Genomic DNA, 67,336 nt, shown 5'->3' with positions numbered 1-67,336 from the left:
GTGGTATGGTGTCCAGGAGGAGGAAAAAAACGCCCACAAGACTGCTGGGGGGTATGGTGTCCAGGAGGAGGAAAGAAAGCCCACAAGACTGTAGGGTGGCATGGAGTCCAGGAGGAGGAAAAAAAGCCGACAAGACTGCAGGGTGGAGAGGTGTCCAGTAGGAGGGAAAAAAGCCCACAAGACTGCAGGGTGGTATGGTGTCCAGTCGGAGGAAAAAAAGCCTACAAGACTGCAGAGTGGCATGGTGTCCAGGAGGAGGAAAAAAAGCCTCCAAGACTGCAGGGTGGTATGGTGTCCAGGAGGAGGAAAAAAAGCCTACAAGACTGCAGAGTGGCATGGTGTCCAGGAGGAGGAAAAAAAGCCTCCAAGACTGCAGGGTGGCATGGTGTCCAGGAGGAGGAAAAAAAGCCTACAAGACTGCAGGGTGGTATGGTGTCCAGGAGTAGGAAAAAAAAGCCCACAAGACTGCAGGGTGGTATGGTGTCCAGGAGGAGGAAAAAAAGCCAACAAGCCTGCAGGGTGGTATGGTGTCCAGTCGGAGGAAAAAAAGCCGACAAGACTGCAGGGTGGCATGGTGTCGAGGAGGAGGAAAAAAAGCCTCCAAGACAGCAGGGTGGCATGGTGTCCAGGAGGAGGGAAAAAAGCCCACAAGACTGCAGGATGGTATGGTGTCCAGACGGAGGAAAAAAAGCCTACAAGACTGCAGAGTGGCATGGTGTCCAGGAGGAGGAAAAAAAGCCTCCAAGACTGCAGGGTGGCATGGTGTCCAGGAGGAGGAAAAAAAGCCTCCAAGACTGCAGGGTGGCATGGTGTCCAGGAGGAGGAAAAAAAGCCTACAAGACTGCAGGGTGGTATGGTGTCCAGGAGTAGGAAAAAAAAGCCCACAAGACTGCAGGGTGGTATGGTTTCCAGGAGGAGGAAAAAAAGCCAACAAGCCTGCAGGGTGGTATGGTGTCCAGTCGGAGGAAAAAAAGCCGACAAGACAGCAGGGTGGCATGGTGTCGAGGAGGAGGAAAAAAAGCTTCCAAGACAGCATGGTGGCATGGTGTCCAGGAGGAGGGAAAAAAGCCCACAAGACTGCAGGATGGTATGGTGTCCAGTCGGAGGAAAAAAAGCCTACAAGACTGCAGAGTGGCATGGTGTCCAGGAGGAGGAAAAAAAGCCTCCAAGACTGCAGGGTGGCATGGTGTCCAGGAGGAGGACAAAAAGCCAACAAGAGTGCAGGGTGGTATCGTCTCCAGGAGGAGGAAAAATAGCTGACAAGAGTGCAGGGTGGTATGGTGCCCAGGAGGAGGAAAAAAAGCCTCCAAGACTGCAGGGTGGCATGGTGTCGAGGAGGAGGAAAAAAAGCCTCCAAGACTGCAGGGTGGTATGGTGTCCAGGAGAGGAAAAAAAGCCCACAAGACTGCAGTGTGGTATGGTGTCCAGGAGGAGGGAAAAAAGCCTACAAGCCTGCAGGGTGGTATGGTGTCCAATCGGAGGAAAAAAAGCCGACCCAGGCTCCCCCTGCAGGAGAAAAAAAAGCCTACAACACCCGGGGTTCCCAGGCGGTCTCCCATCCAGGTACTAACCGGGCCCGAACCTGCTTAGCTTCCGAGATCGGACGAGATCGGGCGTATTCAGGGTGGTATGGTCGTAGGCAATAACTGATTCTCTTTGGAAATACTTGAAGGACTGAAAATGTTTCCCAAGTGAGAGTTTCGTATTTTCTGCCACCAACGGTGGATGGAGGTTATGTTTTTTACCCCTGTCTGTTTGTCTGTCTGTCCGTTTGTGAACAGGATATCTCAAAAGGTTGTAGACGGATTCGGACTAAATTCGGCAGAGATGTGGCGTGTGTGACAAAGACGAAATGATTCGATTTTGGTGAAGATCTGGAATCGGATCCGGCTCCGACAATTCTTTAAAATGATTCTTCACCATTGGGAGACAGGGCCAAAAACGATACATCCAGCAGGATATCTCAAAACGTTATGGACGGATTTGGACGAAGCTTGGTGGAGAGGTTGTGTGTGTGACAAGGAAGAATCGATTCAATTTTGGTGAAGATCTGGATCCGGACCCATCTCGTAGAATTTTAAAGTGATTCTTCACCATCGGGCCAAACAATATAGCCTCTGGCAGGATATCTCAAAAAGTTATGGTAGTTAAGGGGAACTCTGGAATACAAAACGTGACCAGCGCACCTGGTGGAGGTATGCTCTCTTCTGAGTGCCGTTCGAGTTTACTTTTAATTTCCATTTGAAACTTTTCTTTCCATCACGATCTTCTTTTTCAATGGAGAACCCTCACATTCTTTCCAATTCCTTATCGGTAATGGTAGTGGTGGCAGTAGTACGAGTGGTTTTTATTCGGCTTGTGGGAGTGGTAGTAGTCAGCTAGTAGTCGTAGTCGTAGTCGCAGTGGCGGTACTGATAAAAGTGGGCTCGTTGTAATCGTAGTAGGCCAATAGGGGTGGTGGAAGTACTCGTGGTCGTTGGGAGTAGTTGAAGGCTCGTAGTAGTGGTAGTTGTAGTTGAAGGCGAGGAGTAGTGCGGCAAAAACGAACATACCAGCGAGCGTGTCAGACAGCACAAATCGCAGACAATCAAAACAACCCTCCCCCTGCAGGAGAAAAAAAAGCCAACATCACTCTCCCTGCAGGAGAAAAAAAAACTTACAACACTCCCCCTGCAGGAGAAAAAAAACCCTACAACACTCCCTCCCCCTGCAGGAGAAAAAAAGCCTCCAAGACTCCCCCTGCAGGAGAAAAAAATCTTACAACAGTCCCCCTGCAGGAGAAAAAAAAACCCTGCAACACTCCCTCCCCCTGCAGGAGAAAAAAAGCCTGCAAGACTCCCCCTGCAGGAGAAAAAAAAGCCAACAGCACTCCCCCTGGAGGAGGAAAAAAAGCCAACAACACTCTGCCTGCAGGAGAAAAAAAGCCTACAACACTCCCCCTGCAGGAGAAAAAAATAGCCAACAACACCCTGCCTGCAGGAGAAAAAAAGCCTACAACACTCCCCCTGCAGGAGAAAAAAAAGGCCAACAGGACTCCCCCTGCAGGAGAAAAAAAAGTCGACAACACTCCCCCTGCAGGAGAAAAAAAAAGCCAACAACACTCCACCTGCAGGAGAAAAAAATGCCGACAACACTCCCCCTGCAGGAGAAAAAAAAGCCAACAACACTCCCTCCCCCTGTAGGAGAAAAAAAAGCCTACAAGACTGCAGGGTGGTATGGTGTCCAAGAGGAGGAAAAAAAGCCTACAAGAGTGCAGGGTGGTATGGTGTCCAAGAGGAGGAAAAACAAGCCTACAAGAGTGCAGGGTGGTATGGTGTCCAAGAGGAGGAAAAAAAGCCTACAAGACTGCAGGGTGGTATGGTGTCCAGGAGGAGGAAAAAAGCCGACAAGACTGCAGGGTGGTATGGTGTCCAGGAGGAAGAAAAAAAGCCCACAAGACTGCAGGGTGGTATGGTGTCCAGGAGGGGGAAAAAAGCCTTCAAGACTGCAGGGTGGTATGGTGTCCAGGAGGAGGAAAAAAGCCCACAAGACTGCAGGGTGGTTTGGTGTCCAGGAGGAGGAAAAAAAGCGTACAAGACTGCAGGGTGGTATGGTGTCCAGGAGGAGGAAAAAAAGCCCACAAGACTGCAGGGTGGTATGGTGTCCAGGAGGAGGACAAAAAGCCAACAAGAGTGCAGGGTGCTATCGTCTCCAGGAGGAGGAAAAATAGCTGACAAGAGAGCAGGGTGGTATGGTGCCCAGGAGGAGGAAAAAAAGCCTTCAAGACTGCATGGTGGCATGGGGTCCAGGAGATGGAAAAAAAAGCCTACAAGACTGCAGGGTGGTATGGTGTGCAGGAGGAGGAAAAAAAGCCTACAAGACTGCAGGGTGGTATGGTGTCCAGGAGGAGGAAAAAAAGCTGACAAGACTGCAGGGTGGAGAGGTGTCCAGTAGGAGGGAAAAAAGCCCACAAGACTGCAGGGTGGTATGGTGTCCAGTCGGAGGAAAAAAAGCCTACAAGACTGCAGAGTGGCATGGTGTCCAGGAGGAGGAAAAAAAGCCTTCAAGACTGCAGGGTGGTATGGTGTCCAGGAGGAGGAAAAAAAGCCCACAAGACTGCAGGGTGGTATGGTGTCCAGGAGGAGGACAAAAAGCCAACAAGAGTGCAGGGTGCTATCGTCTCCAGGAGGAGGAAAAATAGCTGACAAGAGAGCAGGGTGGTATGGTGCCCAGGAGGAGGAAAAAAAGCCTTCAAGACTGCATGGTGGCATGGGGTCCAGGAGATGGAAAAAAAAGCCTACAAGACTGCAGGGTGGTATGGTGTGCAGGAGGAGGAAAAAAAGCCTACAAGACTGCAGGGTGGTATGGTGTCCAGGAGGAGGAAAAAAACGCCCACAAGACTGCTGGGGGGTATGGTGTCCAGGAGGAGGAAAGAAAGCCCACAAGACTGTAGGGTGGCATGGAGTCCAGGAGGAGGAAAAAAAGCTGACAAGACTGCAGGGTGGAGAGGTGTCCAGTAGGAGGGAAAAAAGCCCACAAGACTGCAGGGTGGTATGGTGTCCAGTCGGAGGAAAAAAAGCCTACAAGACTGCAGAGTGGCATGGTGTCCAGGAGGAGGAAAAAAAGCCTCCAAGACTGCAGGGTGGTATGGTGTCCAGGAGGAGGAAAAAAAGCCTACAAGACTGCAGAGTGGCATGGTGTCCAGGAGGAGGAAAAAAAGCCTCCAAGACTGCAGGGTGGCATGGTGTCCAGGAGGAGGAAAAAAAGCCTACAAGACTGCAGGGTGGTATGGTGTCCAGGAGTAGGAAAAAAAAGCCCACAAGACTGCAGGGTGGTATGGTGTCCAGGAGGAGGAAAAAAAGCCAACAAGCCTGCAGGGTGGTATGGTGTCCAGTCGGAGGAAAAAAAGCCGACAAGACTGCAGGGTGGCATGGTGTCGAGGAGGAGGAAAAAAAGCCTCCAAGACAGCAGGGTGGCATGGTGTCCAGGAGGAGGGAAAAAAGCCCACAAGACTGCAGGATGGTATGGTGTCCAGTCGGAGGAAAAAAAGCCTACAAGACTGCAGAGTGGCATGGTGTCCAGGAGGAGGAAAAAAAGCCTCCAAGACTGCAGGGTGGCATGGTGTCCAGGAGGAGGAAAAAAAGCCTCCAAGACTGCAGGGTGGCATGGTGTCCAGGAGGAGGAAAAAAAGCCTACAAGACTGCAGGGTGGTATGGTGTCCAGGAGTAGGAAAAAAAAGCCCACAAGACTGCAGGGTGGTATGGTTTCCAGGAGGAGGAAAAAAAGCCAACAAGCCTGCAGGGTGGTATGGTGTCCAGTCGGAGGAAAAAAAGCCGACAAGACTGCAGGGTGGCATGGTGTCGAGGAGGAGGAAAAAAAGCTTCCAAGACAGCAGGGTGGCATGGTGTCCAGGAGGAGGGAAAAAAGCCCACAAGACTGCAGGATGGTATGGTGTCCAGTCGGAGGAAAAAAAGCCTACAAGACTGCAGAGTGGCATGGTGTCCAGGAGGAGGAAAAAAAGCCTCCAAGACTGCAGGGTGGCATGGTGTCCAGGAGGAGGACAAAAAGCCAACAAGAGTGCAGGGTGGTATCGTCTCCAGGAGGAGGAAAAATAGCTGACAAGAGTGCAGGGTGGTATGGTGCCCAGGAGGAGGAAAAAAAGCCCACAAGACTGCAGGGTGGCATGGTGTCCAGGAGGAGGAAAAAAAGCCTATAAGACTGCAGGGTGGCATGGTGTCCAGGAGATGGAAAAAAGCCTACAAGGCTGCAGGGTGGTATGGTGTCCAGGAGTAGGAAAAAAAAGCCCACAAGACTGCAGGGTGGTATGGTGTCCAGGAGGAGGAAAAAAAGCCCACAAGCCTGCAGGGTGGTATGGTGTCCAGTCGGAGGAAAAAAAGCCGACAAGACTGCAGGGTGGCATGGTGTCGAGGAGGAGGAAAAAAAGCCTCCAAGACAGCAGGGTGGCATGGTGTCCAGGAGGAGGGAAAAAAGCCCACAAGACTGCAGGATGGTATGGTGTCCAGTCGGAGGAAAAAAAGCCTACAAGACTGCAGAGTGGCATGGTGTCCAGGAGGAGGAAAAAAAGCCTCCAAGACTGCAGGGTGGCGTGGTGTCCAGGAGGAGGAAAAAAAGCCTACAAGACTGCAGGGTGGTATGGTGTCCAGGAGGAGGAAAAAAAAGCCAACAAGGCTGCAGGGTGGTATGGTGTCAAGGAGGAGGAAAAAAAGCCTCCAAGACAGCAGGGTGGCATTGTGTCCAGGAGGAGGAAAAAAAAGCCTACAAGACAGCAGGGTGGCATGGTGTCCAGGAGGGGGAAAAAAAGCCTACAAGACTGCAGGGTGGCATGGTGTCGAGGAGGAGGAAAAAAAGCCTCCAAGACTGCAGGGTGGTATGGTGTCCAGGAGGAGGAAAAAAAGCCCACAAGACTGCAGGGTGGTATGGTGTCCAGGAGGAGGGAAAAAAGCGCACAAGACTGCAGGGTGGTATGGTGTCCAGTCGGAGGAAGAAAAGCCTACAAGACTGCAGAGTGGCATGGTGTCCAGGAGGAGGAAAAAAAGCCTCCAAGACTGCAGGGTGGCATGGTGTCCAGGAGGAGGAAAAATAGCTGACAAGAGTGAAGGGTGGAATGGTGCCCAGGAGGAGGAAAAAAAGCCCACAAGACTGCAGGGTGGTATGGTGTCAAGGAGGAAAAAACGCCTCCAAGACTGCAGGGTGGCATGGTGTCCAGGAGGAGGAAAAAAAGTCTATAAGACTGCAGGGTGGCATGGGGTCCAGGAGATGGAAAAAAAGCCTACAAGACTGCAGGGTGGTATGGTGTCCAGGAGGAGGAAAAAAAGCCTACAAGACTGCAGGGTGGCATGGTGTCCAGGAGGAGGAAAAAAAGCCTCCAAGACTGCAGGGTGGTATGGTGTCCAGGAGGAGGAAAAAAAAGCCAACAAGGCTGCAGGGTGGTATGGTGTCAAGGAGGAGGAAAAAAAGCCTCCTAGACAGCAGGGTGGCATGGTGTCGAGGAGGAGGAAAAAAAGCCTACAAGACTGCAGGGTGGTATGGTGTCCAGGAGGAGGAAAAAAAAGCCAACAAGGCTGCAGGGTGGTATGGTGTCAAGGAGGAGGAAAAAAAGCCTACAAGACTGCAGGGTGGCATGGTGTCGAGGAGGAGGAAAAAAAGCCTCCAAGACTGCAGGGTGGCATGGTGTCGAGGAGGAGGAAAAAAAGCCTCCAAGACTGCAGGGTGGCATGGTGTCGAGGAGGAGGAAAAAAAGCCTCCAAGACTGCAGGGTGGTATGGTGTCCAGGAGAGGAAAAAAAGCCCACAAGACTGCAGTGTGGTATGGTGTCCAGGAGGAGGGAAAAAAGCCTACAAGCCTGCAGGGTGGTATGGTGTCCAATCGGAGGAAAAAAAGCCGACCCAGGCTCCCCCTGCAGGAGAAAAAAAAGCCTACAACACCCGGGGTTCCCAGGCGGTCTCCCATCCAGGTACTAACCGGGCCCGAACCTGCTTAGCTTCCGAGATCGGACGGGATCGGGCGTATTCAGGGTGGTATGGTCGTAGGCAATAACTGATTCTCTTTGGAAATACTTGAAGGACTGAAAATGTTTCCCAAGTGAGAGTTTCGTATTTTCTGCCACCAACGGTGGATGGAGGTTATGTTTTTTACCCCTGTCTGTTTGTCTGTCTGTCCGTTTGTGAACAGGATATCTCAAAAGGTTGTAGACGGATTCGGACTAAATTCGGCAGAGATGTGGCGTGTGTGACAAAGACGAAATGATTCGATTTTGGTGAAGATCTGGAATCGGATCCGGCTCCGACAATTCTTTAAAATGATTCTTCACCATTGGGAGACAGGGCCAAAAACGATACATCCAGCAGGATATCTCAAAACGTTATGGACGGATTTGGACGAAGCTTGGTGGAGAGGTTGTGTGTGTGACAAGGAAGAATCGATTCAATTTTGGTGAAGATCTGGATCCGGACCCATCTCGTAGAATTTTAAAGTGATTCTTCACCATCGGGCCAAACAATATAGCCTCTGGCAGGATATCTCAAAAAGTTATGGTAGTTAAGGGGAACTCTGGAATACAAAACGTGACCAGCGCACCTGGTGGAGGTATGCTCTCTTCTGAGTGCCGTTCGAGTTTACTTTTAATTTCCATTTGAAACTTTTCTTTCCATCACGATCTTCTTTTTCAATGGAGAACCCTCACATTCTTTCCAATTCCTTATCGGTAATGGTAGTGGTGGCAGTAGTACGAGTGGTTTTTATTCGGCTTGTGGGAGTGGTAGTAGTCAGCTAGTAGTCGTAGTCGTAGTCGCAGTGGCGGTACTGATAAAAGTGGGCTCGTTGTAATCGTAGTAGGCCAATAGGGGTGGTGGAAGTACTCGTGGTCGTTGGGAGTAGTTGAAGGCTCGTAGTAGTGGTAGTTGTAGTTGAAGGCGAGGAGTAGTGCGGCAAAAACGAACATACCAGCGAGCGTGTCAGACAGCACAAATCGCAGACAATCAAAACAACCCTCCCCCTGCAGGAGAAAAAAAAGCCAACATCACTCTCCCTGCAGGAGAAAAAAAAACTTACAACACTCCCCCTGCAGGAGAAAAAAAACCCTACAACACTCCCTCCCCCTGCAGGAGAAAAAAAGCCTCCAAGACTCCCCCTGCAGGAGAAAAAAATCTTACAACAGTCCCCCTGCAGGAGAAAAAAAAACCCTGCAACACTCCCTCCCCCTGCAGGAGAAAAAAAGCCTGCAAGACTCCCCCTGCAGGAGAAAAAAAAAGCCAACAGCACTCCCCCTGGAGGAGGAAAAAAAGCCAACAACACTCTGCCTGCAGGAGAAAAAAAGCCTACAACACTCCCCCTGCAGGAGAAAAAAATAGCCAACAACACCCTGCCTGCAGGAGAAAAAAAGCCTACAACACTCCCCCTGCAGGAGAAAAAAAAAGCCAACAGGACTCCCCCTGCAGGAGAAAAAAAAGTCGACAACACTCCCCCTGCAGGAGAAAAAAAAAGCCAACAACACTCCACCTGCAGGAGAAAAAAATGCCGACAACACTCCCCCTGCAGGAGAAAAAAAAGCCAACAACACTCCCTCCCCCTGTAGGAGAAAAAAAAGCCTACAAGACTGCAGGGTGGTATGGTGTCCAAGAGGAGGAAAAAAAGCCTACAAGAGTGCAGGGTGGTATGGTGTCCAAGAGGAGGAAAAACAAGCCTACAAGAGTGCAGGGTGGTATGGTGTCCAAGAGGAGGAAAAAAAGCCTACAAGACTGCAGGGTGGTATGGTGTCCAGGAGGAGGAAAAAAGCCGACAAGACTGCAGGGTGGTATGGTGTCCAGGAGGAAGAAAAAAAGCCCACAAGACTGCAGGGTGGTATGGTGTCCAGGAGGGGGAAAAAAGCCTTCAAGACTGCAGGGTGGTTTGGTGTCCAGGAGGAGGAAAAAAAGCGTACAAGACTGCAGGGTGGTATGGTGTCCAGGAGGAGGAAAAAAAGCCCACAAGACTGCAGGGTGGTATGGTGTCCAGGAGGAGGACAAAAAGCCAACAAGAGTGCAGGGTGCTATCGTCTCCAGGAGGAGGAAAAATAGCTGACAAGAGAGCAGGGTGGTATGGTGCCCAGGAGGAGGAAAAAAAGCCTTCAAGACTGCATGGTGGCATGGGGTCCAGGAGATGGAAAAAAAAGCCTACAAGACTGCAGGGTGGTATGGTGTGCAGGAGGAGGAAAAAAAGCCTACAAGACTGCAGGGTGGTATGGTGTCCAGGAGGAGGAAAAAAAGCTGACAAGACTGCAGGGTGGAGAGGTGTCCAGTAGGAGGGAAAAAAGCCCACAAGACTGCAGGGTGGTATGGTGTCCAGTCGGAGGAAAAAAAGCCTACAAGACTGCAGAGTGGCATGGTGTCCAGGAGGAGGAAAAAAAGCCTTCAAGACTGCAGGGTGGTATGGTGTCCAGGAGGAGGAAAAAAGCCCACAAGACTGCAGGGTGGTTTGGTGTCCAGGAGGAGGAAAAAAAGCGTACAAGACTGCAGGGTGGTATGGTGTCCAGGAGGAGGAAAAAAAGCCCACAAGACTGCAGGGTGGTATGGTGTCCAGGAGGAGGACAAAAAGCCAACAAGAGTGCAGGGTGCTATCGTCTCCAGGAGGAGGAAAAATAGCTGACAAGAGAGCAGGGTGGTATGGTGCCCAGGAGGAGGAAAAAAAGCCTTCAAGACTGCATGGTGGCATGGGGTCCAGGAGATGGAAAAAAAAGCCTACAAGACTGCAGGGTGGTATGGTGTGCAGGAGGAGGAAAAAAAGCCTACAAGACTGCAGGGTGGTATGGTGTCCAAGAGGAGGAAAAAAACGCCCACAAGACTGCTGGGGGGTATGGTGTCCAGGAGGAGGAAAGAAAGCCCACAAGACTGTAGGGTGGCATGGAGTCCAGGAGGAGGAAAAAAAGCTGACAAGACTGCAGGGTGGAGAGGTGTCCAGTAGGAGGGAAAAAAGCCCACAAGACTGCAGGGTGGTATGGTGTCCAGTCGGAGGAAAAAAAGCCTACAAGACTGCAGAGTGGCATGGTGTCCAGGAGGAGGAAAAAAAGCCTCCAAGACTGCAGGGTGGTATGGTGTCCAGGAGGAGGAAAAAAAGCCTACAAGACTGCAGAGTGGCATGGTGTCCAGGAGGAGGAAAAAAAGCCTCCAAGACTGCAGGGTGGCATGGTGTCCAGGAGGAGGAAAAAAAGCCTACAAGACTGCAGGGTGGTATGGTGTCCAGGAGTAGGAAAAAAAAGCCCACAAGACTGCAGGGTGGTATGGTGTCCAGGAGGAGGAAAAAAAGCCAACAAGCCTGCAGGGTGGTATGGTGTCCAGTCGGAGGAAAAAAAGCCGACAAGACTGCAGGGTGGCATGGTGTCGAGGAGGAGGAAAAAAAGCCTCCAAGACAGCAGGGTGGCATGGTGTCCAGGAGGAGGGAAAAAAGCCCACAAGACTGCAGGATGGTATGGTGTCCAGTCGGAGGAAAAAAAGCCTACAAGACTGCAGAGTGGCATGGTGTCCAGGAGGAGGAAAAAAAGCCTCCAAGACTGCAGGGTGGCATGGTGTCCAGGAGGAGGAAAAAAAGCCTCCAAGACTGCAGGGTGGCATGGTGTCCAGGAGGAGGAAAAAAAGCCTACAAGACTGCAGGGTGGTATGGTGTCCAGGAGTAGGAAAAAAAAGCCCACAAGACTGCAGGGTGGTATGGTTTCCAGGAGGAGGAAAAAAAGCCAACAAGCCTGCAGGGTGGTATGGTGTCCAGTCGGAGGAAAAAAAGCCGACAAGACTGCAGGGTGGCATGGTGTCGAGGAGGAGGAAAAAAAGCTTCCAAGACAGCAGGGTGGCATGGTGTCCAGGAGGAGGGAAAAAAGCCCACAAGACTGCAGGATGGTATGGTGTCCAGTCGGAGGAAAAAAAGCCTACAAGACTGCAGAGTGGCATGGTGTCCAGGAGGAGGAAAAAAAGCCTCCAAGACTGCAGGGTGGCATGGTGTCCAGGAGGAGGACAAAAAGCCAACAAGAGTGCAGGGTGGTATCGTCTCCAGGAGGAGGAAAAATAGCTGACAAGAGTGCAGGGTGGTATGGTGCCCAGGAGGAGGAAAAAAAGCCCACAAGACTGCAGGGTGGCATGGTGTCCAGGAGGAGGAAAAAAAGCCTATAAGACTGCAGGGTGGCATGGTGTCCAGGAGATGGAAAAAAGCCTACAAGACTGCAGGGTGGTATGGTGTCCAGGAGTAGGAAAAAAAAGCCCACAAGACTGCAGGGTGGTATGGTGTCCAGGAGGAGGAAAAAAAGCCCACAAGCCTGCAGGGTGGTATGGTGTCCAGTCGGAGGAAAAAAAGCCGACAAGACTGCAGGGTGGCATGGTGTCGAGGAGGAGGAAAAAAAGCCTCCAAGACAGCAGGGTGGCATGGTGTCCAGGAGGAGGGAAAAAAGCCCACAAGACTGCAGGATGGTATGGTGTCCAGTCGGAGGAAAAAAAGCCTACAAGACTGCAGAGTGGCATGGTGTCCAGGAGGAGGAAAAAAAGCCTCCAAGACTGCAGGGTGGCGTGGTGTCCAGGAGGAGGAAAAAAAGCCTACAAGACTGCAGGGTGGTATGGTGTCCAGGAGGAGGAAAAAAAAGCCAACAAGGCTGCAGGGTGGTATGGTGTCAAGGAGGAGGAAAAAAAGCCTCCAAGACAGCAGGGTGGCATTGTGTCCAGGAGGAGGAAAAAAAAGCCTACAAGACAGCAGGGTGGCATGGTGTCCAGGAGGGGGAAAAAAAGCCTACAAGACTGCAGGGTGGCATGGTGTCGAGGAGGAGGAAAAAAAGCCTCCAAGACTGCAGGGTGGTATGGTGTCCAGGAGGAGGAAAAAAAGCCCACAAGACTGCAGGGTGGTATGGTGTCCAGGAGGAGGGAAAAAAGCGCACAAGACTGCAGGGTGGTATGGTGTCCAGTCGGAGGAAGAAAAGCCTACAAGACTGCAGAGTGGCATGGTGTCCAGGAGGAGGAAAAAAAGCCTCCAAGACTGCAGGGTGGCATGGTGTCCAGGAGGAGGAAAAATAGCTGACAAGAGTGAAGGGTGGAATGGTGCCCAGGAGGAGGAAAAAAAGCCCACAAGACTGCAGGGTGGTATGGTGTCAAGGAGGAAAAAACGCCTCCAAGACTGCAGGGTGGCATGGTGTCCAGGAGGAGGAAAAAAAGTCTATAAGACTGCAGGGTGGCATGGGGTCCAGGAGATGGAAAAAAAGCCTACAAGACTGCAGGGTGGTATGGTGTCCAGGAGGAGGAAATAAAGCCTACAAGACTGCAGGGTGGCATGGTGTCCAGGAGGAGGAAAAAAAGCCTCCAAGACTGCAGGGTGGTATGGTGTCCAGGAGGAGGAAAAAAAAGCCAACAAGGCTGCAGGGTGGTATGGTGTCAAGGAGGAGGAAAAAAAGCCTCCTAGACAGCAGGGTGGCATGGTGTCGAGGAGGAGGAAAAAAAGCCTACAAGACTGCAGGGTGGTATGGTGTCCAGGAGGAGGAAAAAAAAGCCAACAAGGCTGCAGGGTGGTATGGTGTCAAGGAGGAGGAAAAAAAGCCTACAAGACTGCAGGGTGGCATGGTGTCGAGGAGGAGGAAAAAAAGCCTCCAAGACTGCAGGGTGGCATGGTGTCGAGGAGGAGGAAAAAAAGCCTCCAAGACTGCAGAGTGGCATGGTGTCCAGGAGGAGGACAAAAAGCCAACAAGAGTGCAGGGTGGTATCGTCTCCAGGAGGAGGAAAAATAGCTGACAAGAGTGCAGGGTGGTATGGTGCCCAGGAGGAGGAAAAAAAGCCTCCAAGACTGCAGGGTGGCATGGTGTCGAGGAGGAGGAAAAAAAGCCTCCAAGACTGCAGGGTGGTATGGTGTCCAGGAGAGGAAAAAAAGCCCACAAGACTGCAGTGTGGTATGGTGTCCAGGAGGAGGGAAAAAAGCCTACAAGCCTGCAGGGTGGTATGGTGTCCAATCGGAGGAAAAAAAGCCGACCCAGGCTCCCCCTGCAGGAGAAAAAAAAGCCTACAACACCCGGGGTTCCCAGGCGGTCTCCCATCCAGGTACTAACCGGGCCCGAACCTGCTTAGCTTCCGAGATCGGACGAGATCGGGCGTATTCAGGGTGGTATGGTCGTAGGCAATAACTGATTCTCTTTGGAAATACTTGAAGGACTGAAAATGTTTCCCAAGTGAGAGTTTCGTATTTTCTGCCACCAACGGTGGATGGAGGTTATGTTTTTTACCCCTGTCTGTTTGTCTGTCTGTCCGTTTGTGAACAGGATATCTCAAAAGGTTGTAGACGGATTCGGACTAAATTCGGCAGAGATGTGGCGTGTGTGACAAAGACGAAATGATTCGATTTTGGTGAAGATCTGGAATCGGATCCGGCTCCGACAATTCTTTAAAATGATTCTTCACCATTGGGAGACAGGGCCAAAAACGATACATCCAGCAGGATATCTCAAAACGTTATGGACGGATTTGGACGAAGCTTGGTGGAGAGGTTGTGTGTGTGACAAGGAAGAATCGATTCAATTTTGGTGAAGATCTGGATCCGGACCCATCTCGTAGAATTTTAAAGTGATTCTTCACCATCGGGCCAAACAATATAGCCTCTGGCAGGATATCTCAAAAAGTTATGGTAGTTAAGGGGAACTCTGGAATACAAAACGTGACCAGCGCACCTGGTGGAGGTATGCTCTCTTCTGAGTGCCGTTCGAGTTTACTTTTAATTTCCATTTGAAACTTTTCTTTCCATCACGATCTTCTTTTTCAATGGAGAACCCTCACATTCTTTCCAATTCCTTATCGGTAATGGTAGTGGTGGCAGTAGTACGAGTGGTTTTTATTCGGCTTGTGGGAGTGGTAGTAGTCAGCTAGTAGTCGTAGTCGTAGTCGCAGTGGCGGTACTGATAAAAGTGGGCTCGTTGTAATCGTAGTAGGCCAATAGGGGTGGTGGAAGTACTCGTGGTCGTTGGGAGTAGTTGAAGGCTCGTAGTAGTGGTAGTTGTAGTTGAAGGCGAGGAGTAGTGCGGCAAAAACGAACATACCAGCGAGCGTGTCAGACAGCACAAATCGCAGACAATCAAAACAACCCTCCCCCTGCAGGAGAAAAAAAAGCCAACATCACTCTCCCTGCAGGAGAAAAAAAAACTTACAACACTCCCCCTGCAGGAGAAAAAAAACCCTACAACACTCCCTCCCCCTGCAGGAGAAAAAAAGCCTCCAAGACTCCCCCTGCAGGAGAAAAAAATCTTACAACAGTCCCCCTGCAGGAGAAAAAAAAACCCTGCAACACTCCCTCCCCCTGCAGGAGAAAAAAAGCCTGCAAGACTCCCCCTGCAGGAGAAAAAAAAGCCAACAGCACTCCCCCTGGAGGAGGAAAAAAAGCCAACAACACTCTGCCTGCAGGAGAAAAAAAGCCTACAACACTCCCCCTGCAGGAGAAAAAAATAGCCAACAACACCCTGCCTGCAGGAGAAAAAAAGCCTACAACACTCCCCCTGCAGGAGAAAAAAAAGGCCAACAGGACTCCCCCTGCAGGAGAAAAAAAAGTCGACAACACTCCCCCTGCAGGAGAAAAAAAAAGCCAACAACACTCCACCTGCAGGAGAAAAAAATGCCGACAACACTCCCCCTGCAGGAGAAAAAAAAGCCAACAACACTCCCTCCCCCTGTAGGAGAAAAAAAAGCCTACAAGACTGCAGGGTGGTATGGTGTCCAAGAGGAGGAAAAAAAGCCTACAAGAGTGCAGGGTGGTATGGTGTCCAAGAGGAGGAAAAACAAGCCTACAAGAGTGCAGGGTGGTATGGTGTCCAAGAGGAGGAAAAAAAGCCTACAAGACTGCAGGGTGGTATGGTGTCCAGGAGGAGGAAAAAAGCCGACAAGACTGCAGGGTGGTATGGTGTCCAGGAGGAAGAAAAAAAGCCCACAAGACTGCAGGGTGGTATGGTGTCCAGGAGGGGGAAAAAAGCCTTCAAGACTGCAGGGTGGTATGGTGTCCAGGAGGAGGAAAAAAGCCCACAAGACTGCAGGGTGGTTTGGTGTCCAGGAGGAGGAAAAAAAGCGTACAAGACTGCAGGGTGGTATGGTGTCCAGGAGGAGGAAAAAAAGCCCACAAGACTGCAGGGTGGTATGGTGTCCAGGAGGAGGACAAAAAGCCAACAAGAGTGCAGGGTGCTATCGTCTCCAGGAGGAGGAAAAATAGCTGACAAGAGAGCAGGGTGGTATGGTGCCCAGGAGGAGGAAAAAAAGCCTTCAAGACTGCATGGTGGCATGGGGTCCAGGAGATGGAAAAAAAAGCCTACAAGACTGCAGGGTGGTATGGTGTGCAGGAGGAGGAAAAAAAGCCTACAAGACTGCAGGGTGGTATGGTGTCCAGGAGGAGGAAAAAAAGCTGACAAGACTGCAGGGTGGAGAGGTGTCCAGTAGGAGGGAAAAAAGCCCACAAGACTGCAGGGTGGTATGGTGTCCAGTCGGAGGAAAAAAAGCCTACAAGACTGCAGAGTGGCATGGTGTCCAGGAGGAGGAAAAAAAGCCTTCAAGACTGCAGGGTGGTATGGTGTCCAGGAGGAGGAAAAAAAGCCCACAAGACTGCAGGGTGGTATGGTGTCCAGGAGGAGGACAAAAAGCCAACAAGAGTGCAGGGTGCTATCGTCTCCAGGAGGAGGAAAAATAGCTGACAAGAGAGCAGGGTGGTATGGTGCCCAGGAGGAGGAAAAAAAGCCTTCAAGACTGCATGGTGGCATGGGGTCCAGGAGATGGAAAAAAAAGCCTACAAGACTGCAGGGTGGTATGGTGTGCAGGAGGAGGAAAAAAAGCCTACAAGACTGCAGGGTGGTATGGTGTCCAGGAGGAGGAAAAAAACGCCCACAAGACTGCTGGGGGGTATGGTGTCCAGGAGGAGGAAAGAAAGCCCACAAGACTGTAGGGTGGCATGGAGTCCAGGAGGAGGAAAAAAAGCTGACAAGACTGCAGGGTGGAGAGGTGTCCAGTAGGAGGGAAAAAAGCCCACAAGACTGCAGGGTGGTATGGTGTCCAGTCGGAGGAAAAAAAGCCTACAAGACTGCAGAGTGGCATGGTGTCCAGGAGGAGGAAAAAAAGCCTCCAAGACTGCAGGGTGGTATGGTGTCCAGGAGGAGGAAAAAAAGCCTACAAGACTGCAGAGTGGCATGGTGTCCAGGAGGAGGAAAAAAAGCCTCCAAGACTGCAGGGTGGCATGGTGTCCAGGAGGAGGAAAAAAAGCCTACAAGACTGCAGGGTGGTATGGTGTCCAGGAGTAGGAAAAAAAAGCCCACAAGACTGCAGGGTGGTATGGTGTCCAGGAGGAGGAAAAAAAGCCAACAAGCCTGCAGGGTGGTATGGTGTCCAGTCGGAGGAAAAAAAGCCGACAAGACTGCAGGGTGGCATGGTGTCGAGGAGGAGGAAAAAAAGCCTCCAAGACAGCAGGGTGGCATGGTGTCCAGGAGGAGGGAAAAAAGCCCACAAGACTGCAGGATGGTATGGTGTCCAGTCGGAGGAAAAAAAGCCTACAAGACTGCAGAGTGGCATGGTGTCCAGGAGGAGGAAAAAAAGCCTCCAAGACTGCAGGGTGGCATGGTGTCCAGGAGGAGGAAAAAAAGCCTCCAAGACTGCAGGGTGGCATGGTGTCCAGGAGGAGGAAAAAAAGCCTACAAGACTGCAGGGTGGTATGGTGTCCAGGAGTAGGAAAAAAAAGCCCACAAGACTGCAGGGTGGTATGGTTTCCAGGAGGAGGAAAAAAAGCCAACAAGCCTGCAGGGTGGTATGGTGTCCAGTCGGAGGAAAAAAAGCCGACAAGACTGCAGGGTGGCATGGTGTCGAGGAGGAGGAAAAAAAGCTTCCAAGACAGCAGGGTGGCATGGTGTCCAGGAGGAGGGAAAAAAGCCCACAAGACTGCAGGATGGTATGGTGTCCAGTCGGAGGAAAAAAAGCCTACAAGACTGCAGAGTGGCATGGTGTCCAGGAGGAGGAAAAAAAGCCTCCAAGACTGCAGGGTGGCATGGTGTCCAGGAGGAGGACAAAAAGCCAACAAGAGTGCAGGGTGGTATCGTCTCCAGGAGGAGGAAAAATAGCTGACAAGAGTGCAGGGTGGTATGGTGCCCAGGAGGAGGAAAAAAAGCCCACAAGACTGCAGGGTGGCATGGTGTCCAGGAGGAGGAAAAAAAGCCTATAAGACTGCAGGGTGGCATGGTGTCCAGGAGATGGAAAAAAGCCTACAAGGCTGCAGGGTGGTATGGTGTCCAGGAGTAGGAAAAAAAAGCCCACAAGACTGCAGGGTGGTATGGTGTCCAGGAGGAGGAAAAAAAGCCCACAAGCCTGCAGGGTGGTATGGTGTCCAGTCGGAGGAAAAAAAGCCGACAAGACTGCAGGGTGGCATGGTGTCGAGGAGGAGGAAAAAAAGCCTCCAAGACAGCAGGGTGGCATGGTGTCCAGGAGGAGGGAAAAAAGCCCACAAGACTGCAGGATGGTATGGTGTCCAGTCGGAGGAAAAAAAGCCTACAAGACTGCAGAGTGGCATGGTGTCCAGGAGGAGGAAAAAAAGCCTCCAAGACTGCAGGGTGGCGTGGTGTCCAGGAGGAGGAAAAAAAGCCTACAAGACTGCAGGGTGGTATGGTGTCCAGGAGGAGGAAAAAAAAGCCAACAAGGCTGCAGGGTGGTATGGTGTCAAGGAGGAGGAAAAAAAGCCTCCAAGACAGCAGGGTGGCATTGTGTCCAGGAGGAGGAAAAAAAAGCCTACAAGACAGCAGGGTGGCATGGTGTCCAGGAGGGGGAAAAAAAGCCTACAAGACTGCAGGGTGGCATGGTGTCGAGGAGGAGGAAAAAAAGCCTCCAAGACTGCAGGGTGGTATGGTGTCCAGGAGGAGGAAAAAAAGCCCACAAGACTGCAGGGTGGTATGGTGTCCAGGAGGAGGGAAAAAAGCGCACAAGACTGCAGGGTGGTATGGTGTCCAGTCGGAGGAAGAAAAGCCTACAAGACTGCAGAGTGGCATGGTGTCCAGGAGGAGGAAAAAAAGCCTCCAAGACTGCAGGGTGGCATGGTGTCCAGGAGGAGGAAAAATAGCTGACAAGAGTGAAGGGTGGAATGGTGCCCAGGAGGAGGAAAAAAAGCCCACAAGACTGCAGGGTGGTATGGTGTCAAGGAGGAAAAAACGCCTCCAAGACTGCAGGGTGGCATGGTGTCCAGGAGGAGGAAAAAAAGTCTATAAGACTGCAGGGTGGCATGGGGTCCAGGAGATGGAAAAAAAGCCTACAAGACTGCAGGGTGGTATGGTGTCCAGGAGGAGGAAAAAAAGCCTACAAGACTGCAGGGTGGCATGGTGTCCAGGAGGAGGAAAAAAAGCCTCCAAGACTGCAGGGTGGTATGGTGTCCAGGAGGAGGAAAAAAAAGCCAACAAGGCTGCAGGGTGGTATGGTGTCAAGGAGGAGGAAAAAAAGCCTCCTAGACAGCAGGGTGGCATGGTGTCGAGGAGGAGGAAAAAAAGCCTACAAGACTGCAGGGTGGTATGGTGTCCAGGAGGAGGAAAAAAAAGCCAACAAGGCTGCAGGGTGGTATGGTGTCAAGGAGGAGGAAAAAAAGCCTACAAGACTGCAGGGTGGCATGGTGTCGAGGAGGAGGAAAAAAAGCCTCCAAGACTGCAGGGTGGCATGGTGTCGAGGAGGAGGAAAAAAAGCCTCCAAGACTGCAGGGTGGCATGGTGTCGAGGAGGAGGAAAAAAAGCCTCCAAGACTGCAGGGTGGTATGGTGTCCAGGAGAGGAAAAAAAGCCCACAAGACTGCAGTGTGGTATGGTGTCCAGGAGGAGGGAAAAAAGCCTACAAGCCTGCAGGGTGGTATGGTGTCCAATCGGAGGAAAAAAAGCCGACCCAGGCTCCCCCTGCAGGAGAAAAAAAAGCCTACAACACCCGGGGTTCCCAGGCGGTCTCCCATCCAGGTACTAACCGGGCCCGAACCTGCTTAGCTTCCGAGATCGGACGAGATCGGGCGTATTCAGGGTGGTATGGTCGTAGGCAATAACTGATTCTCTTTGGAAATACTTGAAGGACTGAAAATGTTTCCCAAGTGAGAGTTTCGTATTTTCTGCCACCAACGGTGGATGGAGGTTATGTTTTTTACCCCTGTCTGTTTGTCTGTCTGTCCGTTTGTGAACAGGATATCTCAAAAGGTTGTAGACGGATTCGGACTAAATTCGGCAGAGATGTGGCGTGTGTGACAAAGACGAAATGATTCGATTTTGGTGAAGATCTGGAATCGGATCCGGCTCCGACAATTCTTTAAAATGATTCTTCACCATTGGGAGACAGGGCCAAAAACGATACATCCAGCAGGATATCTCAAAACGTTATGGACGGATTTGGACGAAGCTTGGTGGAGAGGTTGTGTGTGTGACAAGGAAGAATCGATTCAATTTTGGTGAAGATCTGGATCCGGACCCATCTCGTAGAATTTTAAAGTGATTCTTCACCATCGGGCCAAACAATATAGCCTCTGGCAGGATATCTCAAAAAGTTATGGTAGTTAAGGGGAACTCTGGAATACAAAACGTGACCAGCGCACCTGGTGGAGGTATGCTCTCTTCTGAGTGCCGTTCGAGTTTACTTTTAATTTCCATTTGAAACTTTTCTTTCCATCACGATCTTCTTTTTCAATGGAGAACCCTCACATTCTTTCCAATTCCTTATCGGTAATGGTAGTGGTGGCAGTAGTACGAGTGGTTTTTATTCGGCTTGTGGGAGTGGTAGTAGTCAGCTAGTAGTCGTAGTCGTAGTCGCAGTGGCGGTACTGATAAAAGTGGGCTCGTTGTAATCGTAGTAGGCCAATAGGGGTGGTGGAAGTACTCGTGGTCGTTGGGAGTAGTTGAAGGCTCGTAGTAGTGGTAGTTGTAGTTGAAGGCGAGGAGTAGTGCGGCAAAAACGAACATACCAGCGAGCGTGTCAGACAGCACAAATCGCAGACAATCAAAACAACCCTCCCCCTGCAGGAGAAAAAAAAGCCAACATCACTCTCCCTGCAGGAGAAAAAAAAACTTACAACACTCCCCCTGCAGGAGAAAAAAAACCCTACAACACTCCCTCCCCCTGCAGGAGAAAAAAAGCCTCCAAGACTCCCCCTGCAGGAGAAAAAAATCTTACAACAGTCCCCCTGCAGGAGAAAAAAAAACCCTGCAACACTCCCTCCCCCTGCAGGAGAAAAAAAGCCTGCAAGACTCCCCCTGCAGGAGAAAAAAAAAGCCAACAGCACTCCCCCTGGAGGAGGAAAAAAAGCCAACAACACTCTGCCTGCAGGAGAAAAAAAGCCTACAACACTCCCCCTGCAGGAGAAAAAAATAGCCAACAACACCCTGCCTGCAGGAGAAAAAAAGCCTACAACACTCCCCCTGCAGGAGAAAAAAAAAGCCAACAGGACTCCCCCTGCAGGAGAAAAAAAAGTCGACAACACTCCCCCTGCAGGAGAAAAAAAAAGCCAACAACACTCCACCTGCAGGAGAAAAAAATGCCGACAACACTCCCCCTGCAGGAGAAAAAAAAGCCAACAACACTCCCTCCCCCTGTAGGAGAAAAAAAAGCCTACAAGACTGCAGGGTGGTATGGTGTCCAAGAGGAGGAAAAAAAGCCTACAAGAGTGCAGGGTGGTATGGTGTCCAAGAGGAGGAAAAACAAGCCTACAAGAGTGCAGGGTGGTATGGTGTCCAAGAGGAGGAAAAAAAGCCTACAAGACTGCAGGGTGGTATGGTGTCCAGGAGGAGGAAAAAAGCCGACAAGACTGCAGGGTGGTATGGTGTCCAGGAGGAAGAAAAAAAGCCCACAAGACTGCAGGGTGGTATGGTGTCCAGGAGGGGGAAAAAAGCCTTCAAGACTGCAGGGTGGTTTGGTGTCCAGGAGGAGGAAAAAAAGCGTACAAGACTGCAGGGTGGTATGGTGTCCAGGAGGAGGAAAAAAAGCCCACAAGACTGCAGGGTGGTATGGTGTCCAGGAGGAGGACAAAAAGCCAACAAGAGTGCAGGGTGCTATCGTCTCCAGGAGGAGGAAAAATAGCTGACAAGAGAGCAGGGTGGTATGGTGCCCAGGAGGAGGAAAAAAAGCCTTCAAGACTGCATGGTGGCATGGGGTCCAGGAGATGGAAAAAAAAGCCTACAAGACTGCAGGGTGGTATGGTGTGCAGGAGGAGGAAAAAAAGCCTACAAGACTGCAGGGTGGTATGGTGTCCAGGAGGAGGAAAAAAAGCTGACAAGACTGCAGGGTGGAGAGGTGTCCAGTAGGAGGGAAAAAAGCCCACAAGACTGCAGGGTGGTATGGTGTCCAGTCGGAGGAAAAAAAGCCTACAAGACTGCAGAGTGGCATGGTGTCCAGGAGGAGGAAAAAAAGCCTTCAAGACTGCAGGGTGGTATGGTGTCCAGGAGGAGGAAAAAAGCCCACAAGACTGCAGGGTGGTTTGGTGTCCAGGAGGAGGAAAAAAAGCGTACAAGACTGCAGGGTGGTATGGTGTCCAGGAGGAGGAAAAAAAGCCCACAAGACTGCAGGGTGGTATGGTGTCCAGGAGGAGGACAAAAAGCCAACAAGAGTGCAGGGTGCTATCGTCTCCAGGAGGAGGAAAAATAGCTGACAAGAGAGCAGGGTGGTATGGTGCCCAGGAGGAGGAAAAAAAGCCTTCAAGACTGCATGGTGGCATGGGGTCCAGGAGATGGAAAAAAAAGCCTACAAGACTGCAGGGTGGTATGGTGTGCAGGAGGAGGAAAAAAAGCCTACAAGACTGCAGGGTGGTATGGTGTCCAAGAGGAGGAAAAAAACGCCCACAAGACTGCTGGGGGGTATGGTGTCCAGGAGGAGGAAAGAAAGCCCACAAGACTGTAGGGTGGCATGGAGTCCAGGAGGAGGAAAAAAAGCTGACAAGACTGCAGGGTGGAGAGGTGTCCAGTAGGAGGGAAAAAAGCCCACAAGACTGCAGGGTGGTATGGTGTCCAGTCGGAGGAAAAAAAGCCTACAAGACTGCAGAGTGGCATGGTGTCCAGGAGGAGGAAAAAAAGCCTCCAAGACTGCAGGGTGGTATGGTGTCCAGGAGGAGGAAAAAAAGCCTACAAGACTGCAGAGTGGCATGGTGTCCAGGAGGAGGAAAAAAAGCCTCCAAGACTGCAGGGTGGCATGGTGTCCAGGAGGAGGAAAAAAAGCCTACAAGACTGCAGGGTGGTATGGTGTCCAGGAGTAGGAAAAAAAAGCCCACAAGACTGCAGGGTGGTATGGTGTCCAGGAGGAGGAAAAAAAGCCAACAAGCCTGCAGGGTGGTATGGTGTCCAGTCGGAGGAAAAAAAGCCGACAAGACTGCAGGGTGGCATGGTGTCGAGGAGGAGGAAAAAAAGCCTCCAAGACAGCAGGGTGGCATGGTGTCCAGGAGGAGGGAAAAAAGCCCACAAGACTGCAGGATGGTATGGTGTCCAGTCGGAGGAAAAAAAGCCTACAAGACTGCAGAGTGGCATGGTGTCCAGGAGGAGGAAAAAAAGCCTCCAAGACTGCAGGGTGGCATGGTGTCCAGGAGGAGGAAAAAAAGCCTCCAAGACTGCAGGGTGGCATGGTGTCCAGGAGGAGGAAAAAAAGCCTACAAGACTGCAGGGTGGTATGGTGTCCAGGAGTAGGAAAAAAAAGCCCACAAGACTGCAGGGTGGTATGGTTTCCAGGAGGAGGAAAAAAAGCCAACAAGCCTGCAGGGTGGTATGGTGTCCAGTCGGAGGAAAAAAAGCCGACAAGACTGCAGGGTGGCATGGTGTCGAGGAGGAGGAAAAAAAGCTTCCAAGACAGCAGGGTGGCATGGAGTCCAGGAGGAGGGAAAAAAGCCCACAAGACTGCAGGATGGTATGGTGTCCAGTCGGAGGAAAAAAAGCCTACAAGACTGCAGAGTGGCATGGTGTCCAGGAGGAGGAAAAAAAGCCTCCAAGACTGCAGGGTGGCATGGTGTCCAGGAGGAGGACAAAAAGCCAACAAGAGTGCAGGGTGGTATCGTCTCCAGGAGGAGGAAAAATAGCTGACAAGAGTGCAGGGTGGTATGGTGCCCAGGAGGAGGAAAAAAAGCCCACAAGACTGCAGGGTGGCATGGTGTCCAGGAGGAGGAAAAAAAGCCTATAAGACTGCAGGGTGGCATGGTGTCCAGGAGATGGAAAAAAGCCTACAAGACTGCAGGGTGGTATGGTGTCCAGGAGTAGGAAAAAAAAGCCCACAAGACTGCAGGGTGGTATGGTGTCCAGGAGGAGGAAAAAAAGCCCACAAGCCTGCAGGGTGGTATGGTGTCCAGTCGGAGGAAAAAAAGCCGACAAGACTGCAGGGTGGCATGGTGTCGAGGAGGAGGAAAAAAAGCCTCCAAGACAGCAGGGTGGCATGGTGTCCAGGAGGAGGGAAAAAAGCCCACAAGACTGCAGGATGGTATGGTGTCCAGTCGGAGGAAAAAAAGCCTACAAGACTGCAGAGTGGCATGGTGTCCAGGAGGAGGAAAAAAAGCCTCCAAGACTGCAGGGTGGCGTGGTGTCCAGGAGGAGGAAAAAAAGCCTACAAGACTGCAGGGTGGTATGGTGTCCAGGAGGAGGAAAAAAAAGCCAACAAGGCTGCAGGGTGGTATGGTGTCAAGGAGGAGGAAAAAAAGCCTCCAAGACAGCAGGGTGGCATTGTGTCCAGGAGGAGGAAAAAAAAGCCTACAAGACAGCAGGGTGGCATGGTGTCCAGGAGGGGGAAAAAAAGCCTACAAGACTGCAGGGTGGCATGGTGTCGAGGAGGAGGAAAAAAAGCCTCCAAGACTGCAGGGTGGTATGGTGTCCAGGAGGAGGAAAAAAAGCCCACAAGACTGCAGGGTGGTATGGTGTCCAGGAGGAGGGAAAAAAGCGCACAAGACTGCAGGGTGGTATGGTGTCCAGTCGGAGGAAGAAAAGCCTACAAGACTGCAGAGTGGCATGGTGTCCAGGAGGAGGAAAAAAAGCCTCCAAGACTGCAGGGTGGCATGGTGTCCAGGAGGAGGAAAAATAGCTGACAAGAGTGAAGGGTGGAATGGTGCCCAGGAGGAGGAAAAAAAGCCCACAAGACTGCAGGGTGGTATGGTGTCAAGGAGGAAAAAACGCCTCCAAGACTGCAGGGTGGCATGGTGTCCAGGAGGAGGAAAAAAAGTCTATAAGACTGCAGGGTGGCATGGGGTCCAGGAGATGGAAAAAAAGCCTACAAGACTGCAGGGTGGTATGGTGTCCAGGAGGAGGAAATAAAGCCTACAAGACTGCAGGGTGGCATGGTGTCCAGGAGGAGGAAAAAAAGCCTCCAAGACTGCAGGGTGGTATGGTGTCCAGGAGGAGGAAAAAAAAGCCAACAAGGCTGCAGGGTGGTATGGTGTCAAGGAGGAGGAAAAAAAGCCTCCTAGACAGCAGGGTGGCATGGTGTCGAGGAGGAGGAAAAAAAGCCTACAAGACTGCAGGGTGGTATGGTGTCCAGGAGGAGGAAAAAAAAGCCAACAAGGCTGCAGGGTGGTATGGTGTCAAGGAGGAGGAAAAAAAGCCTACAAGACTGCAGGGTGGCATGGTGTCGAGGAGGAGGAAAAAAAGCCTCCAAGACTGCAGGGTGGCATGGTGTCGAGGAGGAGGAAAAAAAGCCTCCAAGACTGCAGGGTGGCATGGTGTCGAGGAGGAGGAAAAAAAGCCTCCAAGACTGCAGGGTGGTATGGTGTCCAGGAGAGGAAAAAAAGCCCACAAGACTGCAGTGTGGTATGGTGTCCAGGAGGAGGGAAAAAAGCCTACAAGCCTGCAGGGTGGTATGGTGTCCAATCGGAGGAAAAAAAGCCGACCCAGGCTCCCCCTGCAGGAGAAAAAAAAGCCTACAACACCCGGGGTTCCCAGGCGGTCTCCCATCCAGGTACTAACCGGGCCCGAACCTGCTTAGCTTCCGAGATCGGACGGGATCGGGCGTATTCAGGGTGGTATGGTCGTAGGCAATAACTGATTCTCTTTGGAAATACTTGAAGGACTGAAAATGTTTCCCAAGTGAGAGTTTCGTATTTTCTGCCACCAACGGTGGATGGAGGTTATGTTTTTTACCCCTGTCTGTTTGTCTGTCTGTCCGTTTGTGAACAGGATATCTCAAAAGGTTGTAGACGGATTCGGACTAAATTCGGCAGAGATGTGGCGTGTGTGACAAAGACGAAATGATTCGATTTTGGTGAAGATCTGGAATCGGATCCGGCTCCGACAATTCTTTAAAATGATTCTTCACCATTGGGAGACAGGGCCAAAAACGATACATCCAGCAGGATATCTCAAAACGTTATGGACGGATTTGGACGAAGCTTGGTGGAGAGGTTGTGTGTGTGACAAGGAAGAATCGATTCAATTTTGGTGAAGATCTGGATCCGGACCCATCTCGTAGAATTTTAAAGTGATTCTTCACCATCGGGCCAAACAATATAGCCTCTGGCAGGATATCTCAAAAAGTTATGGTAGTTAAGGGGAACTCTGGAATACAAAACGTGACCAGCGCACCTGGTGGAGGTATGCTCTCTTCTGAGTGCCGTTCGAGTTTACTTTTAATTTCCATTTGAAACTTTTCTTTCCATCACGATCTTCTTTTTCAATGGAGAACCCTCACATTCTTTCCAATTCCTTATCGGTAATGGTAGTGGTGGCAGTAGTACGAGTGGTTTTTATTCGGCTTGTGGGAGTGGTAGTAGTCAGCTAGTAGTCGTAGTCGTAGTCGCAGTGGCGGTACTGATAAAAGTGGGCTCGTTGTAATCGTAGTAGGCCAATAGGGGTGGTGGAAGTACTCGTGGTCGTTGGGAGTAGTTGAAGGCTCGTAGTAGTGGTAGTTGTAGTTGAAGGCGAGGAGTAGTGCGGCAAAAACGAACATACCAGCGAGCGTGTCAGACAGCACAAATCGCAGACAATCAAAACAACCCTCCCCCTGCAGGAGAAAAAAAAGCCAACATCACTCTCCCTGCAGGAGAAAAAAAAACTTACAACACTCCCCCTGCAGGAGAAAAAAAACCCTACAACACTCCCTCCCCCTGCAGGAGAAAAAAAGCCTCCAAGACTCCCCCTGCAGGAGAAAAAAATCTTACAACAGTCCCCCTGCAGGAGAAAAAAAAACCCTGCAACACTCCCTCCCCCTGCAGGAGAAAAAAAGCCTGCAAGACTCCCCCTGCAGGAGAAAAAAAAAGCCAACAGCACTCCCCCTGGAGGAGGAAAAAAAGCCAACAACACTCTGCCTGCAGGAGAAAAAAAGCCTACAACACTCCCCCTGCAGGAGAAAAAAATAGCCAACAACACCCTGCCTGCAGGAGAAAAAAAGCCTACAACACTCCCCCTGCAGGAGAAAAAAAAAGCCAACAGGACTCCCCCTGCAGGAGAAAAAAAAGTCGACAACACTCCCCCTGCAGGAGAAAAAAAAAGCCAACAACACTCCACCTGCAGGAGAAAAAAATGCCGACAACACTCCCCCTGCAGGAGAAAAAAAAGCCAACAACACTCCCTCCCCCTGTAGGAGAAAAAAAAGCCTACAAGACTGCAGGGTGGTATGGTGTCCAAGAGGAGGAAAAAAAGCCTACAAGAGTGCAGGGTGGTATGGTGTCCAAGAGGAGGAAAAACAAGCCTACAAGAGTGCAGGGTGGTATGGTGTCCAAGAGGAGGAAAAAAAGCCTACAAGACTGCAGGGTGGTATGGTGTCCAGGAGGAGGAAAAAAGCCGACAAGACTGCAGGGTGGTATGGTGTCCAGGAGGAAGAAAAAAAGCCCACAAGACTGCAGGGTGGTATGGTGTCCAGGAGGGGGAAAAAAGCCTTCAAGACTGCAGGGTGGTATGGTGTCCAGGAGGAGGAAAAAAGCCCACAAGACTGCAGGGTGGTTTGGTGTCCAGGAGGAGGAAAAAAAGCGTACAAGACTGCAGGGTGGTATGGTGTCCAGGAGGAGGAAAAAAAGCCCACAAGACTGCAGGGTGGTATGGTGTCCAGGAGGAGGACAAAAAGCCAACAAGAGTGCAGGGTGCTATCGTCTCCAGGAGGAGGAAAAATAGCTGACAAGAGAGCAGGGTGGTATGGTGCCCAGGAGGAGGAAAAAAAGCCTTCAAGACTGCATGGTGGCATGGGGTCCAGGAGATGGAAAAAAAAGCCTACAAGACTGCAGGGTGGTATGGTGTGCAGGAGGAGGAAAAAAAGCCTACAAGACTGCAGGGTGGTATGGTGTCCAGGAGGAGGAAAAAAACGCCCACAAGACTGCTGGGGGGTATGGTGTCCAGGAGGAGGAAAGAAAGCCCACAAGACTGTAGGGTGGCATGGAGTCCAGGAGGAGGAAAAAAAGCCGACAAGACTGCAGGGTGGAGAGGTGTCCAGTAGGAGGGAAAAAAGCCCACAAGACTGCAGGGTGGTATGGTGTCCAGTCGGAGGAAAAAAAGCCTACAAGACTGCAGAGTGGCATGGTGTCCAGGAGGAGGAAAAAAAGCCTCCAAGACTGCAGGGTGGTATGGTGTCCAGGAGGAGGAAAAAAAGCCTACAAGACTGCAGAGTGGCATGGTGTCCAGGAGGAGGAAAAAAAGCCTCCAAGACTGCAGGGTGGCATGGTGTCCAGGAGGAGGAAAAAAAGCCTACAAGACTGCAGGGTGGTATGGTGTCCAGGAGTAGGAAAAAAAAGCCCACAAGACTGCAGGGTGGTATGGTGTCCAGGAGGAGGAAAAAAAGCCAACAAGCCTGCAGGGTGGTATGGTGTCCAGTCGGAGGAAAAAAAGCCGACAAGACTGCAGGGTGGCATGGTGTCGAGGAGGAGGAAAAAAAGCCTCCAAGACAGCAGGGTGGCATGGTGTCCAGGAGGAGGGAAAAAAGCCCACAAGACTGCAGGATGGTATGGTGTCCAGACGGAGGAAAAAAAGCCTACAAGACTGCAGAGTGGCATGGTGTCCAGGAGGAGGAAAAAAAGCCTCCAAGACTGCAGGGTGGCATGGTGTCCAGGAGGAGGAAAAAAAGCCTCCAAGACTGCAGGGTGGCATGGTGTCCAGGAGGAGGAAAAAAAGCCTACAAGACTGCAGGGTGGTATGGTGTCCAGGAGTAGGAAAAAAAAGCCCACAAGACTGCAGGGTGGTATGGTTTCCAGGAGGAGGAAAAAAAGCCAACAAGCCTGCAGGGTGGTATGGTGTCCAGTCGGAGGAAAAAAAGCCGACAAGACAGCAGGGTGGCATGGTGTCGAGGAGGAGGAAAAAAAGCTTCCAAGACAGCAGGGTGGCATGGTGTCCAGGAGGAGGGAAAAAAGCCCACAAGACTGCAGGATGGTATGGTGTCCAGTCGGAGGAAAAAAAGCCTACAAGACTGCAGAGTGGCATGGTGTCCAGGAGGAGGAAAAAAAGCCTCCAAGACTGCAGGGTGGCATGGTGTCCAGGAGGAGGACAAAAAGCCAACAAGAGTGCAGGGTGGTATCGTCTCCAGGAGGAGGAAAAATAGCTGACAAGAGTGCAGGGTGGTATGGTGCCCAGGAGGAGGAAAAAAAGCCCACAAGACTGCAGGGTGGCATGGTGTCCAGGAGGAGGAAAAAAAGCCTATAAGACTGCAGGGTGGCATGGTGTCCAGGAGATGGAAAAAAGCCTACAAGACTGCAGGGTGGTATGGTGTCCAGGAGTAGGAAAAAAAAGCCCACAAGACTGCAGGGTGGTATGGTGTCCAGGAGGAGGAAAAAAAGCCGACCCAGACTCCCCCTGCAGGAGAAAAAAAAGCCTACAACACCCGGGGTTCCCAGGCGGTCTCCCATCCAGGTACTAACCGGGCCCGAACCTGCTTAGCTTCCGAGATCGGACGAGATCGGGCGTATTCAGGGTGGTATGGTCGTAGGCAATAACTGATTCTCTTTGGAAATACTTGAAGGACTGAAAATGTTTCCCAAGTGAGAGTTTCGTATTTTCTGCCACCAACGGTGGATGGAGGTTATGTTTTTTACCCCTGTCTGTTTGTCTGTCTGTCCGTTTGTGAACAGGATATCTCAAAAGGTTGTAGACGGATTCGGACTAAATTCGGCAGAGATGTGGCGTGTGTGACAAAGACGAAATGATTCGATTTTGGTGAAGATCTGGAATCGGATCCGGCTCCGACAATTCTTTAAAATGATTCTTCACCATTGGGAGACAGGGCCAAAAACGATACATCCAGCAGGATATCTCAAAACGTTATGGACGGATTTGGACGAAGCTTGGTGGAGAGGTTGTGTGTGTGACAAGGAAGAATCGATTCAATTTTGGTGAAGATCTGGATCCGGACCCATCTCGTAGAATTTTAAAGTGATTCTTCACCATCGGGCCAAACAATATAGCCTCTGGCAGGATATCTCAAAAAGTTATGGTAGTTAAGGGGAACTCTGGAATACAAAACGTGACCAGCGCACCTGGTGGAGGTATGCTCTCTTCTGAGTGCCGTTCGAGTTTACTTTTAATTTCCATTTGAAACTTTTCTTTCCATCACGATCTTCTTTTTCAATGGAGAACCCTCACATTCTTTCCAATTCCTTATCGGTAATGGTAGTGGTGGCAGTAGTACGAGTGGTTTTTATTCGGCTTGTGGGAGTGGTAGTAGTCAGCTAGTAGTCGTAGTCGTAGTCGCAGTGGCGGTACTGATAAAAGTGGGCTCGTTGTAATCGTAGTAGGCCAATAGGGGTGGTGGAAGTACTCGTGGTCGTTGGGAGTAGTTGAAGGCTCGTAGTAGTGGTAGTTGTAGTTGAAGGCGAGGAGTAGTGCGGCAAAAACGAACATACCAGCGAGCGTGTCAGACAGCACAAATCGCAGACAATCAAAACAACCCTCCCCCTGCAGGAGAAAAAAAAGCCAACATCACTCTCCCTGCAGGAGAAAAAAAAACTTACAACACTCCCCCTGCAGGAGAAAAAAAACCCTACAACACTCCCTCCCCCTGCAGGAGAAAAAAAGCCTCCAAGACTCCCCCTGCAGGAGAAAAAAATCTTACAACAGTCCCCCTGCAGGAGAAAAAAAAACCCTGCAACACTCCCTCCCCCTGCAGGAGAAAAAAAGCCTGCAAGACTCCCCCTGCAGGAGAAAAAAAAAGCCAACAGCACTCCCCCTGGAGGAGGAAAAAAAGCCAACAACACTCTGCCTGCAGGAGAAAAAAAGCCTACAACACTCCCCCTGCAGGAGAAAAAAATAGCCAACAACACCCTGCCTGCAGGAGAAAAAAAGCCTACAACACTCCCCCTGCAGGAGAAAAAAAAAGCCAACAGGACTCCCCCTGCAGGAGAAAAAAAAGTCGACAACACTCCCCCTGCAGGAGAAAAAAAAAGCCAACAACACTCCACCTGCAGGAGAAAAAAATGCCGACAACACTCCCCCTGCAGGAGAAAAAAAAGCCAACAACACTCCCTCCCCCTGTAGGAGAAAAAAAAGCCTACAAGACTGCAGGGTGGTATGGTGTCCAAGAGGAGGAAAAAAAGCCTACAAGAGTGCAGGGTGGTATGGTGTCCAAGAGGAGGAAAAACAAGCCTACAAGAGTGCAGGGTGGTATGGTGTCCAAGAGGAGGAAAAAAAGCCTACAAGACTGCAGGGTGGTATGGTGTCCAGGAGGAGGAAAAAAGCCGACAAGACTGCAGGGTGGTATGGTGTCCAGGAGGAAGAAAAAAAGCCCACAAGACTGCAGGGTGGTATGGTGTCCAGGAGGGGGAAAAAAGCCTTCAAGACTGCAGGGTGGTATGGTGTCCAGGAGGAGGAAAAAAGCCCACAAGACTGCAGGGTGGTTTGGTGTCCAGGAGGAGGAAAAAAAGCGTACAAGACTGCAGGGTGGTATGGTGTCCAGGAGGAGGAAAAAAAGCCCACAAGACTGCAGGGTGGTATGGTGTCCAGGAGGAGGACAAAAAGCCAACAAGAGTGCAGGGTGCTATCGTCTCCAGGAGGAGGAAAAATAGCTGACAAGAGAGCAGGGTGGTATGGTGCCCAGGAGGAGGAAAAAAAGCCTTCAAGACTGCATGGTGGCATGGGGTCCAGGAGATGGAAAAAAAAGCCTACAAGACTGCAGGGTGGTATGGTGTGCAGGAGGAGGAAAAAAAGCCTACAAGACTGCAGGGTGGTATGGTGTCCAGGAGGAGGAAAAAAACGCCCACAAGACTGCTGGGGGGTATGGTGTCCAGGAGGAGGAAAGAAAGCCCACAAGACTGTAGGGTGGCATGGAGTCCAGGAGGAGGAAAAAAAGCCGACAAGACTGCAGGGTGGAGAGGTGTCCAGTAGGAGGGAAAAAAGCCCACAAGACTGCAGGGTGGTATGGTGTCCAGTCGGAGGAAAAAAAGCCTACAAGACTGCAGAGTGGCATGGTGTCCAGGAGGAGGAAAAAAAGCCTCCAAGACTGCAGGGTGGTATGGTGTCCAGGAGGAGGAAAAAAAGCCTACAAGACTGCAGAGTGGCATGGTGTCCAGGAGGAGGAAAAAAAGCCTCCAAGACTGCAGGGTGGCATGGTGTCCAGGAGGAGGAAAAAAAGCCTACAAGACTGCAGGGTGGTATGGTGTCCAGGAGTAGGAAAAAAAAGCCCACAAGACTGCAGGGTGGTATGGTGTCCAGGAGGAGGAAAAAAAGCCAACAAGCCTGCAGGGTGGTATGGTGTCCAGTCGGAGGAAAAAAAGCCGACAAGACTGCAGGGTGGCATGGTGTCGAGGAGGAGGAAAAAAAGCCTCCAAGACAGCAGGGTGGCATGGTGTCCAGGAGGAGGGAAAAAAGCCCACAAGACTGCAGGATGGTATGGTGTCCAGACGGAGGAAAAAAAGCCTACAAGACTGCAGAGTGGCATGGTGTCCAGGAGGAGGAAAAAAAGCCTCCAAGACTGCAGGGTGGCATGGTGTCCAGGAGGAGGAAAAAAAGCCTCCAAGACTGCAGGGTGGCATGGTGTCCAGGAGGAGGAAAAAAAGCCTACAAGACTGCAGGGTGGTATGGTGTCCAGGAGTAGGAAAAAGAAGCCCACAAGACTGCAGGGTGGTATGGTTTCCAGGAGGAGGAAAAAAAGCCAACAAGCCTGCAGGGTGGTATGGTGTCCAGTCGGAGGAAAAAAAGCCGACAAGACAGCAGGGTGGCATGGTGTCGAGGAGGAGGAAAAAAAGCTTCCAAGACAGCAGGGTGGCATGGTGTCCAGGAGGAGGGAAAAAAGCCCACAAGACTGCAGGATGGTATGGTGTCCAGTCGGAGGAAAAAAAGCCTACAAGACTGCAGAGTGGCATGGTGTCCAGGAGGAGGAAAAAAAGCCTCCAAGACTGCAGGGTGGCATGGTGTCCAGGAGGAGGACAAAAAGCCAACAAGAGTGCAGGGTGGTATCGTCTCCAGGAGGAGGAAAAATAGCTGACAAGAGTGCAGGGTGGTATGGTGCCCAGGAGGAGGAAAAAAAGCCCACAAGACTGCAGGGTGGCATGGTGTCCAGGAGGAGGAAAAAAAGCCTATAAGACTGCAGGGTGGCATGGTGTCCAGGAGATGGAAAAAAGCCTACAAGACTGCAGGGTGGTATGGTGTCCAGGAGTAGGAAAAAAAAGCCCACAAGACTGCAGGGTGGTATGGTGTCCAGGAGGAGGAAAAAAAGCCGACCCAGACTCCCCCTGCAGGAGAAAAAAAAGCCTACAACACCCGGGGTTCCCAGGCGGTCTCCCATCCAGGTACTAACCGGGCCCGAACCTGCTTAGCTTCCGAGATCGGACGAGATCGGGCGTATTCAGGGTGGTATGGTCGTAGGCAATAACTGATTCTCTTTGGAAATACTTGAAGGACTGAAAATGTTTCCCAAGTGAGAGTTTCGTATTTTCTGCCACCAACGGTGGATGGAGGTTATGTTTTTTACCCCTGTCTGTTTGTCTGTCTGTCCGTTTGTGAACAGGATATCTCAAAAGGTTGTAGACGGATTCGGACTAAATTCGGCAGAGATGTGGCGTGTGTGACAAAGACGAAATGATTCGATTTTGGTGAAGATCTGGAATCGGATCCGGCTCCGACAATTCTTTAAAATGATTCTTCACCATTGGGAGACAGGGCCAAAAACGATACATCCAGCAGGATATCTCAAAACGTTATGGACGGATTTGGACGAAGCTTGGTGGAGAGGTTGTGTGTGTGACAAGGAAGAATCGATTCAATTTTGGTGAAGATCTGGATCCGGACCCATCTCGTAGAATTTTAAAGTGATTCTTCACCATCGGGCCAAACAATATAGCCTCTGGCAGGATATCTCAAAAAGTTATGGTAGTTAAGGGGAACTCTGGAATACAAAACGTGACCAGCGCACCTGGTGGAGGTATGCTCTCTTCTGAGTGCCGTTCGAGTTTACTTTTAATTTCCATTTGAAACTTTTCTTTCCATCACGATCTTCTTTTTCAATGGAGAACCCTCACATTCTTTCCAATTCCTTATCGGTAATGGTAGTGGTGGCAGTAGTACGAGTGGTTTTTATTCGGCTTGTGGGAGTGGTAGTAGTCAGCTAGTAGTCGTAGTCGTAGTCGCAGTGGCGGTACTGATAAAAGTGGGCTCGTTGTAATCGTAGTAGGCCAATAGGGGTGGTGGAAGTACTCGTGGTCGTTGGGAGTAGTTGAAGGCTCGTAGTAGTGGTAGTTGTAGTTGAAGGCGAGGAGTAGTGCGGCAAAAACGAACATACCAGCGAGCGTGTCAGACAGCACAAATCGCAGACAATCAAAACAACCCTCCCCCTGCAGGAGAAAAAAAAGCCAACATCACTCTCCCTGCAGGAGAAAAAATAAACTTACAACACTCCCCCTGCAGGAGAAAAAAAACCCTACAACACTCCCTCCCCCTGCAGGAGAAAAAAAGCCTCCAAGACTCCCCCTGCAGGAGAAAAAAATCTTACAACAGTCCCCCTGCAGGAGAAAAAAAAACCCTGCAACACTCCCTCCCCCTGCAGGAGAAAAAAAGCCTGCAAGACTCCCCCTGCAGGAGAAAAAAAAAGCCAACAGCACTCCCCCTGGAGGAGGAAAAAAAGCCAACAACACTCTGCCTGCAGGAGAAAAAAAGCCTACAACACTCCCCCTGCAGGAGAAAAAAATAGCCAACAACACCCTGCCTGCAGGAGAAAAAAAGCCTACAACACTCCCCCTGCAGGAGAAAAAAAAAGCCAACAGGACTCCCCCTGCAGGAGAAAAAAAAGTCGACAACACTCCACCTGCAGGAGAAAAAAATGCCGACAACACTCCCCCTGCAGGAGAAAAAAAAGCCAACAACACTCCCTCCCCCTGTAGGAGAAAAAAAAGCCTACAAGACTGCAGGGTGGTATGGTGTCCAAGAGGAGGAAAAAAAGCCTACAAGAGTGCAGGGTGGTATGGTGTCCAAGAGGAGGAAAAACAAGCCTACAAGAGTGCAGGGTGGTATGGTGTCCAAGAGGAGGAAAAAAAGCCTACAAGACTGCAGGGTGGTATGGTGTCCAGGAGGAGGAAAAAAGCCGACAAGACTGCAGGGTGGTATGGTGTCCAGGAGGAAGAAAAAAAGCCCACAAGACTGCAGGGTGGTATGGTGTCCAGGAGGGGGAAAAAAGCCTTCAAGACTGCAGGGTGGTATGGTGTCCAGGAGGAGGAAAAAAGCCCACAAGACTGCAGGGTGGTTTGGTGTCCAGGAGGAGGAAAAAAAGCGTACAAGACTGCAGGGTGGTATGGTGTCCAGGAGGAGGAAAAAAAGCCCACAAGACTGCAGGGTGGTATGGTGTCCAGGAGGAGGACAAAAAGCCAACAAGAGTGCAGGGTGCTATCGTCTCCAGGAGGAGGAAAAATAGCTGACAAGAGAGCAGGGTGGTATGGTGCCCAGGAGGAGGAAAAAAAGCCTTCAAGAATGCATGGTGGCATGGGGTCCAGGAGATGGAAAAAAAAGCCTACAAGACTGCAGGGTGGTATGGTGTGCAGGAGGAGGAAAAAAAGCCTACAAGACTGCAGGGTGGTATGGTGTCCAGGAGGAGGAAAAAAAGCTGACAAGACTGCAGGGTGGAGAGGTGTCCAGTAGGAGGGAAAAAAGCCCACAAGACTGCAGGGTGGTATGGTGTCCAGTCGGAGGAAAAAAAGCCTACAAGACTGCAGAGTGGCATGGTGTCCAGGAGGAGGAAAAAAAGCCTTCAAGACTGCAGGGTGGTATGGTGTCCAGGAGGAGGAAAAAAGCCCACAAGACTGCAGGGTGGTTTGGTGTCCAGGAGGAGGAAAAAAAGCGTACAAGACTGCAGGGTGGTATGGTGTCCAGGAGGAGGAAAAAAAGCCCACAAGACTGCAGGGTGGTATGGTGTCCAGGAGGAGGACAAAAAGCCAACAAGAGTGCAGGGTGCTATCGTCTCCAGGAGGAGGAAAAATAGCTGACAAGAGAGCAGGGTGGTATGGTGCCCAGGAGGAGGAAAAAAAGCCTTCAAGACTGCATGGTGGCATGGGGTCCAGGAGATGGAAAAAAAAGCCTACAAGACTGCAGGGTGGTATGGTGTGCAGGAGGAGGAAAAAAAGCCTACAAGACTGCAGGGTGGTATGGTGTCCAGGAGGAGGAAAAAAACGCCCACAAGACTGCTGGGGGGTATGGTGTCCAGGAGGAGGAAAGAAAGCCCACAAGACTGTAGGGTGGCATGGAGTCCAGGAGGAGGAAAAAAAGCTGACAAGACTGCAGGGTGGAGAGGTGTCCAGTAGGAGGGAAAAAAGCCCACAAGACTGCAGGGTGGTATGGTGTCCAGTCGGAGGAAAAAAAGCCTACAAGACTGCAGAGTGGCATGGTGTCCAGGAGGAGGAAAAAAAGCCTCCAAGACTGCAGGGTGGTATGGTGTCCAGGAGGAGGAAAAAAAGCCTACAAGACTGCAGAGTGGCATGGTGTCCAGGAGGAGGAAAAAAAGCCTCCAAGACTGCAGGGTGGCATGGTGTCCAGGAGGAGGAAAAAAAGCCTACAAGACTGCAGGGTGGTATGGTGTCCAGGAGTAGGAAAAAAAAGCCCACAAGACTGCAGGGTGGTATGGTGTCCAGGAGGAGGAAAAAAAGCCAACAAGCCTGCAGGGTGGTATGGTGTCCAGTCGGAGGAAAAAAAGCCGACAAGACTGCAGGGTGGCATGGTGTCGAGGAGGAGGAAAAAAAGCCTCCAAGACAGCAGGGTGGCATGGTGTCCAGGAGGAGGGAAAAAAGCCCACAAGACTGCAGGATGGTATGGTGTCCAGTCGGAGGAAAAAAAGCCTACAAGACTGCAGAGTGGCATGGTGTCCAGGAGGAGGAAAAAAAGCCTCCAAGACTGCAGGGTGGCATGGTGTCCAGGAGGAGGAAAAAAAGCCTCCAAGACTGCAGGGTGGCATGGTGTCCAGGAGGAGGAAAAAAAGCCTACAAGACTGCAGGGTGGTATGGTGTCCAGGAGTAGGAAAAAAAAGCCCACAAGACTGCAGGGTGGTATGGTTTCCAGGAGGAGGAAAAAAAGCCAACAAGCCTGCAGGGTGGTATGGTGTCCAGTCGGAGGAAAAAAAGCCGACAAGACTGCAGGGTGGCATGGTGTCGAGGAGGAGGAAAAAAAGCTTCCAAGACAGCAGGGTGGCATGGTGTCCAGGAGGAGGGAAAAAAGCCCACAAGACTGCAGGATGGTATGGTGTCCAGTCGGAGGAAAAAAAGCCTACAAGACTGCAGAGTGGCATGGTGTCCAGGAGGAGGAAAAAAAGCCTCCAAGACTGCAGGGTGGCATGGTGTCCAGGAGGAGGACAAAAAGCCAACAAGAGTGCAGGGTGGTATCGTCTCCAGGAGGAGGAAAAATAGCTGACAAGAGTGCAGGGTGGTATGGTGCCCAGGAGGAGGAAAAAAAGCCCACAAGACTGCAGGGTGGCATGGTGTCCAGGAGGAGGAAAAAAAGCCTATAAGACTGCAGGGTGGCATGGTGTCCAGGAGATGGAAAAAAGCCTACAAGACTGCAGGGTGGTATGGTGTCCAGGAGTAGGGAAAAAAAGCCCACAAGACTGCAGGGTGGTATGGTGTCCAGGAGGAGGAAAAAAAGCCCACAAGCCTGCAGGGTGGTATGGTGTCCAGTCGGAGGAAAAAAAGCCGACAAGACTGCAGGGTGGCATGGTGTCGAGGAGGAGGAAAAAAAGCCTCCAAGACAGCAGGGTGGCATGGTGTCCAGGAGGAGGGAAAAAAGCCCACAAGACTGCAGGATGGTATGGTGTCCAGTCGGAGGAAAAAAAGCCTACAAGACTGCAGAGTGGCATGGTGTCCAGGAGGAGGAAAAAAAGCCTCCAAGACTGCAGGGTGGCGTGGTGTCCAGGAGGAGGAAAAAAAGCCTACAAGACTGCAGGGTGGTATGGTGTCCAGGAGGAGGAAAAAAAAGCCAACAAGGCTGCAGGGTGGTATGGTGTCAAGGAGGAGGAAAAAAAGCCTCCAAGACAGCAGGGTGGCATTGTGTCCAGGAGGAGGAAAAAAAAGCCTACAAGACAGCAGGGTGGCATGGTGTCCAGGAGGGGGAAAAAAGCCTACAAGACTGCAGGGTGGCATGGTGTCGAGGAGGAGGAAAAAAAGCCTCCAAGACTGCAGGGTGGTATGGTGTCCAGGAGGAGGAAAAAAAGCCCACAAGACTGCAGGGTGGTATGGTGTCCAGGAGGAGGGAAAAAAGCGCACAAGACTGCAGGGTGGTATGGTGTCCAGTCGGAGGAAGAAAAGCCTACAAGACTGCAGAGTGGCATGGTGTCCAGGAGGAGGAAAAAAAGCCTCCAAGACTGCAGGGTGGCATGGTGTCCAGGAGGAGGAAAAATAGCTGACAAGAGTGAAGGGTGGAATGGTGCCCAGGAGGAGGAAAAAAAGCCCACAAGACTGCAGGGTGGTATGGTGTCAAGGAGGAAAAAACGCCTCCAAGACTGCAGGGTGGCATGGTGTCCAGGAGGAGGAAAAAAAGTCTATAAGACTGCAGGGTGGCATGGGGTCCAGGAGATGGAAAAAAAGCCTACAAGACTGCAGGGTGGTATGGTGTCCAGGAGGAGGAAAAAAAGCCTACAAGACTGCAGGGTGGCATGGTGTCCAGGAGGAGGAAAAAAAGCCTCCAAGACTGCAGGGTGGTATGGTGTCCAGGAGGAGGAAAAAAAAGCCAACAAGGCTGCAGGGTGGTATGGTGTCAAGGAGGAGGAAAAAAAGCCTCCTAGACAGCAGGGTGGCATGGTGTCGAGGAGGAGGAAAAAAAGCCTACAAGACTGCAGGGTGGTATGGTGTCCAGGAGGAGGAAAAAAAAGCCAACAAGGCTGCAGGGTGGTATGGTGTCAAGGAGGAGGAAAAAAAGCCTACAAGACTGCAGGGTGGCATGGTGTCGAGGAGGAGGAAAAAAAGCCTCCAAGACTGCAGGGTGGCATGGTGTCGAGGAGGAGGAAAAAAAGCCTCCAAGACTGCAGGGTGGCATGGTGTCGAGGAGGAGGAAAAAAAGCCTCCAAGACTGCAGGGTGGTATGGTGTCCAGGAGAGGAAAAAAAGCCCACAAGACTGCAGTGTGGTATGGTGTCCAGGAGGAGGGAAAAAAAGCCTACAAGCCTGCAGGGTGGTATGGTGTCCAATCGGAGGAAAAAAAGCCGACCCAGGCTCCCCCTGCAGGAGAAAAAAAAGCCTACAACACCCGGGGTTCCCAGGCGGTCTCCCATCCAGGTACTAACCGGGCCCGAACCTGCTTAGCTTCCGAGATCGGACGAGATCGGGCGTATTCAGGGTGGTATGGTCGTAGGCAATAACTGATTCTCTTTGGAAATACTTGAAGGACTGAAAATGTTTCCCAAGTGAGAGTTTCGTATTTTCTGCCACCAACGGTGGATGGAGGTTATGTTTTTTACCCCTGTCTGTTTGTCTGTCTGTCCGTTTGTGAACAGGATATCTCAAAAGGTTGTAGACGGATTCGGACTAAATTCGGCAGAGATGTGGCGTGTGTGACAAAGACGAAATGATTCGATTTTGGTGAAGATCTGGAATCGGATCCGGCTCCGACAATTCTTTAAAATGATTCTTCACCATTGGGAGACAGGGCCAAAAACGATACATCCAGCAGGATATCTCAAAACGTTATGGACGGATTTGGACGAAGCTTGGTGGAGAGGTTGTGTGTGTGACAAGGAAGAATCGATTCAATTTTGGTGAAGATCTGGATCCGGACCCATCTCGTAGAATTTTAAAGTGATTCTTCACCATCGGGCCAAACAATATAGCCTCTGGCAGGATATCTCAAAAAGTTATGGTAGTTAAGGGGAACTCTGGAATACAAAACGTGACCAGCGCACCTGGTGGAGGTATGCTCTCTTCTGAGTGCCGTTCGAGTTTACTTTTAATTTCCATTTGAAACTTTTCTTTCCATCACGATCTTCTTTTTCAATGGAGAACCCTCACATTCTTTCCAATTCCTTATCGGTAATGGTAGTGGTGGCAGTAGTACGAGTGGTTTTTATTCGGCTTGTGGGAGTGGTAGTAGTCAGCTAGTAGTCGTAGTCGTAGTCGCAGTGGCGGTACTGATAAAAGTGGGCTCGTTGTAATCGTAGTAGGCCAATAGGGGTGGTGGAAGTACTCGTGGTCGTTGGGAGTAGTTGAAGGCTCGTAGTAGTGGTAGTTGTAGTTGAAGGCGAGGAGTAGTGCGGCAAAAACGAACATACCAGCGAGCGTGTCAGACAGCACAAATCGCAGACAATCAAAACAACCCTCCCCCTGCAGGAGAAAAAAAAGCCAACATCACTCTCCCTGCAGGAGAAAAAAAAACTTACAACACTCCCCCTGCAGGAGAAAAAAAACCCTACAACACTCCCTCCCCCTGCAGGAGAAAAAAAGCCTCCAAGACTCCCCCTGCAGGAGAAAAAAATCTTACAACAGTCCCCCTGCAGGAGAAAAAAAAACCCTGCAACACTCCCTCCCCCTGCAGGAGAAAAAAAGCCTGCAAGACTCCCCCTGCAGGAGAAAAAAAAGCCAACAGCCCTCCCCCTGGAGGAGGAAAAAAAGCCAACAACACTCTGCCTGCAGGAGAAAAAAAGCCTACAACACTCCCCCTGCAGGAGAAAAAAATAGCCAACAACACCCTGCCTGCAGGAGAAAAAAAGCCTACAACACTCCCCCTGCAGGAGAAAAAAAAAGCCAACAGGACTCCCCCTGCAGGAGAAAAAAAAGTCGACAACACTCCCCCTGCAGGAGAAAAAAAAAGCCAACAACACTCCACCTGCAGGAGAAAAAAATGCCGACAACACTCCCCCTGCAGGAGAAAAAAAGCCAACAACACTCCCTCCCCCTGTAGGAGAAAAAAAAGCCTACAAGACTGCAGGGTGGTATGGTGTCCAAGAGGAGGAAAAAAAGCCTACAAGAGTGCAGGGTGGTATGGTGTCCAAGAGGAGGAAAAACAAGCCTACAAGAGTGCAGGGTGGTATGGTGTCCAAGAGGAGGAAAAAAAGCCTACAAGACTGCAGGGTGGTATGGTGTCCAGGAGGAGGAAAAAAGCCGACAAGACTGCAGGGTGGTATGGTGTCCAGGAGGAAGAAAAAAAGCCCACAAGACTGCAGGGTGGTATGGTGTCCAGGAGGGGGAAAAAAGCCTTCAAGACTGCAGGGTGGTATGGTGTCCAGGAGGAGGAAAAAAGCCCACAAGACTGCAGGGTGGTTTGGTGTCCAGGAGGAGGAAAAAAAGCGTACAAGACTGCAGGGTGGTATGGTGTCCAGGAGGAGGAAAAAAAGCCCACAAGACTGCAGGGTGGTATGGTGTCCAGGAGGAGGACAAAAAGCCAACAAGAGTGCAGGGTGCTATCGTCTCCAGGAGGAGGAAAAATAGCTGACAAGAGAGCAGGGTGGTATGGTGCCCAGGAGGAGGAAAAAAAGCCTTCAAGACTGCATGGTGGCATGGGGTCCAGGAGATGGAAAAAAAAGCCTACAAGACTGCAGGGTGGTATGGTGTGCAGGAGGAGGAAAAAAAGCCTACAAGACTGCAGGGTGGTATGGTGTCCAGGAGGAGGAAAAAAACGCCCACAAGACTGCTGGGGGGTATGGTGTCCAGGAGGAGGAAAGAAAGCCCACAAGACTGTAGGGTGGCATGGAGTCCAGGAGGAGGAAAAAAAGCCGACAAGACTGCAGGGTGGAGAGGTGTCCAGTAGGAGGGAAAAAAGCCCACAAGACTGCAGGGTGGTATGGTGTCCAGTCGGAGGAAAAAAAGCCTACAAGACTGCAGAGTGGCATGGTGTCCAGGAGGAGGAAAAAAAGCCTCCAAGACTGCAGGGTGGTATGGTGTCCAGGAGGAGGAAAAAAAGCCTACAAGACTGCAGAGTGGCATGGTGTCCAGGAGGAGGAAAAAAAGCCTACAAGACAGCAGGGTGGCATGGTGTCCAGGAGGGGGAAAAAAAGCCTACAAGACTGCAGGGTGGCATGGTGTCGAGGAGGAGGAAAAAAAGCCTCCAAGACTGCAGGGTGGTATGGTGTCCAGGAGGAGGAAAAAAAGCCCACAAGACTGCAGGGTGGTATGGTGTCCAGGAGGAGGGAAAAAAGCGCACAAGACTGCAGGGTGGTATGGTGTCCAGTCGGAGGAAGAAAAGCCTACAAGACTGCAGAGTGGCATGGTGTCCAGGAGGAGGAAAAAAAGCCTCCAAGACTGCAGGGTGGCATGGTGTCCAGGAGGAGGAAAAATAGCTGACAAGAGTGAAGGGTGGAATGGTGCCCAGGAGGAGGAAAAAAAGCCCACAAGACTGCAGGGTGGTATGGTGTCAAGGAGGAAAAAACGCCTCCAAGACTGCAGGGTGGCATGGTGTCCAGGAGGAGGAAAAAAAGTCTATAAGACTGCAGGGTGGCATGGGGTCCAGGAGATGGAAAAAAAGCCTACAAGACTGCAGGGTGGTATGGTGTCCAGGAGGAGGAAAAAAAGCCTACAAGACTGCAGGGTGGCATGGTGTCCAGGAGGAGGAAAAAAAGCCTCCAAGACTGCAGGGTGGTATGGTGTCCAGGAGGAGGAAAAAAAAGCCAACAAGGCTGCAGGGTGGTATGGTGTCAAGGAGGAGGAAAAAAAGCCTCCTAGACAGCAGGGTGGCATGGTGTCGAGGAGGAGGAAAAAAAGCCTACAAGACTGCAGGGTGGTATGGTGTCCAGGAGGAGGAAAAAAAAGCCAACAAGGCTGCAGGGTGGTATGGTGTCAAGGAGGAGGAAAAAAAGCCTACAAGACTGCAGGGTGGCATGGTGTCGAGGAGGAGGAAAAAAAGCCTCCAAGACTGCAGGGTGGCATGGTGTCGAGGAGGAGGAAAAAAAGCCTCCAAGACTGCAGGGTGGCATGGTGTCGAGGAGGAGGAAAAAAAGCCTCCAAGACTGCAGGGTGGTATGGTGTCCAGGAGGAGGAAAAAAAGCCGACCCAGACTCCCCCTGCAGGAGAAAAAAAAGCCTACAACACCCGGGGTTCCCAGGCGGTCTCCCATCCAGGTACTAACCGGGCCCGAACCTGCTTAGCTTCCGAGATCGGACGAGATCGGGCGTATTCAGGGTGGTATGGTCGTAGGCAATAACTGATTCTCTTTGGAAATACTTGAAGGACTGAAAATGTTTCCCAAGTGAGAGTTTCGTATTTTCTGCCACCAACGGTGGATGGAGGTTATGTTTTTTACCCCTGTCTGTTTGTCTGTCTGTCCGTTTGTGAACAGGATATCTCAAAAGGTTGTAGACGGATTCGGACTAAATTCGGCAGAGATGTGGCGTGTGTGACAAAGACGAAATGATTCGATTTTGGTGAAGATCTGGAATCGGATCCGGCTCCGACAATTCTTTAAAATGATTCTTCACCATTGGGAGACAGGGCCAAAAACGATACATCCAGCAGGATATCTCAAAACGTTATGGACGGATTTGGACGAAGCTTGGTGGAGAGGTTGTGTGTGTGACAAGGAAGAATCGATTCAATTTTGGTGAAGATCTGGATCCGGACCCATCTCGTAGAATTTTAAAGTGATTCTTCACCATCGGGCCAAACAATATAGCCTCTGGCAGGATATCTCAAAAAGTTATGGTAGTTAAGGGGAACTCTGGAATACAAAACGTGACCAGCGCACCTGGTGGAGGTATGCTCTCTTCTGAGTGCCGTTCGAGTTTACTTTTAATTTCCATTTGAAACTTTTCTTTCCATCACGATCTTCTTTTTCAATGGAGAACCCTCACATTCTTTCCAATTCCTTATCGGTAATGGTAGTGGTGGCAGTAGTACGAGTGGTTTTTATTCGGCTTGTGGGAGTGGTAGTAGTCAGCTAGTAGTCGTAGTCGTAGTCGCAGTGGCGGTACTGATAAAAGTGGGCTCGTTGTAATCGTAGTAGGCCAATAGGGGTGGTGGAAGTACTCGTGGTCGTTGGGAGTAGTTGAAGGCTCGTAGTAGTGGTAGTTGTAGTTGAAGGCGAGGAGTAGTGCGGCAAAAACGAACATACCAGCGAGCGTGTCAGACAGCACAAATCGCAGACAATCAAAACAACCCTCCCCCTGCAGGAGAAAAAAAAGCCAACATCACTCTCCCTGCAGGAGAAAAAAAAACTTACAACACTCCCCCTGCAGGAGAAAAAAAACCCTACAACACTCCCTCCCCCTGCAGGAGAAAAAAAGCCTCCAAGACTCCCCCTGCAGGAGAAAAAAATCTTACAACAGTCCCCCTGCAGGAGAAAAAAAAACCCTGCAACACTCCCTCCCCCTGCAGGAGAAAAAAAGCCTGCAAGACTCCCCCTGCAGGAGAAAAAAAAGCCAACAGCCCTCCCCCTGGAGGAGGAAAAAAAGCCAACAACACTCTGCCTGCAGGAGAAAAAAAGCCTACAACACTCCCCCTGCAGGAGAAAAAAATAGCCAACAACACCCTGCCTGCAGGAGAAAAAAAGCCTACAACACTCCCCCTGCAGGAGAAAAAAAAAGCCAACAGGACTCCCCCTGCAGGAGAAAAAAAAGTCGACAACACTCCCCCTGCAGGAGAAAAAAAAAGCCAACAACACTCCACCTGCAGGAGAAAAAAATGCCGACAACACTCCCCCTGCAGGAGAAAAAAAGCCAACAACACTCCCTCCCCCTGTAGGAGAAAAAAAAGCCTACAAGACTGCAGGGTGGTATGGTGTCCAAGAGGAGGAAAAAAAGCCTACAAGAGTGCAGGGTGGTATGGTGTCCAAGAGGAGGAAAAACAAGCCTACAAGAGTGCAGGGTGGTATGGTGTCCAAGAGGAGGAAAAAAAGCCTACAAGACTGCAGGGTGGTATGGTGTCCAGGAGGAGGAAAAAAGCCGACAAGACTGCAGGGTGGTATGGTGTCCAGGAGGAAGAAAAAAAGCCCACAAGACTGCAGGGTGGTATGGTGTCCAGGAGGGGGAAAAAAGCCTTCAAGACTGCAGGGTGGTATGGTGTCCAGGAGGAGGAAAAAAGCCCACAAGACTGCAGGGTGGTTTGGTGTCCAGGAGGAGGAAAAAAAGCGTACAAGACTGCAGGGTGGTATGGTGTCCAGGAGGAGGAAAAAAAGCCCACAAGACTGCAGGGTGGTATGGTGTCCAGGAGGAGGACAAAAAGCCAACAAGAGTGCAGGGTGCTATCGTCTCCAGGAGGAGGAAAAATAGCTGACAAGAGAGCAGGGTGGTATGGTGCCCAGGAGGAGGAAAAAAAGCCTTCAAGACTGCATGGTGGCATGGGGTCCAGGAGATGGAAAAAAAAGCCTACAAGACTGCAGGGTGGTATGGTGTGCAGGAGGAGGAAAAAAAGCCTACAAGACTGCAGGGTGGTATGGTGTCCAGGAGGAGGAAAAAAACGCCCACAAGACTGCTGGGGGGTATGGTGTCCAGGAGGAGGAAAGAAAGCCCACAAGACTGTAGGGTGGCATGGAGTCCAGGAGGAGGAAAAAAAGCCGACAAGACTGCAGGGTGGAGAGGTGTCCAGTAGGAGGGAAAAAAGCCCACAAGACTGCAGGGTGGTATGGTGTCCAGTCGGAGGAAAAAAAGCCTACAAGACTGCAGAGTGGCATGGTGTCCAGGAGGAGGAAAAAAAGCCTCCAAGACTGCAGGGTGGTATGGTGTCCAGGAGGAGGAAAAAAAGCCTACAAGACTGCAGAGTGGCATGGTGTCCAGGAGGAGGAAAAAAAGCCTACAAGACAGCAGGGTGGCATGGTGTCCAGGAGGGGGAAAAAAAGCCTACAAGACTGCAGGGTGGCATGGTGTCGAGGAGGAGGAAAAAAAGCCTCCAAGACTGCAGGGTGGTATGGTGTCCAGGAGGAGGAAAAAAAGCCCACAAGACTGCAGGGTGGTATGGTGTCCAGGAGGAGGGAAAAAAGCGCACAAGACTGCAGGGTGGTATGGTGTCCAGTCGGAGGAAGAAAAGCCTACAAGACTGCAGAGTGGCATGGTGTCCAGGAGGAGGAAAAAAAGCCTCCAAGACTGCAGGGTGGCATGGTGTCCAGGAGGAGGAAAAATAGCTGACAAGAGTGAAGGGTGGAATGGTGCCCAGGAGGAGGAAAAAAAGCCCACAAGACTGCAGGGTGGTATGGTGTCAAGGAGGAAAAAACGCCTCCAAGACTGCAGGGTGGCATGGTGTCCAGGAGGAGGAAAAAAAGTCTATAAGACTGCAGGGTGGCATGGGGTCCAGGAGATGGAAAAAAAGCCTACAAGACTGCAGGGTGGTATGGTGTCCAGGAGGAGGAAAAAAAGCCTACAAGACTGCAGGGTGGCATGGTGTCCAGGAGGAGGAAAAAAAGCCTCCAAGACTGCAGGGTGGTATGGTGTCCAGGAGGAGGAAAAAAAAGCCAACAAGGCTGCAGGGTGGTATGGTGTCAAGGAGGAGGAAAAAAAGCCTCCTAGACAGCAGGGTGGCATGGTGTCGAGGAGGAGGAAAAAAAGCCTACAAGACTGCAGGGTGGTATGGTGTCCAGGAGGAGGAAAAAAAAGCCAACAAGGCTGCAGGGTGGTATGGTGTCAAGGAGGAGGAAAAAAAGCCTACAAGACTGCAGGGTGGCATGGTGTCGAGGAGGAGGAAAAAAAGCCTCCAAGACTGCAGGGTGGCATGGTGTCGAGGAGGAGGAAAAAAAGCCTCCAAGACTGCAGGGTGGCATGGTGTCGAGGAGGAGGAAAAAAAGCCTCCAAGACTGCAGGGTGGTATGGTGTCCAGGAGGAGGAAAAAAAGCCGACCCAGACTCCCCCTGCAGGAGAAAAAAAAGCCTACAACACCCGGGGTTCCCAGGCGGTCTCCCATCCAGGTACTAACCGGGCCCGAACCTGCTTAGCTTCCGAGATCGGACGAGATCGGGCGTATTCAGGGTGGTATGGTCGTAGGCAATAACTGATTCTCTTTGGAAATACTTGAAGGACTGAAAATGTTTCCCAAGTGAGAGTTTCGTATTTTCTGCCACCAACGGTGGATGGAGGTTATGTTTTTTACCCCTGTCTGTTTGTCTGTCTGTCCGTTTGTGAACAGGATATCTCAAAAGGTTGTAGACGGATTCGGACTAAATTCGGCAGAGATGTGGCGTGTGTGACAAAGACGAAATGATTCGATTTTGGTGAAGATCTGGAATCGGATCCGGCTCCGACAATTCTTTAAAATGATTCTTCACCATTGGGAGACAGGGCCAAAAACGATACATCCAGCAGGATATCTCAAAACGTTATGGACGGATTTGGACGAAGCTTGGTGGAGAGGTTGTGTGTGTGACAAGGAAGAATCGATTCAATTTTGGTGAAGATCTGGATCCGGACCCATCTCGTAGAATTTTAAAGTGATTCTTCACCATCGGGCCAAACAATATAGCCTCTGGCAGGATATCTCAAAAAGTTATGGTAGTTAAGGGGAACTCTGGAATACAAAACGTGACCAGCGCACCTGGTGGAGGTATGCTCTCTTCTGAGTGCCGTTCGAGTTTACTTTTAATTTCCATTTGAAACTTTTCTTTCCATCACGATCTTCTTTTTCAATGGAGAACCCTCACATTCTTTCCAATTCCTTATCGGTAATGGTAGTGGTGGCAGTAGTACGAGTGGTTTTTATTCGGCTTGTGGGAGTGGTAGTAGTCAGCTAGTAGTCGTAGTCGTAGTCGCAGTGGCGGTACTGATAAAAGTGGGCTCGTTGTAATCGTAGTAGGCCAATAGGGGTGGTGGAAGTACTCGTGGTCGTTGGGAGTAGTTGAAGGCTCGTAGTAGTGGTAGTTGTAGTTGAAGGCGAGGAGTAGTGCGGCAAAAACGAACATACCAGCGAGCGTGTCAGACAGCACAAATCGCAGACAATCAAAACAACCCTCCCCCTGCAGGAGAAAAAAAAGCCAACATCACTCTCCCTGCAGGAGAAAAAAAAACTTACAACACTCCCCCTGCAGGAGAAAAAAAACCCTACAACACTCCCTCCCCCTGCAGGAGAAAAAAAGCCTCCAAGACTCCCCCTGCAGGAGAAAAAAATCTTACAACAGTCCCCCTGCAGGAGAAAAAAAAACCCTGCAACACTCCCTCCCCCTGCAGGAGAAAAAAAGCCTGCAAGACTCCCCCTGCAGGAGAAAAAAAAAGCCAACAGCACTCCCCCTGGAGGAGGAAAAAAAGCCAACAACACTCTGCCTGCAGGAGAAAAAAAGCCTACAACACTCCCCCTGCAGGAGAAAAAAATAGCCAACAACACCCTGCCTGCAGGAGAAAAAAAGCCTACAACACTCCCCCTGCAGGAGAAAAAAAAAGCCAACAGGACTCCCCCTGCAGGAGAAAAAAAAGTCGACAACACTCCCCCTGCAGGAGAAAAAAAAAGCCAACAACACTCCACCTGCAGGAGAAAAAAATGCCGACAACACTCCCCCTGCAGGAGAAAAAAAAGCCAACAACACTCCCTCCCCCTGTAGGAGAAAAAAAAGCCTACAAGACTGCAGGGTGGTATGGTGTCCAAGAGGAGGAAAAAAAGCCTACAAGAGTGCAGGGTGGTATGGTGTCCAAGAGGAGGAAAAACAAGCCTACAAGAGTGCAGGGTGGTATGGTGTCCAAGAGGAGGAAAAAAAGCCTACAAGACTGCAGGGTGGTATGGTGTCCAGGAGGAGGAAAAAAGCCGACAAGACTGCAGGGTGGTATGGTGTCCAGGAGGAAGAAAAAAAGCCCACAAGACTGCAGGGTGGTATGGTGTCCAGGAGGGGGAAAAAAGCCTTCAAGACTGCAGGGTGGTATGGTGTCCAGGAGGAGGAAAAAAGCCCACAAGACTGCAGGGTGGTTTGGTGTCCAGGAGGAGGAAAAAAAGCGTACAAGACTGCAGGGTGGTATGGTGTCCAGGAGGAGGAAAAAAAGCCCACAAGACTGCAGGGTGGTATGGTGTCCAGGAGGAGGACAAAAAGCCAACAAGAGTGCAGGGTGCTATCGTCTCCAGGAGGAGGAAAAATAGCTGACAAGAGAGCAGGGTGGTATGGTGCCCAGGAGGAGGAAAAAAAGCCTTCAAGACTGCATGGTGGCATGGGGTCCAGGAGATGGAAAAAAAAGCCTACAAGACTGCAGGGTGGTATGGTGTGCAGGAGGAGGAAAAAAAGCCTACAAGACTGCAGGGTGGTATGGTGTCCAGGAGGAGGAAAAAAACGCCCACAAGACTGCTGGGGGGTATGGTGTCCAGGAGGAGGAAAGAAAGCCCACAAGACTGTAGGGTGGCATGGAGTCCAGGAGGAGGAAAAAAAGCCGACAAGACTGCAGGGTGGAGAGGTGTCCAGTAGGAGAGAAAAAAGCCCACAAGACTGCAGGGTGGTATGGTGTCCAGTCGGAGGAAAAAAAGCCTACAAGACTGCAGAGTGGCATGGTGTCCAGGAGGAGGAAAAAAAGCCTCCAAGACTGCAGGGTGGTATGGTGTCCAGGAGGAGGAAAAAAAGCCTACAAGACTGCAGAGTGGCATGGTGTCCAGGAGGAGGAAAAAAAGCCTCCAAGACTGCAGGGTGGCATGGTGTCCAGGAGGAGGAAAAAAAGCCTACAAGACTGCAGGGTGGTATGGTGTCCAGGAGTAGGAAAAAAAAGCCCACAAGACTGCAGGGTGGTATGGTGTCCAGGAGGAGGAAAAAAAGCCAACAAGCCTGCAGGGTGGTATGGTGTCCAGTCGGAGGAAAAAAAGCCGACAAGACTGCAGGGTGGCATGGTGTCGAGGAGGAGGAAAAAAAGCCTCCAAGACAGCAGGGTGGCATGGTGTCCAGGAGGAGGGAAAAAAGCCCACAAGACTGCAGGATGGTATGGTGTCCAGACGGAGGAAAAAAAGCCTACAAGACTGCAGAGTGGCATGGTGTCCAGGAGGAGGAAAAAAAGCCTCCAAGACTGCAGGGTGGCATGGTGTCCAGGAGGAGGAAAAAAAGCCTCCAAGACTGCAGGGTGGCATGGTGTCCAGGAGGAGGAAAAAAAGCCTACAAGACTGCAGGGTGGTATGGTGTCCAGGAGTAGGAAAAAAAAGCCCACAAGACTGCAGGGTGGTATGGTTTCCAGGAGGAGGAAAAAAAGCCAACAAGCCTGCAGGGTGGTATGGTGTCCAGTCGGAGGAAAAAAAGCCGACAAGACAGCAGGGTGGCATGGTGTCGAGGAGGAGGAAAAAAAGCTTCCAAGACAGCAGGGTGGCATGGTGTCCAGGAGGAGGGAAAAAAGCCCACAAGACTGCAGGATGGTATGGTGTCCAGTCGGAGGAAAAAAAGCCTACAAGACTGCAGAGTGGCATGGTGTCCAGGAGGAGGAAAAAAAGCCTCCAAGACTGCAGGGTGGCATGGTGTCCAGGAGGAGGACAAAAAGCCAACAAGAGTGCAGGGTGGTATCGTCTCCAGGAGGAGGAAAAATAGCTGACAAGAGTGCAGGGTGGTATGGTGCCCAGGAGGAGGAAAAAAAGCCCACAAGACTGCAGGGTGGCATGGTGTCCAGGAGGAGGAAAAAAAGCCTATAAGACTGCAGGGTGGCATGGTGTCCAGGAGATGGAAAAAAGCCTACAAGACTGCAGGGTGGTATGGTGTCCAGGAGTAGGAAAAAAAAGCCCACAAGACTGCAGGGTGGTATGGTGTCCAGGAGGAGGAAAAAAAGCCGACCCAGACTCCCCCTGCAGGAGAAAAAAAAGCCTACAACACCCGGGGTTCCCAGGCGGTCTCCCATCCAGGTACTAACCGGGCCCGAACCTGCTTAGCTTCCGAGATCGGACGAGATCGGGCGTATTCAGGGTGGTATGGTCGTAGGCAATAACTGATTCTCTTTGGAAATACTTGAAGGACTGAAAATGTTTCCCAAGTGAGAGTTTCGTATTTTCTGCCACCAACGGTGGATGGAGGTTATGTTTTTTACCCCTGTCTGTTTGTCTGTCTGTCCGTTTGTGAACAGGATATCTCAAAAGGTTGTAGACGGATTCGGACTAAATTCGGCAGAGATGTGGCGTGTGTGACAAAGACGAAATGATTCGATTTTGGTGAAGATCTGGAATCGGATCCGGCTCCGACAATTCTTTAAAATGATTCTTCACCATTGGGAGACAGGGCCAAAAACGATACATCCAGCAGGATATCTCAAAACGTTATGGACGGATTTGGACGAAGCTTGGTGGAGAGGTTGTGTGTGTGACAAGGAAGAATCGATTCAATTTTGGTGAAGATCTGGATCCGGACCCATCTCGTAGAATTTTAAAGTGATTCTTCACCATCGGGCCAAACAATATAGCCTCTGGCAGGATATCTCAAAAAGTTATGGTAGTTAAGGGGAACTCTGGAATACAAAACGTGACCAGCGCACCTGGTGGAGGTATGCTCTCTTCTGAGTGCCGTTCGAGTTTACTTTTAATTTCCATTTGAAACTTTTCTTTCCATCACGATCTTCTTTTTCAATGGAGAACCCTCACATTCTTTCCAATTCCTTATCGGTAATGGTAGTGGTGGCAGTAGTACGAGTGGTTTTTATTCGGCTTGTGGGAGTGGTAGTAGTCAGCTAGTAGTCGTAGTCGTAGTCGCAGTGGCGGTACTGATAAAAGTGGGCTCGTTGTAATCGTAGTAGGCCAATAGGGGTGGTGGAAGTACTCGTGGTCGTTGGGAGTAGTTGAAGGCTCGTAGTAGTGGTAGTTGTAGTTGAAGGCGAGGAGTAGTGCGGCAAAAACGAACATACCAGCGAGCGTGTCAGACAGCACAAATCGCAGACAATCAAAACAACCCTCCCCCTGCAGGAGAAAAAAAAGCCAACATCACTCTCCCTGCAGGAGAAAAAAAAACTTACAACACTCCCCCTGCAGGAGAAAAAAAACCCTACAACACTCCCTCCCCCTGCAGGAGAAAAAAAGCCTCCAAGACTCCCCCTGCAGGAGAAAAAAATCTTACAACAGTCCCCCTGCAGGAGAAAAAAAAACCCTGCAACACTCCCTCCCCCTGCAGGAGAAAAAAAGCCTGCAAGACTCCCCCTGCAGGAGAAAAAAAAAGCCAACAGCACTCCCCCTGGAGGAGGAAAAAAATCCAACAACACTCTGCCTGCAGGAGAAAAAAAGCCTACAACACTCCCCCTGCAGGAGAAAAAAATAGCCAACAACACCCTGCCTGCAGGAGAAAAAAAGCCTACAACACTCCCCCTGCAGGAGAAAAAAAAAGCCAACAGGACTCCCCCTGCAGGAGAAAAAAAAGTCGACAACACTCCCCCTGCAGGAGAAAAAAAAAGCCAACAACACTCCACCTGCAGGAGAAAAAAATGCCGACAACACTCCCCCTGCAGGAGAAAAAAAAGCCAACAACACTCCCTCCCCCTGTAGGAGAAAAAAAAGCCTACAAGACTGCAGGGTGGTATGGTGTCCAAGAGGAGGAAAAAAAGCCTACAAGAGTGCAGGGTGGTATGGTGTCCAAGAGGAGGAAAAACAAGCCTACAAGAGTGCAGGGTGGTATGGTGTCCAAGAGGAGGAAAAAAAGCCTACAAGACTGCAGGGTGGTATGGTGTCCAGGAGGAGGAAAAAAGCCGACAAGACTGCAGGGTGGTATGGTGTCCAGGAGGAAGAAAAAAAGCCCACAAGACTGCAGGGTGGTATGGTGTCCAGGAGGGGGAAAAAAGCCTTCAAGACTGCAGGGTGGTATGGTGTCCAGGAGGAGGAAAAAAGCCCACAAGACTGCAGGGTGGTTTGGTGTCCAGGAGGAGGAAAAAAAGCGTACAAGACTGCAGGGTGGTATGGTGTCCAGGAGGAGGAAAAAAAGCCCACAAGACTGCAGGGTGGTATGGTGTCCAGGAGGAGGACAAAAAGCCAACAAGAGTGCAGGGTGCTATCGTCTCCAGGAGGAGGAAAAATAGCTGACAAGAGAGCAGGGTGGTATGGTGCCCAGGAGGAGGAAAAAAAGCCTTCAAGACTGCATGGTGGCATGGGGTCCAGGAGATGGAAAAAAAAGCCTACAAGACTGCAGGGTGGTATGGTGTGCAGGAGGAGGAAAAAAAGCCTACAAGACTGCAGGGTGGTATGGTGTCCAGGAGGAGGAAAAAAACGCCCACAAGACTGCTGGGGGGTATGGTGTCCAGGAGGAGGAAAGAAAGCCCACAAGACTGTAGGGTGGCATGGAGTCCAGGAGGAGGAAAAAAAGCCGACAAGACTGCAGGGTGGAGAGGTGTCCAGTAGGAGGGAAAAAAGCCCACAAGACTGCAGGGTGGTATGGTGTCCAGTCGGAGGAAAAAAAGCCTACAAGACTGCAGAGTGGCATGGTGTCCAGGAGGAGGAAAAAAAGCCTCCAAGACTGCAGGGTGGTATGGTGTCCAGGAGGAGGAAAAAAAGCCTACAAGACTGCAGAGTGGCATGGTGTCCAGGAGGAGGAAAAAAAGCCTCCAAGACTGCAGGGTGGCATGGTGTCCAGGAGGAGGAAAAAAAGCCTACAAGACTGCAGGGTGGTATGGTGTCCAGGAGTAGGAAAAAAAAGCCCACAAGACTGCAGGGTGGTATGGTGTCCAGGAGGAGGAAAAAAAGCCAACAAGCCTGCAGGGTGGTATGGTGTCCAGTCGGAGGAAAAAAAGCCGACAAGACTGCAGGGTGGCATGGTGTCGAGGAGGAGGAAAAAAAGCCTCCAAGACAGCAGGGTGGCATGGTGTCCAGGAGGAGGGAAAAAAGCCCACAAGACTGCAGGATGGTATGGTGTCCAGACGGAGGAAAAAAAGCCTACAAGACTGCAGAGTGGCATGGTGTCCAGGAGGAGGAAAAAAAGCCTCCAAGACTGCAGGGTGGCATGGTGTCCAGGAGGAGGAAAAAAAGCCTCCAAGACTGCAGGGTGGCATGGTGTCCAGGAGGAGGAAAAAAAGCCTACAAGACTGCAGGGTGGTATGGTGTCCAGGAGTAGGAAAAAAAAGCCCACAAGACTGCAGGGTGGTATGGTTTCCAGGAGGAGGAAAAAAAGCCAACAAGCCTGCAGGGTGGTATGGTGTCCAGTCGGAGGAAAAAAAGCCGACAAGACAGCAGGGTGGCATGGTGTCGAGGAGGAGGAAAAAAAGCTTCCAAGACAGCAGGTTGGCATGGTGTCCAGGAGGAGGGAAAAAAGCCCACAAGACTGCAGGATGGTATGGTGTCCAGTCGGAGGAAAAAAAGCCTACAAGACTGCAGAGTGGCATGGTGTCCAGGAGGAGGAAAAAAAGCCTCCAAGACTGCAGGGTGGCATGGTGTCCAGGAGGAGGACAAAAAGCCAACAAGAGTGCAGGGTGGTATCGTCTCCAGGAGGAGGAAAAATAGCTGACAAGAGTGCAGGGTGGTATGGTGCCCAGGAGGAGGAAAAAAAGCCTCCAAGACTGCAGGGTGGCATGGTGTCGAGGAGGAGGAAAAAAAGCCTCCAAGACTGCAGGGTGGTATGGTGTCCAGGAGAGGAAAAAAAGCCCACAAGACTGCAGTGTGGTATGGTGTCCAGGAGGAGGGAAAAAAGCCTACAAGCCTGCAGGGTGGTATGGTGTCCAATCGGAGGAAAAAAAGCCGACCCAGGCTCCCCCTGCAGGAGAAAAAAAAGCCTACAACACCCGGGGTTCCCAGGCGGTCTCCCATCCAGGTACTAACCGGGCCCGAACCTGCTTAGGTTCCGAGATCGGACGAGATCGGGCGTATTCAGGGTGGTATGGTCGTAGGCAATAACTGATTCTCTTTGGAAATACTTGAAGGACTGAAAATGTTTCCCAAGTGAGAGTTTCGTATTTTCTGCCACCAACGGTGGATGGAGGTTATGTTTTTTACCCCTGTCTGTTTGTCTGTCTGTCCGTTTGTGAACAGGATATCTCAAAAGGTTGTAGACGGATTCGGACTAAATTCGGCAGAGATGTGGCGTGTGTGACAAAGACGAAATGATTCGATTTTGGTGAAGATCTGGAATCGGATCCGGCTCCGACAATTCTTTAAAATGATTCTTCACCATTGGGAGACAGGGCCAAAAACGATACATCCAGCAGGATATCTCAAAACGTTATGGACGGATTTGGACGAAGCTTGGTGGAGAGGTTGTGTGTGTGACAAGGAAGAATCGATTCAATTTTGGTGAAGATCTGGATCCGGACCCATCTCGTAGAATTTTAAAGTGATTCTTCACCATCGGGCCAAACAATATAGCCTCTGGCAGGATATCTCAAAAAGTTATGGTAGTTAAGGGGAACTCTGGAATACAAAACGTGACCAGCGCACCTGGTGGAGGTATGCTCTCTTCTGAGTGCCGTTCGAGTTTACTTTTAATTTCCATTTGAAACTTTTCTTTCCATCACGATCTTCTTTTTCAATGGAGAACCCTCACATTCTTTCCAATTCCTTATCGGTAATGGTAGTGGTGGCAGTAGTACGAGTGGTTTTTATTCGGCTTGTGGGAGTGGTAGTAGTCAGCTAGTAGTCGTAGTCGTAGTCGCAGTGGCGGTACTGATAAAAGTGGGCTCGTTGTAATCGTAGTAGGCCAATAGGGGTGGTGGAAGTACTCGTGGTCGTTGGGAGTAGTTGAAGGCTCGTAGTAGTGGTAGTTGTAGTTGAAGGCGAGGAGTAGTGCGGCAAAAACGAACATACCAGCGAGCGTGTCAGACAGCACAAATCGCAGACAATCAAAACAACCCTCCCCCTGCAGGAGAAAAAAAAGCCAACATCACTCTCCCTGCAGGAGAAAAAAAAACTTACAACACTCCCCCTGCAGGAGAAAAAAAACCCTACAACACTCCCTCCCCCTGCAGGAGAAAAAAAGCCTCCAAGACTCCCCCTGCAGGAGAAAAAAATCTTACAACAGTCCCCCTGCAGGAGAAAAAAAAACCCTGCAACACTCCCTCCCCCTGCAGGAGAAAAAAAGCCTGCAAGACTCCCCCTGCAGGAGAAAAAAAAAGCCAACAGCACTCCCCCTGGAGGAGGAAAAAAAGCCAACAACACTCTGCCTGCAGGAGAAAAAAAGCCTACAACACTCCCCCTGCAGGAGAAAAAAATAGCCAACAACACCCTGCCTGCAGGAGAAAAAAAGCCTACAACACTCCCCCTGCAGGAGAAAAAAAAAGCCAACAGGACTCCCCCTGCAGGAGAAAAAAAAGTCGACAACACTCCCCCTGCAGGAGAAAAAAAAAGCCAACAACACTCCACCTGCAGGAGAAAAAAATGCCGACAACACTCCCCCTGCAGGAGAAAAAAAAGCCAACAACACTCCCTCCCCCTGTAGGAGAAAAAAAAGCCTACAAGACTGCAGGGTGGTATGGTGTCCAAGAGGAGGAAAAAAAGCCTACAAGAGTGCAGGGTGGTATGGTGTCCAAGAGGAGGAAAAACAAGCCTACAAGAGTGCAGGGTGGTATGGTGTCCAAGAGGAGGAAAAAAAGCCTACAAGACTGCAGGGTGGTATGGTGTCCAGGAGGAGGAAAAAAGCCGACAAGACTGCAGGGTGGTATGGTGTCCAGGAGGAAGAAAAAAAGCCCACAAGACTGCAGGGTGGTATGGTGTCCAGGAGGGGGAAAAAAGCCTTCAAGACTGCAGGGTGGTATGGTGTCCAGGAGGAGGAAAAAAGCCCACAAGACTGCAGGGTGGTTTGGTGTCCAGGAGGAGGAAAAAAAGCGTACAAGACTGCAGGGTGGTATGGTGTCCAGGAGGAGGAAAAAAAGCCCACAAGACTGCAGGGTGGTATGGTGTCCAGGAGGAGGACAAAAAGCCAACAAGAGTGCAGGGTGCTATCGTCTCCAGGAGGAGGAAAAATAGCTGACAAGAGAGCAGGGTGGTATGGTGCCCAGGAGGAGGAAAAAAAGCCTTCAAGACTGCATGGTGGCATGGGGTCCAGGAGATGGAAAAAAAAGCCTACAAGACTGCAGGGTGGTATGGTGTGCAGGAGGAGGAAAAAAAGCCTACAAGACTGCAGGGTGGTATGGTGTCCAGGAGGAGGAAAAAAAGCTGACAAGACTGCAGGGTGGAGAGGTGTCCAGTAGGAGGGAAAAAAGCCCACAAGACTGCAGGGTGGTATGGTGTCCAGTCGGAGGAAAAAAAGCCTACAAGACTGCAGAGTGGCATGGTGTCCAGGAGGAGGAAAAAAAGCCTTCAAGACTGCAGGGTGGTATGGTGTCCAGGAGGAGGAAAAAAGCCCACAAGACTGCAGGGTGGTTTGGTGTCCAGGAGGAGGAAAAAAAGCGTACAAGACTGCAGGGTGGTATGGTGTCCAGGAGGAGGAAAAAAAGCCCACAAGACTGCAGGGTGGTATGGTGTCCAGGAGGAGGACAAAAAGCCAACAAGAGTGCAGGGTGCTATCGTCTCCAGGAGGAGGAAAAATAGCTGACAAGAGAGCAGGGTGGTATGGTGCCCAGGAGGAGGAAAAAAAGCCTTCAAGACTGCATGGTGGCATGGGGTCCAGGAGATGGAAAAAAAAGCCTACAAGACTGCAGGGTGGTATGGTGTGCAGGAGGAGGAAAAAAAGCCTACAAGACTGCAGGGTGGTATGGTGTCCAAGAGGAGGAAAAAAACGCCCACAAGACTGCTGGGGGGTATGGTGTCCAGGAGGAGGAAAGAAAGCCCACAAGACTGTAGGGTGGCATGGAGTCCAGGAGGAGGAAAAAAAGCTGACAAGACTGCAGGGTGGAGAGGTGTCCAGTAGGAGGGAAAAAAGCCCACAAGACTGCAGGGTGGTATGGTGTCCAGTCGGAGGAAAAAAAGCCTACAAGACTGCAGAGTGGCATGGTGTCCAGGAGGAGGAAAAAAAGCCTCCAAGACTGCAGGGTGGTATGGTGTCCAGGAGGAGGAAAAAAAGCCTACAAGACTGCAGAGTGGCATGGTGTCCAGGAGGAGGAAAAAAAGCCTCCAAGACTGCAGGGTGGCATGGTGTCCAGGAGGAGGAAAAAAAGCCTACAAGACTGCAGGGTGGTATGGTGTCCAGGAGTAGGAAAAAAAAGCCCACAAGGCTGCAGGGTGGTATGGTGTCCAGGAGGAGGAAAAAAAGCCAACAAGCCTGCAGGGTGGTATGGTGTCCAGTCGGAGGAAAAAAAGCCGACAAGACTGCAGGGTGGCATGGTGTCGAGGAGGAGGAAAAAAAGCCTCCAAGACAGCAGGGTGGCATGGTGTCCAGGAGGAGGGAAAAAAGCCCACAAGACTGCAGGATGGTATGGTGTCCAGTCGGAGGAAAAAAAGCCTACAAGACTGCAGAGTGGCATGGTGTCCAGGAGGAGGAAAAAAAGCCTCCAAGACTGCAGGGTGGCATGGTGTCCAGGAGGAGGAAAAAAAGCCTCCAAGACTGCAGGGTGGCATGGTGTCCAGGAGGAGGAAAAAAAGCCTACAAGACTGCAGGGTGGTATGGTGTCCAGGAGTAGGAAAAAAAAGCCCACAAGACTGCAGGGTGGTATGGTTTCCAGGAGGAGGAAAAAAAGCCAACAAGCCTGCAGGGTGGTATGGTGTCCAGTCGGAGGAAAAAAAGCCGACAAGACTGCAGGGTGGCATGGTGTCGAGGAGGAGGAAAAAAAGCTTCCAAGACAGCAGGGTGGCATGGTGTCCAGGAGGAGGGAAAAAAGCCCACAAGACTGCAGGATGGTATGGTGTCCAGTCGGAGGAAAAAAAGCCTACAAGACTGCAGAGTGGCATGGTGTCCAGGAGGAGGAAAAAAAGCCTCCAAGACTGCAGGGTGGCATGGTGTCCAGGAGGAGGACAAAAAGCCAACAAGAGTGCAGGGTGGTATCGTCTCCAGGAGGAGGAAAAATAGCTGACAAGAGTGCAGGGTGGTATGGTGCCCAGGAGGAGGAAAAAAAGCCCACAAGACTGCAGGGTGGCATGGTGTCCAGGAGGAGGAAAAAAAGCCTATAAGACTGCAGGGTGGCATGGTGTCCAGGAGATGGAAAAAAGCCTACAAGACTGCAGGGTGGTATGGTGTCCAGGAGTAGGAAAAAAAAGCCCACAAGACTGCAGGGTGGTATGGTGTCCAGGAGGAGGAAAAAAAGCCCACAAGCCTGCAGGGTGGTATGGTGTCCAGTCGGAGGAAAAAAAGCCGACAAGACTGCAGGGTGGCATGGTGTCGAGGAGGAGGAAAAAAAGCCTCCAAGACAGCAGGGTGGCATGGTGTCCAGGAGGAGGGAAAAAAGCCCACAAGACTGCAGGATGGTATGGTGTCCAGTCGGAGGAAAAAAAGCCTACAAGACTGCAGAGTGGCATGGTGTCCAGGAGGAGGAAAAAAAGCCTCCAAGACTGCAGGGTGGCGTGGTGTCCAGGAGGAGGAAAAAAAGCCTACAAGACTGCAGGGTGGTATGGTGTCCAGGAGGAGGAAAAAAAAGCCAACAAGGCTGCAGGGTGGTATGGTGTCAAGGAGGAGGAAAAAAAGCCTCCAAGACAGCAGGGTGGCATTGTGTCCAGGAGGAGGAAAAAAAAGCCTACAAGACAGCAGGGTGGCATGGTGTCCAGGAGGGGGAAAAAAAGCCTACAAGACTGCAGGGTGGCATGGTGTCGAGGAGGAGGAAAAAAAGCCTCCAAGACTGCAGGGTGGTATGGTGTCCAGGAGGAGGAAAAAAAGCCCACAAGACTGCAGGGTGGTATGGTGTCCAGGAGGAGGGAAAAAAGCGCACAAGACTGCAGGGTGGTATGGTGTCCAGTCGGAGGAAGAAAAGCCTACAAGACTGCAGAGTGGCATGGTGTCCAGGAGGAGGAAAAAAAGCCTCCAAGACTGCAGGGTGGCATGGTGTCCAGGAGGAGGAAAAATAGCTGACAAGAGTGAAGGGTGGAATGGTGCCCAGGAGGAGGAAAAAAAGCCCACAAGACTGCAGGGTGGTATGGTGTCAAGGAGGAAAAAACGCCTCCAAGACTGCAGGGTGGCATGGTGTCCAGGAGGAGGAAAAAAAGCCTCCAAGACTGCAGGGTGGTTTGGTGTCCAGGAGGAGGAAAAAAAGCGTACAAGACTGCAGGGTGGTATGGTGTCCAGGAGGAGGAAAAAAAGCCCACAAGACTGCAGGGTGGTATGGTGTCCAGGAGGAGGACAAAAAGCCAACAAGAGTGCAGGGTGCTATCGTCTCCAGGAGGAGGAAAAATAGCTGACAAGAGAGCAGGGTGGTATGGTGCCCAGGAGGAGGAAAAAAAGCCTTCAAGACTGCATGGTGGCATGGGGTCCAGGAGATGGAAAAAAAAGCCTACAAGACTGCAGGGTGGTATGGTGTGCAGGAGGAGGAAAAAAAGCCTACAAGACTGCAGGGTGGTATGGTGTCCAGGAGGAGGAAAAAAACGCCCACAAGACTGCTGGGGGGTATGGTGTCCAGGAGGAGGAAAGAAAGCCCACAAGACTGTAGGGTGGCATGGAGTCCAGGAGGAGGAAAAAAAGCCGACAAGACTGCAGGGTGGAGAGGTGTCCAGTAGGAGGGAAAAAAGCCCACAAGACTGCAGGGTGGTATGGTGTCCAGTCGGAGGAAAAAAAGCCTACAAGACTGCAGAGTGGCATGGTGTCCAGGAGGAGGAAAAAAAGCCTCCAAGACTGCAGGGTGGTATGGTGTCCAGGAGGAGGAAAAAAAGCCTACAAGACTGCAGAGTGGCATGGTGTCCAGGAGGAGGAAAAAAAGCCTCCAAGACTGCAGGGTGGCATGGTGTCCAGGAGGAGGAAAAAAAGCCTACAAGACTGCAGGGTGGTATGGTGTCCAGGAGTAGGAAAAAAAAGCCCACAAGACTGCAGGGTGGTATGGTGTCCAGGAGGAGGAAAAAAAGCCAACAAGCCTGCAGGGTGGTATGGTGTCCAGTCGGAGGAAAAAAAGCCGACAAGACTGCAGGGTGGCATGGTGTCGAGGAGGAGGAAAAAAAGCCTCCAAGACAGCAGGGTGGCATGGTGTCCAGGAGGAGGGAAAAAAGCCCACAAGACTGCAGGATGGTATGGTGTCCAGTCGGAGGAAAAAAAGCCTACAAGACTGCAGAGTGGCATGGTGTCCAGGAGGAGGAAAAAAAGCCTCCAAGACTGCAGGGTGGCGTGGTGTCCAGGAGGAGGAAAAAAAGCCTACAAGACTGCAGGGTGGTATGGTGTCCAGGAGGAGGAAAAAAAAGCCAACAAGGCTGCAGGGTGGTATGGTGTCAAGGAGGAGGAAAAAAAGCCTCCAAGACAGCAGGGTGGCATTGTGTCCAGGAGGAGGAAAAAAAAGCCTACAAGACAGCAGGGTGGCATGGTGTCCAGGAGGGGGAAAAAAAGCCTACAAGACTGCAGGGTGGTATGGTGTCCAGGAGGAGGGAAAAAAGCGCACAAGACTGCAGGGTGGTATGGTGTCCAGTCGGAGGAAGAAAAGCCTACAAGACTGCAGAGTGGCATGGTGTCCAGGAGGAGGAAAAAAAGCCTCCAAGACTGCAGGGTGGCATGGTGTCCAGGAGGAGGAAAAATAGCTGACAAGAGTGAAGGGTGGAATGGTGCCCAGGAGGAGGAAAAAAAGCCCACAAGACTGCAGGGTGGTATGGTGTCAAGGAGGAAAAAACGCCTCCAAGACTGCAGGGTGGCATGGTGTCCAGGAGGAGGAAAAAAAGTCTATAAGACTGCAGGGTGGCATGGGGTCCAGGAGATGGAAAAAAAGCCTACAAGACTGCAGGGTGGTATGGTGTCCAGGAGGAGGAAAAAAAGCCTACAAGACTGCAGGGTGGCATGGTGTCCAGGAGGAGGAAAAAAAGCCTCCAAGACTGCAGGGTGGTATGGTGTCCAGGAGGAGGAAAAAAAAGCCAACAAGGCTGCAGGGTGGTATGGTGTCAAGGAGGAGGAAAAAAAGCCTCCTAGACAGCAGGGTGGCATGGTGTCGAGGAGGAGGAAAAAAAGCCTACAAGACTGCAGGGTGGTATGGTGTCCAGGAGGAGGAAAAAAAAGCCAACAAGGCTGCAGGGTGGTATGGTGTCAAGGAGGAGGAAAAAAAGCCTACAAGACTGCAGGGTGGCATGGTGTCGAGGAGGAGGAAAAAAAGCCTCCAAGACTGCAGGGTGGCATGGTGTCGAGGAGGAGGAAAAAAAGCCTCCAAGACTGCAGGGTGGCATGGTGTCGAGGAGGAGGAAAAAAAGCCTCCAAGACTGCAGGGTGGTATGGTGTCCAGGAGAGGAAAAAAAGCCCACAAGACTGCAGTGTGGTATGGTGTCCAGGAGGAGGGAAAAAAGCCTACAAGCCTGCAGGGTGGTATGGTGTCCAATCGGAGGAAAAAAAGCCGACCCAGGCTCCCCCTGCAGGAGAAAAAAAAGCCTACAACACCCGGGGTTCCCAGGCGGTCTCCCATCCAGGTACTAACCGGGCCCGAACCTGCTTAGCTTCCGAGATCGGACGAGATCGGGCGTATTCAGGGTGGTATGGTCGTAGGCAATAACTGATTCTCTTTGGAAATACTTGAAGGACTGAAAATGTTTCCCAAGTGAGAGTTTCGTATTTTCTGCCACCAACGGTGGATGGAGGTTATGTTTTTTACCCCTGTCTGTTTGTCTGTCTGTCCGTTTGTGAACAGGATATCTCAAAAGGTTGTAGACGGATTCGGACTAAATTCGGCAGAGATGTGGCGTGTGTGACAAAGACGAAATGATTCGATTTTGGTGAAGATCTGGAATCGGATCCGGCTCCGACAATTCTTTAAAATGATTCTTCACCATTGGGAGACAGGGCCAAAAACGATACATCCAGCAGGATATCTCAAAACGTTATGGACGGATTTGGACGAAGCTTGGTGGAGAGGTTGTGTGTGTGACAAGGAAGAATCGATTCAATTTTGGTGAAGATCTGGATCCGGACCCATCTCGTAGAATTTTAAAGTGATTCTTCACCATCGGGCCAAACAATATAGCCTCTGGCAGGATATCTCAAAAAGTTATGGTAGTTAAGGGGAACTCTGGAATACAAAACGTGACCAGCGCACCTGGTGGAGGTATGCTCTCTTCTGAGTGCCGTTCGAGTTTACTTTTAATTTCCATTTGAAACTTTTCTTTCCATCACGATCTTCTTTTTCAATGGAGAACCCTCACATTCTTTCCAATTCCTTATCGGTAATGGTAGTGGTGGCAGTAGTACGAGTGGTTTTTATTCGGCTTGTGGGAGTGGTAGTAGTCAGCTAGTAGTCGTAGTCGTAGTCGCAGTGGCGGTACTGATAAAAGTGGGCTCGTTGTAATCGTAGTAGGCCAATAGGGGTGGTGGAAGTACTCGTGGTCGTTGGGAGTAGTTGAAGGCTCGTAGTAGTGGTAGTTGTAGTTGAAGGCGAGGAGTAGTGCGGCAAAAACGAACATACCAGCGAGCGTGTCAGACAGCACAAATCGCAGACAATCAAAACAACCCTCCCCCTGCAGGAGAAAAAAAAGCCAACATCACTCTCCCTGCAGGAGAAAAAAAAACTTACAACACTCCCCCTGCAGGAGAAAAAAAACCCTACAACACTCCCTCCCCCTGCAGGAGAAAAAAAGCCTCCAAGACTCCCCCTGCAGGAGAAAAAAATCTTACAACAGTCCCCCTGCAGGAGAAAAAAAAACCCTGCAACACTCCCTCCCCCTGCAGGAGAAAAAAAGCCTGCAAGACTCCCCCTGCAGGAGAAAAAAAAAGCCAACAGCACTCCCCCTGGAGGAGGAAAAAAAGCCAACAACACTCTGCCTGCAGGAGAAAAAAAGCCTACAACACTCCCCCTGCAGGAGAAAAAAATAGCCAACAACACCCTGCCTGCAGGAGAAAAAAAGCCTACAACACTCCCCCTGCAGGAGAAAAAAAAAGCCAACAGGACTCCCCCTGCAGGAGAAAAAAAAGTCGACAACACTCCCCCTGCAGGAGAAAAAAAAAGCCAACAACACTCCACCTGCAGGAGAAAAAAATGCCGACAACACTCCCCCTGCAGGAGAAAAAAAAGCCAACAACACTCCCTCCCCCTGTAGGAGAAAAAAAAGCCTACAAGACTGCAGGGTGGTATGGTGTCCAAGAGGAGGAAAAAAAGCCTACAAGAGTGCAGGGTGGTATGGTGTCCAAGAGGAGGAAAAACAAGCCTACAAGAGTGCAGGGTGGTATGGTGTCCAAGAGGAGGAAAAAAAGCCTACAAGACTGCAGGGTGGTATGGTGTCCAGGAGGAGGAAAAAAGCCGACAAGACTGCAGGGTGGTATGGTGTCCAGGAGGAAGAAAAAAAGCCCACAAGACTGCAGGGTGGTATGGTGTCCAGGAGGGGGAAAAAAGCCTTCAAGACTGCAGGGTGGTATGGTGTCCAGGAGGAGGAAAAAAGCCCACAAGACTGCAGGGTGGTTTGGTGTCCAGGAGGAGGAAAAAAAGCGTACAAGACTGCAGGGTGGTATGGTGTCCAGGAGGAGGAAAAAAAGCCCACAAGACTGCAGGGTGGTATGGTGTCCAGGAGGAGGACAAAAAGCCAACAAGAGTGCAGGGTGCTATCGTCTCCAGGAGGAGGAAAAATAGCTGACAAGAGAGCAGGGTGGTATGGTGCCCAGGAGGAGGAAAAAAAGCCTTCAAGACTGCATGGTGGCATGGGGTCCAGGAGATGGAAAAAAAAGCCTACAAGACTGCAGGGTGGTATGGTGTGCAGGAGGAGGAAAAAAAGCCTACAAGACTGCAGGGTGGTATGGTGTCCAGGAGGAGGAAAAAAACGCCCACAAGACTGCTGGGGGGTATGGTGTCCAGGAGGAGGAAAGAAAGCCCACAAGACTGTAGGGTGGCATGGAGTCCAGGAGGAGGAAAAAAAGCCGACAAGACTGCAGGGTGGAGAGGTGTCCAGTAGGAGGGAAAAAAGCCCACAAGACTGCAGGGTGGTATGGTGTCCAGTCGGAGGAAAAAAAGCCTACAAGACTGCAGAGTGGCATGGTGTCCAGGAGGAGGAAAAAAAGCCTCCAAGACTGCAGGGTGGTATGGTGTCCAGGAGGAGGAAAAAAAGCCTACAAGACTGCAGAGTGGCATGGTGTCCAGGAGGAGGAAAAAAAGCCTCCAAGACTGCAGGGTGGCATGGTGTCCAGGAGGAGGAAAAAAAGCCTACAAGACTGCAGGGTGGTATGGTGTTCAGGAGTAGGAAAAAAAAGCCCACAAGACTGCAGGGTGGTATGGTGTCCAGGAGGAGGAAAAAAAGCCAACAAGCCTGCAGGGTGGTATGGTGTCCAGTCGGAGGAAAAAAAGCCGACAAGACTGCAGGGTGGCATGGTGTCGAGGAGGAGGAAAAAAAGCCTCCAAGACAGCAGGGTGGCATGGTGTCCAGGAGGAGGGAAAAAAGCCCACAAGACTGCAGGATGGTATGGTGTCCAGACGGAGGAAAAAAAGCCTACAAGACTGCAGAGTGGCATGGTGTCCAGGAGGAGGAAAAAAAGCCTCCAAGACTGCAGGGTGGCATGGTGTCCAGGAGGAGGAAAAAAAGCCTCCAAGACTGCAGGGTGGCATGGTGTCCAGGAGGAGGAAAAAAAGCCTACAAGACTGCAGGGTGGTATGGTGTCCAGGAGTAGGAAAAAAAAGCCCACAAGACTGCAGGGTGGTATGGTTTCCAGGAGGAGGAAAAAAAGCCAACAAGCCTGCAGGGTGGTATGGTGTCCAGTCGGAGGAAAAAAAGCCGACAAGACAGCAGGGTGGCATGGTGTCGAGGAGGAGGAAAAAAAGCTTCCAAGACAGCAGGGTGGCATGGTGTCCAGGAGGAGGGAAAAAAGCCCACAAGACTGCAGGATGGTATGGTGTCCAGTCGGAGGAAAAAAAGCCTACAAGACTGCAGAGTGGCATGGTGTCCAGGAGGAGGAAAAAAAGCCTCCAAGACTGCAGGGTGGCATGGTGTCCAGGAGGAGGACAAAAAGCCAACAAGAGTGCAGGGTGGTATCGTCTCCAGGAGGAGGAAAAATAGCTGACAAGAGTGCAGGGTGGTATGGTGCCCAGGAGGAGGAAAAAAAGCCCACAAGACTGCAGGGTGGCATGGTGTCCAGGAGGAGGAAAAAAAGCCTATAAGACTGCAGGGTGGCATGGTGTCCAGGAGATGGAAAAAAGCCTACAAGACTGCAGGGTGGTATGGTGTCCAGGAGTAGGAAAAAAAAGCCCACAAGACTGCAGGGTGGTATGGTGTCCAGGAGGAGGAAAAAAAGCCGACCCAGACTCCCCCTGCAGGAGAAAAAAAAGCCTACAACACCCGGGGTTCCCAGGCGGTCTCCCATCCAGGTACTAACCGGGCCCGAACCTGCTTAGCTTCCGAGATCGGACGAGATCGGGCGTATTCAGGGTGGTATGGTCGTAGGCAATAACTGATTCTCTTTGGAAATACTTGAAGGACTGAAAATGTTTCCCAAGTGAGAGTTTCGTATTTTCTGCCACCAACGGTGGATGGAGGTTATGTTTTTTACCCCTGTCTGTTTGTCTGTCTGTCCGTTTGTGAACAGGATATCTCAAAAGGTTGTAGACGGATTCGGACTAAATTCGGCAGAGATGTGGCGTGTGTGACAAAGACGAAATGATTCGATTTTGGTGAAGATCTGGAATCGGATCCGGCTCCGACAATTCTTTAAAATGATTCTTCACCATTGGGAGACAGGGCCAAAAACGATACATCCAGCAGGATATCTCAAAACGTTATGGACGGATTTGGACGAAGCTTGGTGGAGAGGTTGTGTGTGTGACAAGGAAGAATCGATTCAATTTTGGTGAAGATCTGGATCCGGACCCATCTCGTAGAATTTTAAAGTGATTCTTCACCATCGGGCCAAACAATATAGCCTCTGGCAGGATATCTCAAAAAGTTATGGTAGTTAAGGGGAACTCTGGAATACAAAACGTGACCAGCGCACCTGGTGGAGGTATGCTCTCTTCTGAGTGCCGTTCGAGTTTACTTTTAATTTCCATTTGAAACTTTTCTTTCCATCACGATCTTCTTTTTCAATGGAGAACCCTCACATTCTTTCCAATTCCTTATCGGTAATGGTAGTGGTGGCAGTAGTACGAGTGGTTTTTATTCGGCTTGTGGGAGTGGTAGTAGTCAGCTAGTAGTCGTAGTCGTAGTCGCAGTGGCGGTACTGATAAAAGTGGGCTCGTTGTAATCGTAGTAGGCCAATAGGGGTGGTGGAAGTACTCGTGGTCGTTGGGAGTAGTTGAAGGCTCGTAGTAGTGGTAGTTGTAGTTGAAGGCGAGGAGTAGTGCGGCAAAAACGAACATACCAGCGAGCGTGTCAGACAGCACAAATCGCAGACAATCAAAACAACCCTCCCCCTGCAGGAGAAAAAAAAGCCAACATCACTCTCCCTGCAGGAGAAAAAAAAACTTACAACACTCCCCCTGCAGGAGAAAAAAAACCCTACAACACTCCCTCCCCCTGCAGGAGAAAAAAAGCCTCCAAGACTCCCCCTGCAGGAGAAAAAAATCTTACAACAGTCCCCCTGCAGGAGAAAAAAAAACCCTGCAACACTCCCTCCCCCTGCAGGAGAAAAAAAGCCTGCAAGACTCCCCCTGCAGGAGAAAAAAAAAGCCAACAGCACTCCCCCTGGAGGAGGAAAAAAAGCCAACAACACTCTGCCTGCAGGAGAAAAAAAGCCTACAACACTCCCCCTGCAGGAGAAAAAAATAGCCAACAACACCCTGCCTGCAGGAGAAAAAAAGCCTACAACACTCCCCCTGCAGGAGAAAAAAAAAGCCAACAGGACTCCCCCTGCAGGAGAAAAAAAAGTCGACAACACTCCCC

At 50.9% G+C, this 67,336-nt stretch overlaps 14 non-coding genes across 14 annotated transcripts; all 14 read right to left on the bottom strand.

Moving 5' to 3' along the window:
• Window positions 1–1,522: 1,522 nt before the first annotated feature.
• LOC144890152 (5S ribosomal RNA) lies at window positions 1,523–1,641 on the bottom strand. Its single transcript, XR_013622291.1, has one exon. It is a non-coding gene; the product is annotated as a 5S ribosomal RNA (ribosomal RNA).
• Window positions 1,642–7,412: 5,771 nt separating this feature from the next.
• LOC137420065 (5S ribosomal RNA) lies at window positions 7,413–7,531 on the bottom strand. Its single transcript, XR_010983123.2, has one exon. It is a non-coding gene; the product is annotated as a 5S ribosomal RNA (ribosomal RNA).
• Window positions 7,532–13,491: 5,960 nt separating this feature from the next.
• LOC144890142 (5S ribosomal RNA) lies at window positions 13,492–13,610 on the bottom strand. The gene has a single exon (XR_013622290.1). It is a non-coding gene; the product is annotated as a 5S ribosomal RNA (ribosomal RNA).
• A 5,771-nt stretch (window positions 13,611–19,381) lies between these two features.
• Window positions 19,382–19,500, bottom strand: LOC144890132 (5S ribosomal RNA). The gene has a single exon (XR_013622289.1). It is a non-coding gene; the product is annotated as a 5S ribosomal RNA (ribosomal RNA).
• Window positions 19,501–25,319: 5,819 nt separating this feature from the next.
• On the bottom strand, window positions 25,320–25,438 carry LOC144889917 (5S ribosomal RNA). Its single transcript, XR_013622137.1, has one exon. It is a non-coding gene; the product is annotated as a 5S ribosomal RNA (ribosomal RNA).
• A 3,750-nt stretch (window positions 25,439–29,188) lies between these two features.
• LOC144890122 (5S ribosomal RNA) lies at window positions 29,189–29,307 on the bottom strand. The gene has a single exon (XR_013622288.1). It is a non-coding gene; the product is annotated as a 5S ribosomal RNA (ribosomal RNA).
• Window positions 29,308–33,057: 3,750 nt separating this feature from the next.
• On the bottom strand, window positions 33,058–33,176 carry LOC137419733 (5S ribosomal RNA). The gene has a single exon (XR_010983028.1). It is a non-coding gene; the product is annotated as a 5S ribosomal RNA (ribosomal RNA).
• A 5,832-nt stretch (window positions 33,177–39,008) lies between these two features.
• Window positions 39,009–39,127, bottom strand: LOC144890104 (5S ribosomal RNA). The gene has a single exon (XR_013622287.1). It is a non-coding gene; the product is annotated as a 5S ribosomal RNA (ribosomal RNA).
• A 3,651-nt stretch (window positions 39,128–42,778) lies between these two features.
• Window positions 42,779–42,897, bottom strand: LOC137419982 (5S ribosomal RNA). The gene has a single exon (XR_010983115.1). It is a non-coding gene; the product is annotated as a 5S ribosomal RNA (ribosomal RNA).
• Window positions 42,898–46,548: 3,651 nt separating this feature from the next.
• LOC144890084 (5S ribosomal RNA) lies at window positions 46,549–46,667 on the bottom strand. Its single transcript, XR_013622284.1, has one exon. It is a non-coding gene; the product is annotated as a 5S ribosomal RNA (ribosomal RNA).
• A 3,750-nt stretch (window positions 46,668–50,417) lies between these two features.
• Window positions 50,418–50,536, bottom strand: LOC144890075 (5S ribosomal RNA). The gene has a single exon (XR_013622275.1). It is a non-coding gene; the product is annotated as a 5S ribosomal RNA (ribosomal RNA).
• Window positions 50,537–54,285: 3,749 nt separating this feature from the next.
• LOC144890000 (5S ribosomal RNA) lies at window positions 54,286–54,404 on the bottom strand. The gene has a single exon (XR_013622194.1). It is a non-coding gene; the product is annotated as a 5S ribosomal RNA (ribosomal RNA).
• A 7,512-nt stretch (window positions 54,405–61,916) lies between these two features.
• Window positions 61,917–62,035, bottom strand: LOC144890064 (5S ribosomal RNA). Its single transcript, XR_013622264.1, has one exon. It is a non-coding gene; the product is annotated as a 5S ribosomal RNA (ribosomal RNA).
• Window positions 62,036–65,785: 3,750 nt separating this feature from the next.
• LOC144890055 (5S ribosomal RNA) lies at window positions 65,786–65,904 on the bottom strand. The gene has a single exon (XR_013622253.1). It is a non-coding gene; the product is annotated as a 5S ribosomal RNA (ribosomal RNA).
• Between the last annotated feature and the right edge of the window lie 1,432 nt (window positions 65,905–67,336).

The sequence above is a fragment of the Myxine glutinosa genome, chromosome 1 (genome assembly GCF_964187855.1).
Source record: "Myxine glutinosa chromosome 1, kmMyxGlut1.1, whole genome shotgun sequence".
Taxonomy (NCBI): Eukaryota; Metazoa; Chordata; class Myxini; order Myxiniformes; family Myxinidae; genus Myxine; species Myxine glutinosa.
This window is presented reverse-complemented; position numbering and strand designations above follow the sequence as displayed.